This window comes from Ursus arctos, unplaced genomic scaffold (assembly GCF_023065955.2).
Source record: "Ursus arctos isolate Adak ecotype North America unplaced genomic scaffold, UrsArc2.0 scaffold_3, whole genome shotgun sequence".
Taxonomy (NCBI): Eukaryota; Metazoa; Chordata; class Mammalia; order Carnivora; family Ursidae; genus Ursus; species Ursus arctos.
The window spans coordinates 91,505,109-91,577,197 of NW_026622985.1; the positions used below are offsets into that span (position 1 = coordinate 91,505,109).

Here is a 72,089-nt window from a genome sequence, read left to right on the forward strand (position 1 = left end):
GGAGGGGTGTTTTGCACAGAAGTTCATTGGAGAAGAACAAGAATTCGAGGTGACAGTTTCTCATTGGCTGTAGGAGGTGGCTAGTGCTTTGTTGTTGGGGCAGGAGGGATCTTCCTTCTTTTCCTTAAAGGCAGGAGATAAAGTTCCTATGTGAAAAGTGCCCACTCCGAGTGGTACCTGTGTGAGCACCCCCTCCAGGGATCCCCACTTCATTTTCACTGAGGTTTCCTTTCTTCATTTCACAGGGTGTGAGGATGGCAGCCAGAGAGGAAACAAGGGTAATTAAGTGACCCATACTGTGCTGCTGCTTTTTCTTTTCTATTTTCATCACATTGGTCTGACTCTAAAATACTAGCTTGCCAAATTTATTAGGTTTTAGCTTAAGTGACTGAATTGAAATTAGCTGAAGCTGAATGACCCGAGTTTGAGAGGAGAGACTGGCGAGTGAGGGCAGAGAAGGAGGGGAGGTTGGTGTGAGGGCGCCGAGCAGGCTGGCTGGGAAGGGTGTGCTCGTCGGTTGGGCTGCCCCTTCAGGGTAGTTTCTTTGTTTGCATACTAGTTTGATTATTTTTCATAAATAAGACACCGTGTTCTAAAACCTGAAGTCAAATGTGACTAGGGATGACCCTGATGACTGATGGCTGCCTGGGTACCAAGGAACCGGTCTGTGTTGGGTAACTTAAGAGTAAGAGAAAGAAAATGTACATGAACAGATTTTTTGGTAAGATTTACCTATCCAAAATAAATCAGCGTAGGTAATGAGAGAAGGAAGTGGGTCAACGTTGGACTCTCACGTGGTATTCTATATGGTATGGTTTTCCTGGTCTTGTTTTCGTGTTACATTTGTTTGCCAATTCAGTTGATGTGTCATTTGATTCATTTTTTGCTACTTTTTTTACTGTGAAATTTTTATAATTATAGAATTTTGGAAAGAATAATGTAATGAATATAACTCCTCTTATATTTACTAACTGCTAATAGTATTTTGAAATATTTTCTGTCAGTCTGTCTACCTACCTACCCAACTACCTACCTACCTACCTACCTACATTGCTTTCCATTGGTCGCTAGCTAGCTAGATATACATATACAGGTAGATATATAGGAGTAGTGATTTTTACTTGTTCCTCAGCAGACATATGACAATGTCTGGAGATATTTTTGATTATTATGATTAAGGAGGGGAGGTGCTGTAGGTGACTAGTGGGTAAGGACCAGGGTGCTATTAAACATCCTACAATGCATAGGACTTGGCCACAACAAAGAATTAGTTTCCTGTCTAAGTGTCAATAATGCTGAGGTTAAGGAGGGAGATATATAATATAATATAATTTTTGTTAATGTAGTTTATTCTAGCATATATTATAAGATACGATATATACAAATTAAATATATGTGATTTGCAAAATATGTTTTTGCCAAATCATTAAAAAGTGTGTTTTAGACAGTCTGAGTGAACTTTAGTAAAATATATGTACATGAACACCCATTCACTCCTGACTAATTTAGCATGAATCTCCTAAAACAAATATTAAACACGATACCATTATCACCCTCACAAAAGTTAGCATTGATACAATACTATTATATACTAATGGCTCTTTGTTTTTTCTTGTTTTTTTTTTCAACTGGAGATCCAATAAAGATCATGCATTGCATTTACTTTCTTATTTCTTCAGCCTATTTAATCTCAAAGTGATCCCTCTCCCTATGTCTTTCATGTCATTGATATTTCTAAAGAGTCCAGGTAGTTGTAGAATGTCCTGACATTTGGATTCATCATATCTAGATCCAGATAAAACTTTCTGGGGAGGAATTCTACATAGATGGTGTTGATCCTTCCCAGTGTGTTATATCATGAGGCACATGATGTCAGTCTGTCCCATTATTGATAATGTTAAGTTTAGTGATCTGGTTAGGTGATTTCCATCAGATTTCACTATTGTAAATGGACATTTTCTTCCACTGAAATTAATTAGTATTCTGCATCATGAATCTTGGAGACTATGTAAGGATTCTGTTTCCTAACAATATTTTCAGCCAATTATTTTAGAATTCATTTACTGCCTGAATCAATTTTTAAGTTGGCTGCAAAATAGTGATTTTCTAATTTCGTCATTACTTTTTACAATTATTAGTTGATAATCTTTTCTAAAGAAGAACTTTCCCTTCTTCTTATCACTATTAAATCCTGTATTTTTTATTACTGTTAGAGATGTTATTTATTCCTGTAAATAAAATTTATAAATACAATATGTGTAGAATTTCCTTGAGATTTCTGATGCAATGGAGTCTAAAACCATGGCCAGTTCTGATGAACATACAAATCAAATTGTGTGTGGACATCTTCCCTCTGCCCCTTCCATATCCATGCTTCACCTTTCTCTGTTGCTCTGTGCCTGGTAAAACTGATCTGTGTATGCTACACCATAGGGCTTCACTGCCCTCTGTCTTATTGGGTTTGGCTCATTGGAAATAAAGATAAGAGACTAGAGAAAGGGAGGAGAATGAGGTCTAGTATTTATTCATTTCCTGCAGTGTTGGCATGGACTGGTCCAACTGACTTAAGATTCCAGCTTCTATCAGCCACCCTTTCTACACTTCCTCTTTGTCTCCAGGTTCTAGTGACAGCAATCTCCTCTTCCTCTTTAGGCCTAGAGTTTGTAAAGAAGTTTTATTACCAGCCCAAGATCCTGCATTATCCTGGGATCTTGTACTTTGCCTTCTGGTTCCCACACCCAGTATATAGCTTTGTATGTCGTTCCTTCATTAAACTTTCTTCAAATTACTGAATTTAAGTAAGCCATTTGTTTCTGGCTGTGACCCAAGGTGGTACACACATAAATGTTTCCTTCCTTTCTTCTCTCTCTCCTTCCAGGGATCCGTCCTGACTTAAATGGCTCTCCAAATCTTCACTAGATCTCTCCTCATTTTCTTTCATGGTGTTTCCCCAGTAAATACCATGCACATCTAATCATGTCATGACATCAGCTTTTGGAGGTCCCAGACAAACATTGTAACTTGTTAACCCCAAGCATTCCGCCATGCCTTGGGCCTTAGTTAGGTCTTAGTGAAGAACTGAGAGGGTTGAATAATTTGGCATCAGTTTGGTATCTATCTATTGAGAAAAATTCAATTGTATTAGTGGACTAGCAAAGGTTTCTAAATGGACTATGTGGCTAGGAGATGATGGAATTAGATCTGGTGTTAACAGCAACTGGGACAGACGTGCTAGCAGCAGGAAATGTTAAATTGGAATAAAGTTACTTTGAGGAAATTCTAGCTTATATCCTTTATCATCATCTTTGTATTTTTGCTATTGCCAAGGAAAAAATATACAGGGTGGTTGTTTGGCTGAACTGGGGACTGAGAGTAGGTGTAGGGAGACTATGCTTGAGTTCATGCTAGTCTCTCTCAGCAGAAAAATGGAAAAGGCTTTGGGATCAGTTTTAAGTTTTTGATCTGTCACTTATATGACCTTGGATGAGTTATTTAACTTGACTGAACTTGCTTCTTCTTTTATAAATAGGAAAGCAATAAATATCCACTTCTAAAAATTATTTTGATGATTACAATAATTCATATAAAGATCTTATTACTGTGCCTGGAATAATTGGCAGTTATTTGGTTGATTATTTTATTTAAATGTGTGAATAGGAAAAAGAGCTCAGTCCATTGATAAGATGTTTGGAACTCTGTTCTCCAAGGAGTGTGTCTCCACATTCCTCTTAACCTTAACTCCGAGGTCCCACAGTGTAGCAACCAGGACATTTTCCCAAAAGACATTGTGCCCCATGGTCTCTTGAGCAGTTGCCTGCAGAGAGCACTGCTCTGTAATTAATAGAGGCAAGGCTTAATGAACTCCACAAGGAGATTTTTCCTGACACTTACTTTTTAGATCCTGAAATAGTTTCTATTCCTTCGAGATCAATTAAAAAGTTTTTTTTTTTCGTCTTTGCCAAGATACCTGAGGCAACTTTCCAGCTGTGTCTTTTTAATGAGTTTTCTAAATGGCTCCGTGAGGTTCTTCAGTGAACTAACTGGAGTTGTAAGAGCTCTCTGGGAGCAAGAACAAGAAGACTTCCGAGAAGCCCTGAAAGTGATTTCCCTGGGCAGGCTCAGAGGTGTGCATACATTTCAACTTAAAAACTTTCTAGATGTTTCACAGCCTCTCGGGGGCAGGGACAAAGAAGCAAGGGAAAATACGCCAGAAGGCTTTAATAAGTCCCTAATAGGTGAGGCTCTTCCACTTAGGTTCATATTTGAGTGAAACCTTTGAGCTTCTCAGCTTTGTCCTGTTGGCTAACAACTGAAGAAGCCAGAATGGTCAGTGTTCTGGCTTCTTCAGTGAGGAACATAAATACGCTCTCACCAACCCTATCCCCAGACTCAGGCTACCTCAGGTCTTTAATTAACCTGGTGGTTGTGTCAGGTGACTCCCTCATCCCTAGGAAAGCAGTACACAAAGAATGTATATATATTCTTGTATGTACACAAACTAGATTGGAAATTCATTTGAACTAGCTAATCAGTTCATGATGAAAAACATTTAATTCAAACTCTTGTAGAAATAAGTTTGGGTCCATGAAGCCAAGTAATGAAATAGACCGATATTTATTGTTAAAGTGACCAATTTTGAGTTCTTTGATCTTGCATTTACATTGGTTTTTATACTTACCATCTATCAAACATACCAATGGAGCAGGGTTGGGATTAAGGTAAATGGAAGAAGAACCCAGGATGGATTCAATTCATTATAGACAATTCAGGCAGGAAGATACTGATGGGGTATCTCTGCTGGAATTTAATAATCTTCACATCATATTTAAAGGTAAACAAGTCCCCCATTTATTAAATAAGTCTTGAAAAAAATAAGCCAGCAGTCTACTAATAATCAAAGATTTTCCTGAATATGCTGGGGCAATTTTCTTTGTAAAAAATCAGATAAATTCAATTCATTTTAGAGAGAATTCTTAGAGTGAAGAATTACTGACAGAAATAGATGACTTTAAGTGATAATAAATGGCCTCTTAGAACAAGGAAGATTTATCATACATATTTATCTCATCTTCCCAGATACCACCGAAATGGATAGAGCACAATGTGTAATGCACTGGAGCAAGAAGAATGGCAGAGGAGACATAAGTGAATAAGAGAAATTGCAGCATTTTGAAAAATATAGATAGAAAGCAGAGGGAGGAGTGATAACTAATTTATCAGACAAGAAGCTACCAACTAATGAGCATGCAGAAGGGAAAACCAATAAGAGGTAAGACACATTACCTCCAAGAGCCCCTGAGAGGCTGCAGTCTTGAATATATTAGCAAGAGTAGACCCTGGGGGCACACAAAGGAGAGAAAACAGGGGAACAAGATGAAAGTCTGTTATTACAGTGGTTGGATCTTCTGATTCTGCACCGTTTCACACAGCTAGGTATCAACTCATCCTGGGCAGAGCCTAGAAACTCATTTTATGGAGAAAGTGAGGATAAGAAGCCCTAAATTTTGGGATCCCAGATGATGCAGAAGCCAGTGAGCCTTAGGTTTGAAGACAGAGGAATTAAGTGAAAGTCTGAGCACTGAAGAATGAGAGTGTGTGCCCAATTACTCTCCCTGTACCCCAGTCTCTCACACTCAGGTGCGTTCTACCCCTCCTGCTTTCAAGTAGGCACAAGACTGAAGACCTCAGTGGATAACCCGAACAGTCCAGAAGACATTCATATTTGAGAGAATCTCAACAAAATGGATAGCTGGACCATCCTATCACCTTATATAAAACTCCACATATGAAGTTTCCAATGAAAGACAAACACAGAAAGAAAAAAAGAGATCAGTGTAAACAAAGATGATGATGAAGAGAAGAGACTAAAGTTATAAAATGCAATGATTAGATATTCCCATCTTTCCCACTTTCTTTTCCTAGAAAAAGAAATCAGCAGTTGGCCAGTTGCATGGTGTGGGCGGGATAATCATGCGGGAATTTGTGCATATGTGCTGGAGGTGCTCCAGGATGCAGAGTATGGAGGTAGCATGGTTGGGAGATTGGATGTGTTGAACAAATAAGCAAACGCTTCGAGGACTTTCTCACAATTGGAAAAGGTATCCACAACTATGGCATGGAGATAGACTAGAAGCACCCAGAAGAGTAGGATTGGAATTGGAGCAAGCAGTATGAAATCATTTTGTGTTTTAGACAGCTTTATTGAGGAATAGTTTACACACAATTAAGTGTATCTATTTTAAGAGCCAAGTCCAATGAGTTATGACAAATCAGCACAATCAAGAAATAGATCATTTCCATCCCTCCAAAATTCTCCTGGTGTCCCTTTACAGAGGATTTATGCCCCTTACCCCTCTGCCCTAAGCAACCACTGACATGCCACTATAGATTAGTTTTGCCTGTTCCACAACTTCATCTGAACGCAATCATACAGAATATATTCTTTTCTGTCTAGCTTCTTTCATTTAACATGATTTTGTGATTCATCCATGTTAAAGCATGTATCAGCAGTTCATTTATTTTTATTGTTGAGTGGTATTCCACTGTATGGATATGCCATGATTTTTTTAATCCAGTCAACTGCTGGTTGGCATTTGGGTTGTTTTGCTGTTTGTTTTTTTTTTTAGAAATAGTTCTGAACAGTCGTGCACATGTCTTTGAACATATGTTTTCATTCTCTTAGGAAAATACCTGAAAGTATTTACTTACCTTACCACATAGAAGTGCATGTGTTAGTTGATATGGCACTGAAAAATTGTTGTTCTATTTTACATTCACCCCAGCAATGTATGAGAATTCCATTTGATCAACATCTTCTCCACAGTAGAGTTTTTAATCCTTAACCATTTTAGTGGGTGTATTGTGATATCTCCTTGTTTTAATAGATATTTCCCTGATGGCTAATGATGTTGAACATTTTCTAATGTGCTTATCGATCCTTTGTATATCTTCCTTAGCAAAGTATCGGTACAAACCATTTGCTCATTTATTATTTGGGTCATTTGTCTCCTTATTAAATTTAAGAGGCCTTTATATATTCTTGACAGAAGTCCTTTGTCAGAAATATGCATTGTGTGTGTTTTATTTAATAAAATAGTTTGGTTTTCTTCATTCTCTTAATGATGCCTTTCAAAGAACAGAAGTTTTTAATTTTGATGAAGTATATGTTATCATGTTTTAGTGAAATCATGTTTAAAAAATATATACATAAATACAGAAATAGTTATAGATGTATATGTTAGTGTGTGTAAATATGGAAACATGTCACTACATTTCTTTCCCACCCCTGTTTGCTGATCTCCTTACAAACACTGACACCCTGCTGGTAGTGAGCAACCGAGAGCTCAGATACTGGTTTTTAAACTCTCCGCTAAAGGCAACAGGCTTCCTGAAGAAATGGCTAATTATAGGGTAAGATAAAGAAAAAAAAATACAAGAAGAGCCTGTAACACTTTTACACCAGAAAATAAGAAAATTCTAAAAAAAATAGTGGGGATGTAATAATAGGTTACAGGAGTCACCTTGAAGGGACTCTCATTAGCCAAATAAAAATAAAAGTAACAGATTGTAATCCATTGAATAAAATAGGGATTCATGAGTCCATACTGATATAAATAAACAAATGGCCAGTAAAATACATGGAGATGTGTAAGCTCTTCTTTAGCAAAGAATGACAGCTCATAAATGGAACACAATGGAAATAGAATTTTTGTTTGGTGACCATTATAATGGTGATTGATTTAGGCAGGAGGTATCAATTGAAGCAAAACCTGGTGGATAAAGTTCTGATGAGGATCAAATGTTGGTATAGCATCAGAATATCTCCTACAAAACTCTAATAAATTACAAAGGAAAAATTGTAACTTTATGGTGGAGAAACTTGGCAGAAATCAAGATAATCAAGGTTAAATTGCCAATATTGAGATGGGTAGATGCCAGGTGGCCTCTGATATACTGAGAAGAGCACAGCACAGTTACTAGTAATGAGAAATATGCAGATTTAAAATATATAATTCTAAACTAACAAATCGCTGAAGTCTAAGAATTATATACATGTACACAGAAAGGCACACAAGCAAGGAGAGGTTAAGAAATTCTTATATACTTAAGATGGAAAAATTAATTGGATCAATCTTTTCAATGAAGACTTTCATAATATAATAAGTAATATTAATCTTTTTATTTTTCCATTTAGATCTGACAAAAACACTGAAATATTGATGTTTTACCCCATTTATAGATGAAGAAATAAGAGAGACATTGAATATCTTGCCTAAAGTCACACTCTAATAAGTGGTAGAACAAGACTCACCGATCTGTCTGAGCGTTTGTTTGTCCTGACTTGAGTCATGAAAATATTTCTGATCTTTCATTCAGTAAGTATAATATATATATAAAAATATTTATTTATTTATTTTAGTGAGAGAGAAAGAGCAGGGGGAGGAGCAGAGGGGGAGGGAGAGAAAGAATCTGAAAATTCTAAAGCAGACTCCTCACTGAGTGTGGAACCCCACAGAGAGCTTGATCTCATGACGCTGAGATCATGACCTGAGCTGAAATCAAGAGTCGGACACTTAACTGACTAAACCACACAGGTGCTCCTTATTCAGTAAGTGTATTTCTGAAAATTAAAGTAATAATCCCAAATGAGGAAGTTTTATGCACAAAAATATTCCTCTATTTATAGCATGTGCATGTATTATAACTTGTATAATATTAGTATAATATTTTAAAGTAGTATAATATTTTTAGTATATGGAAAAAATCTAAGTATCAAAAAATCATTAAGTAGATTATGATATGTTCATATAATGGGATATTATATTACATATATTACATAATATAATAATATATATTATATATTTAACACCTATTAAAATTAAGTTTACTGTTAGATTGCCTGGATTGTTATATAAATGGTGTAGCAGCACAGGAAGTTCTATATAGAGTATGAGCTCAACTGTGTTGAAAATACATGAAATCTGACAAAAAATGCAGTAAATATTAACAAACCTTATCTCTGAATGGTTGCCTTGTGGATGAATTTCGTTTTCTTCTACTTTGAGCATGTATGTTAATTTAAAATCAAGGAAGGGTGAAAGTATTTAAAAAACGACTTTGTGTAATAAACACTAAGGCAAAGGGAACTCAGACGTCATGACCATCCTGCGTATTGTATATATATTCATGCCCCTCCTGGGCTAACCAAATGCAACATACCAGACAAAGAATAGAGCAGTAGTTAAGTAATTTATGAGATTTGTAATCAGACGGACCTGGGTTCAAGGTTATTTAACTTCTTAGAGTCTCAATGTTCTCATTCACATGAAGGTATTCAGTTTGGGGTATATTTTGCCCAATTGCTGCATGAGAGTACGATGCAAAGCCCCTGACACACACCAAGGAGTGAGCCAACGTGTCAATTATCATTACAGTTGAGCTCTTAGAAGATGAAGGATTGTGTTTCTAGAGATAAATGTGAATTAAATTCAAGGCTTTTAGATGTAGTTAGCGGCTAAACGTGTGTCCAGATAGAGAATACAATTAAGCAGAATATACAAATTTAAACTAGACAATTTTTATTTATTTCAAAATAATTTATCAAAGGTACATTGACTAGCAAGGAATTCACTCTAATGGGCAATTCTTACTCATCTTGAGGGGTTGTTCAAATGAGTGTTGAGCAGAGTACATGAAATCTCAAATGTCTGACCTCTGCTGAGTGATGTAGATGAGACAGATCATGGTCTGTAGGCTCTGGGAATATTGAAGATTCTGTATGTGGGACAATTCCACATCAGTAATCATTAAATCATATGAATTTCACCCAGATCTCAACCTAAGAAGCTTAAGAGAAACTTCGCCTCGAACTTCAGGTTCTAAGCACTCCTGAATTTTCTTTCGACTAATCCCCATTGTAGTTATAGAAACATGAAACCCTCTTATTCTCTTGATTAGTGATAAATCAATAGTCTTCGATTAATATACCAGTATTACAGATGTTTCATACATTAAACAAGTTGTCATGGAGAAGAGGGAAAATATATTTATATCACCACCTTCCACTACTACAGGGTGTCCAGGATTGGCGTGAAACAACTTAAAAGAAAAAAACTTAGAAGAGAACCCAAACTTGAGTGTTATGGCCACTATTCCATACTAACCAATCCTCATATGGATGTTAGCTCGTGCGCAGCCGTATTCAGTGAGGAACATCGATATAATTACAAGGAGTCAAGTGTTAAACTTTTCAAAAAGACCTATTCTTTTTTTTTTTTAAGATTTTGTTTATTTATTTGACAGAGAGAGACAACCAGCGAGAGAGGGAACACAAGCAGGCGGAGTAGGAGAGGGAGAAGTAGGCTCCCAGTGGAGCAGGGAGCCCGATGAGGGGCTTGATCCCAGGACCCTGGGATCACACTCTGAGCTGAAGGCAGATGCTTAATGACTGAACCACCCAGGCCCCCCTTGAAAAGACCTATTCTTTACCTATGTTACGAAAGATGCATATATAAGCTATTTGTCAAGAGGAAAGGACAAATTAAAATTAGATTTTTCTCTTTTTTAAAAAAAATCTCATTTATTATTTATTTGAGAGAATGAGAGAGCACGAACAGGGGGAGGGGTAGAAGCAGACTCCCCATTGAGGAGGGAGCCCAATGACATGCGGGGCTTGATCCCCAGACCTGAGATCATGACCTGAGCCAAAGGCAGACACCCAACCAACTGAGCCACCCAGGCGCCCCATTAGCTTTCTTTAATATGAAGAATTAGGTCTTCTGGGAGAGGAGGAATAGCTAAGTCAGTAGGGTTCCTAACTCGGGTAGCCTGTGCATTATTCACACTTAGACCTTCTCAGGATAGAGAGGAAGAGGAAGAATGGGGTATGTGACCCCTGAATTAGTCAGCACAGGAGCTTTAACATCTGAGGCTGCTAAAAAGCTTTATCACTGTTGTTTTTTTGTTTGCTTTGATTTTTGCTATCTGTTACCCTGTTATCTCAAGTCCTGTTTGACTTACTTCATTTGATTGTGATCCGCACTATGCGTGCATATCATTTACATTCGGAAGAGAGAAGTTTGTTGAGGGGAAGGGCCCAAGAGAATACACAGAAGGGAAGGTAAAAGAAAGAGAGGGAGAGAAGTAGGAAGAAGGGAAGGAAAAGGGAAGGAGAGAGAGAGGAGAAAATAATTGGGGGAGAAAGAAATGAAAAGGAGATCAGAAAAAGGGAAAAAACGCAGCAGTGACAGAAGTTAGGCAAAGGGAGGTTTGTAACTGAACATCTTACAAGTCCTGCTCAGTGTAATGGAAATGGTGATCCATGAGCAGACATATGAGGAAAATCTGCTTTTCTAAGGCTATAAAAATGTGATGTTTTTCAAAAAAATTTATATTTCATAAAAATCACAAAGTGACTAATATATTATGTTCTTAACTCTTTTCAATTAGCCACTGTGAAATAAGCCTAATTATCATATACGTGTTGACTTATTTATGCAGCAAATTAATTGAAGCCAATGGGATTTCAGTATAATGAAATAAAACATAGTCCCTACCCTTAAGGGCTTTGCTTCTAGGGGAGAAGATGCAGAAGGAACAATGCAAAGGCATATGAATTTTAGCCTGTGACACGTGCTGCTATGCTACATGACAGCGTGGCAGGGGGGAGGGGGAAAAGTGATCATCTGAGAACATACTCGTGGTGTAGTGACCAGTGAGCACAGAGACCCTGAGGCTGGCAAGATTTTTTTTTAAAAGATTTTATTTATTTATTTGTCAGAGAGAGAGAGAGCACACAAGCAGGGGGAGAGGCAGGCAGAGGGAGAAGCAGGCTCGGGGCTGAGCAGGGAGCCTGATGTGGGGCTTGATCCCCATGATGTGGGGATTATGACCCCAGCCAAAGGCAGATGCTTAACTGACTGAGCCACCCAGGGGTCCTGCTGGCAAGATTTTGATGTGACCTAGAACTTGTCTAGGTCCAGTATAACTTTAACACCCTGATCAAAAGGGAAGATTTCCAGAGATATAGTTTGAGAAGCAGGAAGGGCCAGATCATTTAGCATTTTTATAACCTTCAAAGGGAGTTTGGATTTTATATGGTTCAAAGACAGGACATTGAAAATCTTTAAGCAGGAGAGAATGGGGTGGGAGCTGGGAATCAAGCTAAGAGACTTTACATTAGTTTAATGGATTTTGTCCACCTTCAACTAGAATAAAGCCTGACAGAGGTTAAGAAAGGCACAGATCAAGTATTTTCATTTGACTAATTAATAATGGAAACGATGTTAAATGTATGTTTTTAAGACCCATTACACTATGAGGGTCAAACATTTCTCCCTCCCTTCTTATCCAGATGCACATACCCCCACCACCCCATGGTGCTTAGACTATGGGCTGCCATGAACAGAATTCTGATACTTTTTGGAGGGGAAGAAGAATCAGGAATGACTGTTTCTCACATGAGTAACTTGGGGGTGGGTAGTGAGGCAACTTACTGTGATAGATAAGGCAAGAAGAAGAAAACCGAACATGTCACTTTAAATACAGTTGATTTGAGATTCCTGGGTTCTTTAGTGTTGAAGAAGTCATACCTGTCCTAGCTTCAGTAGTCTCATCTTTAAAATGACACCTTTGGATACAGTGTTCTCTAGGGTTCTTTGCATGCGTAAAAGGTTTTTTTTTTTTTTTTTTTGAAATAGTACCATATATTTACTTTGAGTTTTAGAGTTTGCAAAGTGCTTTTTGCTTCTTTATAAAGAATGAAGTGCTTTTCTCATGCTTGTGGTCCTTGGATCATGCTTTGAGAAACATTTCTCTATCACCTAAGCACACTACAAAACGTGTCATAGTTGAAAGGTTAAGGGAGAATTAAATGGTTTTCTTGAAAAAAAAAACCCAACAAATTAACATATAATTTGCCCTTCAAAATCGTATTATTAATGCATGGACAATCTGACACTGACTCTGTGTTTGAGAATGCCCTCGCTCCTTCCCCTTCCTTTTGAGTCTATACTGTGGTTCTGGAGATACGAAAGATTGTGTGGACTTTTGTCCCCTAATTGGAGAAAAAATAAGAAGGTATGAAATCCATGGTTTTCCTATTTATCAGCCTTTCTGTGTGTGTTGAGGAATTAAGAATAATGTGATGAGTTACTGGAGGACGGGTAGGCTTCTGGGGTTCTAACAGAAGCTTCTTTTGAATGTGAAGGATTCCTAGCAAGATGAACGGTAATTCTCTTTGGAAATGTTTGGTCATGTGCGCCTCTATCCTTGGCATCATATGCTATCAGCTGAGTCCTTTTTTTCACACAGGGTAATAACTACTTCTCATTTTCACAGTGAAGTCACTGTACATTTGTACTGTATTATATTTCTGATTAACATCTTAATAACGGGCTCTCTGGAAATTAAAATTTTCTCTACATGCTGCATAATGTTCACCCTTGTACGGGTCAATACAAATGGGAAATGATGCAAAAAAAAAGTGATATATTTTTCTGGAAGGATAATAATGGCTTTCTCTTAGTAACTTTGGTCTTATTTTATTTTTCTATAAATATTAACTTCAGTGTAGCTCTGTGCAGAAGAATATTCTTGTATCTAAAAAATAGAATTACTCATAGGATTAAAGTGAATATCTTAGTTTGTGTCCTGGCGTAACACAGAGCATAGTTCATTGATTTCCTTCTTTTCTATTTTATTTTGCTTTCTATTTCTCTGATCTTTCTGCTCACTCTCCTTTGGAGATTTATCTTCCTCTGTCCATCTCTTAAATATGGGCCATTCTTTTTTTTTTAATATTATTTTTTTATTATATTATGTTAGTCACCATACAGTACATCCCTAGTTTTTGATGTAAAGTTCCATGATTCATTACTTGCGTATAACACCCAGTGCACCATGCAATACTGGCCATTCTTAAGATACTGTTCTTGTCTTTCTTCTCACAGAAATTGCTCTCCTTAAATACTCTTTTTCATTAGTGTGGCTTTAACTATCACCTAATGCATATGATTCCCAAATCCGTGTCTTTGGGCTACGTATCTCTAATGAGCTCCAAAACAATTTGCTTAATTCCTTCTTAGACACATCCACCTGTATGTGCCATGGACACATCAGACACATCATGTTAAAAGCTATACTCTTTTTCAGCGTTTGCTGTACATTCTCCCCCAGGTATTCTTTGTATAAGTAAACGAAACCACCCTATATACAGCCACATAAGCCAGAAACCTGGGAAGCATCCAAGATCTGCTTTTTGCCTCAGCACACATGACATCACTAAATGCTGGTAATTGTGTTTCATATGCATTATCTCTCCCCGGGCCCTTGGAGGCGGGGAGAGAGAAGTACTCATTATTTCTCACTGGACCACATCAGTTCCTCGGATCGCTTGGCATCATGGTCTCCAATCTTATTCTTTGAAACAGTTTTCTACACTAAAAAAGAAATAATCTTTGTAACTACGTATTTAGTCATATAATTCTACTCTTTATTCAAAAGGAAGGCCAACATCTTTGACACGGCACAGAAGCTTGTTTGCGAATCCCCTTTCCAATGTTGTTCTTTGGCCTTTCCCTCCTTATGCCCTGGGGACAGCCTGGCACGTCCTATCCACCTTACGTCCTTCTGAAGAGTGCTTAAGTATCTCATTCATGGTGAAGCCTGTACCAGTTCCTTTTCAGAATGATCTAGAACACCCTCCTTCAGTCCCGTGGTATGCTGTGCACACTTCTGTCACAACTCCTATATTGTTTATTTTGCATGGCTCAGTCTGAGGGAGACTGTACGGCCCTTGAAGACCAAGGCAGTAATTCACTAGTGTTCGCTTTTCCAGTGTCTAGGACAGTGCCCACATACAACAAATGCTCAGTAGATAGAAACTGAATTTGTGCCTTACTAGAGGAATGACTTAAATTATCATTTACATGTAGATAATTATGGATATAAAATATCCATATATGGATACTATATAGAAGCTGAAAATCCTCTTGGCAATATTTTATTTAATTCTCCAGTTTCAGGTAGTCAGTAAATTTAAATGCTTCAGTTAATTTTTTTAACCACTGTATATAGCTTCTAAACTTTTCTTTTCACTCCTTTAGAGTTTCATGATATTTATTCCTTGAGTTTCTTTATTCTGCCCATGGAAGTACATGGGCTCTGAATCCTTGACTAGGCCATCAGCCAAAAACCATAGGCATACATCCTTCCTTCCCTTGTTGACAGAGAACTACATTGTTCACACTTTAGCAATCTCCTTCTCCTCTTTTAAGTAAAGAACCAAATGTGATCTGATAAGTGAGTTTTGGATGTTTCTCTCCAAAACTTTCCCATTGAGAAAATACACACACATATACATATAGGACTGACCCACATGAGAGACAATCAGAAAAATGTTCAAGGAATCCTCTGTTTCTGTTTTATTATGTGAATCTAAAGTCAACGCCTCAGTCCAAGGCATTATGATATTAGAAGATTCCCTGAACTTCATGGGTATATCATAGTAAACATGTGCTGCCCCCAAGCCCCAATGCTTCTATCAGACCCCTCTTCAAGGCCAAACCAAAACTGTGGATTCTGTGTTCTCTTAGTTCCAACACCCCATATCAAATCTCAGGTACAACATGGAGAGGACTCAGCACAGTGTGGGAAGGTTGACAAAAGAGTTTTCTTTATCTACTATCACCCAACTTAGAATTATCTAAGGAGGAAAGAAGAAAATTAATGCCAACTTTCAATCCATTGTCTCATGAAGAAGACACTCTGCATCCTCCAAGCTCCATAAATCCATTGGGGACGAGATAGAGATCCAGGAACCCATCACCATCCAAATACGTGGGGGGTTTAATTTGCACTGTGGTCCCAGGAGTAGGTTTGTTCTTATTACTACGCAAGTTTCATGTGCACGGACTCAGCTGGGTATTAAGTCAGCATTGCCAGCTCCTTTTCTTCTGACTGTCCGTCCCTAGGGCCCAGAGAAATGGAAACAGAAAGACATACAATTTTGGTTCTCCTGGTAGAGATGTGTGTCCTTGTCTCATCTCCCCCAGGGACACTCAGGGACAATCTGGCTGGGCTTGGCTGAAAATGAGCTTGCTATAAAACCTTTACTGCTGGTGTTCACAGTGAGCAGGCCCCAGTACCTGCATCAGCCTTTGTCAAGGGAACGGGGAGAAGCCCTGCACCTCAAAGTCCCTCTTTCAGAGACAGTTGGAGGGTGCAAGATCATCAGCTCTCACCTTCAAAATTTCTGCTGACTCCTGTGCAGTTTCTTCTAGGTCTAATCCTATCTTAAGATAAGACAAAGGCTGGTATCACAGTGAGTAAGAGGTCTTTTTCAAAGTAGTTGAGAGAAGCTGGGGTCTGGAGGAAGTAAAAGCTCCAGAAATTAGCATCCTGAACAAGAGGTACAAGGTCAACTTATGGGCAGACAGCTTTCTGATTTTAAGATAGGGTTGAAATTTCCAGAGCTGGAGTCATAAGCTGCCTATTGAGAATGATCATGTATATTATGGATTGTCATAGAATAGGTGTATATAATCGGTTCTAGGGAACATTTCAGGATTTCCCTTCTGTCATCCCTGTGGCCGTATGGTTGGTGGGATGGCAGCCAGAAAAAATGAAAGAAGAGTCAAGAGACTTGATTAAATTCTGGGATAGGCACTTTGGATGTTATTCCTAATGTAATGGCTTCTACCCACCCATCCATCATCCATCCATCATCCATCCATCCATCCAGCCAGCCAGCCAGCCAGCCAGCCATCCAACAAATGGGCGCTATATTAGGTACTGTCCAAATGCAGGAGGGCCAGAAATAGCATCTAGACAGAACCAGGGAAGCAGTCCTGCAAGAGGGTGGAGTGGCAGCAGGAGTAGAAACATTATATAGTTAAGTCTTCACATGATAGCCACTTGCCCTGACCCTACACCATAAATTACTTCTATGAATGCTGGCCAGATTAGTGATGTTGCTCTGCTCGTGCTCAGAAGGGAAACAGTCAGATTCTCCTCTGTAGCAACAGGAAGTACGAAAGTCAGTGCCAACTTCATTTGCTAAAGCCCTAAAGCTAGTGAACAGAGAGGGAAACAGACCTCCTTGAGGTTGCGTTCATAAATCTTATTCCCTAATTCATTCATTCATTCATTCATTCATTCATTCATTCACTCTATTTATTGAGCAATGTACTCCACAAGTTATAAAATAAGAGGAAACCAAATGATAAAAAGAAAGTGGGAACAAAATTTGAAAACTGAATCAATTAGAAAGTAAAAGTATGTGAGAATATGGCTATGGGACTTTCCCCAAAATGAAATAATTAGTCATCCTGGAAAACAATTTATTCTGGGGTTGCTATCATGATAGTAAAAATATGGATCTTGCAATCAAAGTTAAATGAAATTCTGTAGACATCATAGTGCATGCAACCATGTGCTCACTTACACTGCTCGCCTGAGTAGATTTCCTTTCTGCTTTACTGTGGATCAAGGATTTGACGAAATGGCTCTGAAAAGGATTGCCAGCTGAGGCAACACACAGATGTACTTCAAACCCCCTGTTTCTGTTTGATCGCTAACCCAGACCTGCGTTCGCTCCTCAGCACACAGCCGACTCCAGCAGCTGTGACTGTTACAGATACTGTTGCCAGGGAATGACGGAAAATCAAACATGGGTCACAGAATTCATTCTTCTGGGATTCCCGCTCAGCCCAAATCTTCAGGTGTTCCTCTTTGGGCTCTTCTCCCTCTTCTACTCCTTCACCCTGCTGGGGAACAGCGTCATCCTGGGGCTCATCTGGCTGGACTCCAGACTGCACACCCCCATGTACTTCTTCCTCTCCCACCTGGCCATCGTCGACATAGCCTATGCTTCAAATAATGTCCCCAAGATGCTGGCAAACCTTCTGAACAAGGAAAAAACTATCTCCTTTGTCCCATGCATAATGCAGACCTTTTTATACATGGCTTTTGCTCACACTGAGTGTCTCATCTTAGTAATGATGTCCTATGATCGGTACGTGGCCATCTGCCATCCCCTACATTACTCTGTCATCATGAGCTGGAAAGTGTGCACCATTCAGGCTATCACTTCCTGGGCTTGTGGCTCTCTCCTGGCCCTGGTCCATGTGGTTCTCATCCTGAGGCTGCCCTTCTGTGGGCCTCTTGAGATCAACCACTTCTTCTGTGAAATCCTGTCTGTCCTCAAGCTGGCCTGTGCTGACACCGGGCTCAACCAAGTGGTCATTTTTGCTGCTTCTGTGTTTATCTTAGTCGGGCCCCTCTGCTTGGTGCTGGTGTCCTACTCGCGCATCCTGTTTGCCATCCTGAGGATCCAGTCCGGGGAGGGCCGCAGGAAGGCCTTCTCCACCTGCTCCTCCCACCTCTGTGTGGTGGGGCTCTTCTTTGGCAGTGCCATTGTCATGTACATGGCCCCCAAATCCCGCCACCCCGAGGAGCAGCAGAAGATCCTTTCCCTGTTTTACAGTCTTTTCAACCCTATGCTGAACCCTCTGATCTACAGCCTGAGAAATGCAGAGGTCAAGGGCGCCCTGAGGAGAGCACTGGGGAAGGAGAGATCGATGTGAGGGGTGCCAGGGACAGTCTTAAAGGTGGAACACTTGTTTTCTATGAGATTTGGAGGAACGGTAATATAACAGCTTTAAAAATCTAATGTCTCGGATTGTCAATATTCAAAATGTATATTGATCAGATTCTGTCCGTAAACATGGTGTACTGCCAGACCACAAAGCACAGGCCGTAAGAGGATAATTGTGTACTGGTGAAGCACTGAGCAGAGTCATGGACTCCTCCAGCCGGTTCCCAGCGCTACCTAAGATCCCGTTTCTTTTCTTATGAGGCCTTTTTTTCTCTCACATCTCCCCTTAAATTTATCTAAGATGTCTGTCTCCCTTCTTGCTGTAAGTATATGCTAATAATGCCATAATATATTCTGTACAGTAGTGCACCTCTAATCAGAGAATAAATACTGACCTTGTTATGCAGTCCCCTCCTGAGAAATGCACTAAGGAACTTCAAGTCTAAGGATGACATTAGTTCTGAAAAATTATCTGAATCTGAGCCCATGGAATCTATTTCTGTGAAAAGCAAAGTTTAACTTTATGGATTTTTTGTATGTATGTGAGAGGCCGAGAAATATCAGGATCTTTGTTCCTTTTTATTTAATTCTGCTGCATTTAATTTAGGTGAGTTTGTGTTTAGAATAAATATGAGAGTCAGTTATTCGGGAGAGTTACCTTTCCCAGCGTTCAGATTACAAAGCCTTAAAACATCACAAGGGTAAGAAATTCTTCTAAAAGGAAGACAGCACGAAGGGAGGCCAATAGCTTAACATAATGTTGTAAACTCACGTTTAGAATGTCTAACACGACAAAGTTTGGTAAAGACTTGTAGGAACCTCAGCAAATTTCCAAGAGCATCTGCTCCAGGCAATACTGATCACTTATTCCGGGTCCAAGTGGTCAGAGTGATGAGGGAGAGTAAATTTTTTTTCCCTTTTAACACAACTTTGGGAACGAAGTGGCCGAAGAGTATGACAACAGTGATTTCTTTAACACCCTAAGTGTGGCATCTTTTGAATTCTCTTCCTCTCTGGTAGGATCACATGCCATTCAGCTGTTCGATGTAAGTGATTGTATATTATTATCCATGTTCTGTAGATCTATTTTTTTCATATCCTCTCATGTATCAATATCAGTCCCCATTTTTCTTCTTCCATGAAATTAAGATGCACAGGGGAAACCTTTGCCTTCCATCTCTCTCTTAATGCATGATTTTCCTCTTCTCGAAAAGCCTCGTTGCTGACTATCTCATTGACTATTCTACTCATTAGTTAACTTGGGGAAAACATTTTGTCTCCGGCCGATATCTGAGTCTCCATATCTCCACAGTATCAGGCCGTTGCTTGCTCAGTCCTGCTCTGCTTGCCCTGCTCCCTCCCTCTCCAACCCCCCTTGCCATCGTCCCCTTCCCTCCCAATAATTTGAATTAAAAAAAAAATACTGGCTCTAAATGTAACAATAAGGACTACAGAGTTACTGTATAACCTATTTTAAACGTAGAAAGAAGAAAACAAGCAATATTTTAATAAAAATGATGTTTTAACTATACCTAGAAAATTATTATTCACTAAAATATGTATACCTTAAATTAAGGTTAAAACCCAAAGAGGGAAGAAGAGGCAAATACAGGATAATGTGTCTCAGAAAATATCAGCCATAGGTTTGGATTCAGAATGTTTCTACAAGGACCCATTAGAAAAATCAGGGGATTGCATTCACTTTTATGTCAGTTCAAAAATAATTGAGAAGATGTAGACCAGAAAGACCAAGCTTCTGCCAAGGTAACTGGGATAGATGAGTTATAAAGAGATGTCCTCCAGCCAGTCTCAGGAAAGGCTCTGATTCAAAAAGAGAAAACAAAACCAAAAACTATATTTCGTCAAGAAATTACAGAAAATGCCTGAGTGTATGAGAGATTACTCTTAATTGTTTCAATATTTGAATTATAGGACTTTAATAAACAGATTATATTTTGTTGTTATGACTTCTTTTTATATATATTCTTTTAATGTTAGTCCCAGTTTCCAAAGGGCCGAGGGCGAGAGGAAGAAGGGTGCACTTACTTAACGTGGAGGAGTCTGCTGGGTGCTTCCCAGATGTCATCCCATCTTTCCCCAATGACACTGGAATGTAGACACGGTGAAGTAACAGCAACTTCTCCCCAGCGAAACAGATGACAGAAGAGAGCATTCAAAATGATGGGGGAAGCATCACTCTACTATTTTATACTTAGCCAAAAATTCATTCAGCAATAAGAGAACCAAACAAGAGAAAATCTTATGAGATAAGTCTAGCAAAATGTATCCCCCACAGGTCTTCAGTGGAAGAACTCTAAACTGATGTACTTGGATCTTTTTTGAAGTGAAAGTGTATGATGTGAGGAAAAAATGCTGAGCATAAAAGTTGTTAAAACATGTTAGTAAATGTAGCAGTTAATGTAGACAAAATAGCTTTTTATATGAGAAAAGGAAAAAGAAAATGCTTATCAGCCATGAAATGTTGATCAAGTAATACCAATGAGTCATTAAATCAAAAGAAGTCCCTTGTCATGGCTAGCAAGAAGATGAAAATCTTGAATAACTGTAGACTTCATTAGAAAAATTTAGAATTAACATGTGTGTTAAAAATTTAAAGGGGTGCCTGGGTGGCTCAGTTAAGCGTCTGAATTTTTGGCTCAGGTCATGATCTCAGGGTCCTGGGATCGAGCCCCACGTTGGGCTCCCTGCTTAGGGGGAGTCTGCATCTCCCTTTCCCAATGCCCCCCCTACTCGTGCTCTCTCTCTCTAAAAAATAAATAAAATCTTAAAAAAAAATTTAAAGGTAGATCACCTTTGCTGCCTCTGAATCCTTAATCTCATCAGGTAGTAACTTCAAAGTCTACCCACCCCGCAGTGATGCCATGGACTTCTAGCCACAGGCAAGGACCTGCACACAGCTCCTGAATTTTGTTGCCAACTGGGTCAGCTCAGTGTCTGTGCAGCCCGGCTGTCCTGACACCAGCAGTACAATGCCTCACTCACCACAGAGGACTGTTCCCAAAGGATTTGAGGCAAGAGTGAGTTTCATAGGAGCGTTAGAAGAGGCACTTTGGAAATGGGCTCAGCTAGCTAGGAGGTTGGGGATTTCCTGCTAAGGCCAGCAGGTCTGATGTTCTAGGGTAGGGTAAGCTCGCTGAAGCTGAGTTGGGATTGTGATTGGTGTGTGTTAGGATTCTCCGTAGGTGTTTCCTGCAAGTGCAGGACTTAGGTTTAATTTTTGGCGTGGGCCGGGCCACTGGGGCAGCCTCTGTGCTGTGGGTCCTGAAATAAGCATTAACTATCACAAAATATGCCGGTGAGGAGGTCAAATGGGGTGATCTTTATCTGAGGAGGCAGAATAAGCACATTTTTGAGGAGCGATGAGGGATAGAAACAGAAAAATGTCCAGCTTTAGCCCAGAAGGCTGACCTATAGCCTGCATAGTTCCGACAAGGATCTGATACATACTGGTTGCTACATTCTTTAAGGGCCTCATGACTGCCTGTACGTTTCACCGCTAGTTAATATCCTCCTGAATGATAAGCACCAGAGAAATCTTGCAAAAGTAGTTTTATGAGTAGAAATTCGAGGGAACATTTATGATCTAATACTCTGCATGTCCCCTTGAGCACTAAGCGTATAACCACCAGCTTCATACGGCAAAAGCGAAGCTCTTTCTGCTCATGGGTCCTGTCCCCATGCTACTTGAATAAGCTTACAAAGTTGCACCGCAAAATGTCTCAAGAATTCTTTCTTGGCCGCTGGGCTTGATGACTCCACAACAAGGACTTTTATTTTTCTTTGAAGGCGTTCAATTTGTGACTGAGGATTTTGCCTTTCATTTGAGAATACTAATGTTGTTAACCGTGAGAACAATGATATTGTCAAGATTCAGCCTTGCCTTGAATGGATTAGCACCCAGTTAATGCCATCAAGAAACTTCCAGAAGAGTGAGCCTGAATAGAACAAAATTAATGATTCTGAAAGAAAATATGCTGTTCTCTATTAATCTGCTAGATAAGCAACAGAATCTATCAGAGTGGTTTATGAACTGACAGAAAACCAGGTGTTGAAATGGGAATTTTTGAAGGAATGAAAGAAAAGGCAAAGTCCAAGGAAGAGAAAAAATGAAAAGAAAAAGATAATCACAAGAAATGGTCCTTGCCCTTCACTGACCTTGGGAATCGCCTGGGAGCTTTAAAGAATCCTGAGGCTTGGGCACACACAAATTAAATCAGAGTCGCCAGGGATGTGTCCCGGGGTCAGCATTTTTTTAAGGGCCAGGTGTAGTTAGGTTTGAGGACCACTACTCTAAAGAAATACTTTATTTTCTTGATGATTTTTGAGAATGGTAAGTTGCTTGGAAAGATGGTCCACAAACAGGATGAAAATATCCTGGAATCTTAAAAGATGCCCCAGTTTAAAAAAAAAAAATCAGGGGCGCCTGGGTGGCACAGCAGTTAAGCGTCTGCCTTCGGCTCAGGGCGTGATCCCGGCGTTGTGGGATCGAGCCCCACATCAGGCTCCTCCACTATGAGCCTGCTTCTTCCTCTCCCACTCCCCCTGCTTGTGTTCCCTCTCTCGCTGGCTGTCTCTATCTCTGTCGAATAAATAAAAAATAAAATCTTTGAAAAAAAAATCAGATTCTGGCAAACCTAAGATTTTCCTGGTAGGATTTCTCTCTCAGCCCAACGAGTATTTAATTAGTGAGATACTGACCTGTGATGTTGTGATTTATAAGAAATATGTTTGGTCTTCATCCATGCTTCCTGGCTCCCAGGTCCCAAAACTTTTGTAATTTCCTGAAGGATAAGAGCAATTGGAGCATCCTTTATTATAACATTCAGTCTCTTGTCCTCAGTTCCCAAAATTACTTTGGAGCCATAAAGGTGAAATGGGAGTCTTGTTATTCATAAGAAGCCCCTTTCCACCACAGCTGTGTTTATGTTAATGAAGTGACTTTTGGAAAGCACCTAAGATGGGAGCTGGTTGCCAGGAGAACCAGAGGGCTTGGAGGTTGGATCCATCACCAATGGCTAATGGTTTAGTCAATCATGCCTGTGCAATGAAGTCTCCATTAAAACCCAAAAGGACAGGGTTCAGAGAGCTTCCGTGTGGGGAACCAGAACTCTTCCGTGTCTGGGTCCTCTGGCCAGGACCTCACCCTATGTGTCTCTGTTCATCTAGCTGTTGATTTGCATCTTCTTTTGTAAGAAATCAGAATCTAGTGAGTAAATCGGTTTCCTGAATTCTGTGAGCTGCCCTGGAAAATTAAGCAAACCCAAGGAGGGTGTCACAGGAACCTCTGATTTATAGCCAGTTGGTGAGAAGCACACAGGTAATGACATAGACTTGTGATTGTCATCTGCAGGCCAAGGAGGCAGTAGTGGGAACTTCTGGTCTGTAGCGGGGAGATCAGAAACACAGGAAGGGCTTGTGATTGGCTTCCGATATGGGGGGCAGTCTTCTGGGGGCAAAATGCTATGTCTGTGAAATCTGACAGTATCTCAGGGTAGATACTGTCACAACTGAGTTGAACTGTGGAATACCTGGCTGGGGTCTAGAGAATTTTTGCATGTGTGTGGGAATCCCCCAACACACACATGATGGAGTTGGGTGCAGAACCCTTTAGACCACAGCAAACATAATGAGGTCAGACACAGATAATTCTCATCCTTTCTTCTTTGATAGGGCAAAAATTACAGGCCACCTAGTGTTTCTGATAGTGATGAAAGAAAAACTCTCTTTCCTTTAAGTCGGTATGATTGTACATAAACTTTGTTCAAACCAAAAGCCTGATTTATGGCCCGCCACGAATGCATTGTACATTGGCTTTGTGAATGAGTAGACTCAAGGAAAGCCATCTTGTCCTTGGGATATTGATCAATGCTCCTGCTCCCAGCATTCCTTGATGTTAAAACTCATGATTCCCACCTAATGCTCATGCATAATCTTTAGAGATTTTACAAGATGTAAAAAAAGTATATAACCCTGTAAAAACCGTTCATTCTCTGGAGCACTTTCTTCCCTTGGGCTGTCCTACCTTGGGTTCTAATAAAACTCTATTATCTTTTTATATGAGAGTTTTCTCTGTGGTAAATTTGTGTCAACAGTTGGATGTAACAAAAGGAAGTCACTCTGGAAACTATTAATAAACAGCAGAAATGTAAGCCATGTGGAGCTAGTGAAACAGAGTAGAAAAATTCCTAGTGACTCGTACTTTGAATAATCTTGTCCTTCTGAAGCTCGAGAGTGGGGACCTGTCAGCCGCTGTCGATGTTTTACTTCCGCAGATTATGCATTGGGGTTCTCTTCCAATGGGAATAGCTCCGTGATAATGTGATTAATAAGAAAGGCTGTTGACAGTAATAATGATGACTGAAATAAAGAAGTCCAAGTTGAAGGATTTTTGGTAGGACCACATTTAATAATTATAAAATTTTGCTTCTTTGAAGATTTTTAAAGAAACTTTATATGATCTTGCCTCCTTTAGGGAACATAATCAGTGGTATTGTAATGGCATCGTATGGTGACAGATGGTGGCTACGTTTGTGGTGAGCGTGGCATAAGTTATAGAGTTGTGGAATCACTATGTTGTACCCCTAAAACTAATGTAACACTGTGTGTCCATTATACTTCAAAAAAAAAAAAAGCTTTGTATGACAGGAGAGCTAGTCATGATAAGGTTATCTTTTTATCATTATAGTGTTAATTTTTTTAACTCAATTACTAGCTGGAGTGTAATACATTTAAAATATCAGTATTATAGAACAGGATTAACACTTACTTTGTATATAAATCAGGTACCGTTTCATGAAAGAACAAAATATTTATAAGATTGTGAGTCTCCTGGGGGTCCTGATTGCCTCTGTCAGAGTCCACATGACAATGAACATCGTCATCAGGCAGGGAGACCACCATATTTACAAAATGCAAGTAGCGTTTACTGACCTTAAGTGGAAGCTAGTCCGGAAAGGACAGTACAGTACTTATGGTACAGTACTTTTTTAGACTGTTGGGTAATGGGTCCCCTGGGTGGCTCAGTCGATTAAGCATCTGCCTTCGGCTCAGGTCATGATCCCAGAGTCCTGGGACCGAGTCCCACATCGGCCTCCCTGCTTAGCAGGGAGCCTGCGTCTCCCTCTCCTCCCGCTCTGTGCTTGCTCACTCTAGCTATCTCTCTCTCTCAAATAAATAAATAAAATCTTAAAAAAAAAAGAGTGTTGGGTATTGTTTGGGTTGGGGATAATGGTGTATGATGTAGGTGAGCAGGGAGTAACTACCTTTCCCTTGGGAATCATCTTGGAGGGGATTCCTGATTGTCAGCTTGTGAGACACAGCTGTGCTTGACTTCCCATCTTCCCCTCTCCTTCCCTCTGGGTGTCAACTACCAACATGAAGCACACATTCTCCTCTGCCCCTCTGGGCCGTAAGTCGTACGTGGGCTGGTCTTGTAAGGAAGGTCTGTTGTTTTATAGTGTTTCCTGTGTCTTGGCAGTGGGTTCCGTTCAGGGTAAAGAGTTAACAAATCTATTTGGGGAGCACATCTTTTTTTTTTCCCAAAGATTTTATTTATTCATTTGAGAGAGAGAGAGCGTGCGCACATGAGTGGGGGGAGGGGCAGAGGGAGAAGCAGACTCCCCGCTGAGCAGGGAGTCCAATGCGGGACTCGATCCCAGGACCCTCAGATCATGACCGGAGCCAAAGTCAGACACTTAACGGATGGAGCCACCCAGGTGCCCCTTGGGTACCACATCTAAATCACGTTCTCCACTTAGTCTTTCTTCAGTAACTCTCATGTCTCTCCCTTAATTCTCAATAGGAGTGATGTAGAAGCTTGTTCTTTACTGACAAACGGGAATACCCCAGCGTCTTGTACCCAGGCTGCAGCTGAGAGTAACCACACTGGGGCATTTGGATTATTGATTTCAGTGGCTTACCGCCGCTTGTGCTGTGTGGGTAGGGAGCTCTAAAGGACACTGGGAGCCGGGACTGCGGGAAAGGGACTTGCTTCTTCCTGTTTGCTTGCTGGTCTTGTCAGGATTGCTCAACCACTCTTCACTTTGCCGGTGGCAGCTGGTGCCTGCTGCTCCAGCCTTTATTTTCTGACTTTCCCAGAACGAGCCTCCTTCCTCCCCCTGGAGGGCAACAGTGCAAGCTGGGGAGCACCTCCCCCTCAGAGGTACAGTCTGAACCCTGACTGCTCTGACCTTCGAGTTTGTAACTATGCCAACCTCTGCTCTGGGTCTTAGCCCTAGGGATGGTGGCTGCTTTGCTCAGCTCCTATCCCGGTGTCACAGAGCTCCTCCATGTCTACTGTTGAAATTCTGCAACATCACTTTAGCCATTTGTTACATTAAAATCTCTCTTGAAATATCTGTATGACTTCTCTTTTCCTGTGGGATTCCCGTCTGATCCAAAGAGGGGTTTGAAAAACACTCTGAAATTTGGGACAATTATAGGAGTTATTACATAAACTATCTGGGCAGGTATGAGAGTTAAAGAACAGAAGATTACTATGTAAAATTTCTAAAATTACCTGATGTGTTTCCAGGTGATCCAGTAATTATAGGTGTGGCGTGTGTTACCTATACCCTGAGTGAAAATGCCCAAGACATTTTAGGAATTTTGTTCACTAAGTGAAGACAAAACAATGAAGTAAAAAAAAAAAAAAAAAAAAAGGGCACCAGGTTAGACAATGGTATAGTATCTCTTCATAAAGCGAACAGAAGAAAGAAGCATAAAGACCAAGAACAAGAGTGCTAACCAGAAAACAGAAATGGTAGATAGTCTAGTTGTCTCAATATTTACGTTGAATGAAAATAGATTACATCCTCCTATTTTCATATTGATATTTTCAAACCCATAAAATACAGCTATATATTGTTTAGAAGAGCAACTAAAACACAGTCACAAAGAGAAGCTGGGAATAATGGTATTGAAAAACATATCCTGTGCAAACATGTGATTGTTACATTGAAGTAACAATGTAAATACTAGGCAGATATTTGCCTTTATGCTTGTGTAAGGCAGAAAGTGTTAATTAGTATGGAGAGAGTTACTATCTACAAATACAGGTAATAGGCTATCAAGAAGATGTAACGATCATAACTATGTATGTTTGTGACAACATAGCTACCATATAGAATTAGGGGGAAAACCCAGAGAATTATCATGAAAAGTTTTTTAAATCTGCCTTGGTAGTGGGGGATTTAGCAAAATGTTCGCAGAAACAAATCGATAACCCTGAAAAAAATTAGAAATACAAGTTCTGAAAAACAGCATTAGCAAGCTTGATCTAATACATAAAGAATCCTATGCCCAAGAAATAGATAGAGGCACCTGGGTGGCTCAGTCAATTAAGTGTCTGACACCTGATTTTGGCTCCGGTCATGGTCATGATCTTCATGTTGTGAGATTGAGCCCCGCATTGGACTCTGGGCACCGCGTGGAGTTGGCTTGATATTCTCTCTCTCCCTCTGCCTGTGCCCCTCCCCCCACTAGTGCTTGCTCTCTCTATCTCAAATAAAATCTTTAAAAAAGGAAATAGAAAATACACATTACATTCCAATAATAAAAAATAGCAAAATTTGAGTATATACAAAGCAACAAAACCTCTCCAATTTTCAAAGAAAAATATCACAAGGATTCATTATTTTACCACGGTGATAATATGTTTAAAATTAATACTAAAAGGTAATACAAATATTTGGAAATGTAAAAATGTACTTCGGCATTATTTGTGTTTTAAAAATGAAGTTAATAATGATGAAAGTTCTGAATACCACACTTAAGATGTGTAGCTGAAATGGCAGAGAAAAGCAAATTTATATCTCAGTTTATATTTATTAAATAAATAGGACACAAAAAGTAAGTTCAATAGTCAACTCAGGAAGATGATCAAGAATTAAAATAAACAGGGATCCTTGGTGGCTCAATCAATTAAGTGCCTGCCTTCGGCTCAGGTTATGATCCTGGAGTCCCAGGATTGAGCCCCGCATTAGGCTCCCCACTCAGTGGGGAGTGTGCTTCTCCCTCTAACCCTCTCCCTTTCATGCTCACTCTCTCTCACTCACTCTCTCTCAGATAAATAAATAAAACCTTTTAAAAAAGAGAACTAAAATAAGTATAGGGTAGAGTTTATATAAGAGCAAACCTTATGATGAAAATAAAGAATTTTTTTTTAAAGATTTTATTTATTTATTTGACAGAGAGACAGCCAGCGAGAGAGGGAACACAAGCGGGGGGAGTGGGAGAAGGAGAAGCAGGCTTCCAGAGGAGGAGCCTGATGTGGGGCTCGATCCTGGGATGCCGGGATCACGCCCTGAGCCGAAGGCAGACGCTTAACGACTGAGCCACCCAGGCGCCCTGAAAATAAAGAATTTTGATGATCATTAAAATATAAACCTAGTTCTTTTTACAAATACCAACAAAATGGATAAGACCAAAAAAATAGAGATTTAAAAACAGAATTCTATGAAAAAATTTATTTCAATAAATTTTAAAATTAGAAATATTACTAAAACTTCCTTATGTAGAAATAGAAAATCTGAACAATAAATATTCAAAATAATTGAATTGATGACCAAAATTATCCTACAATGAGAGAACACTAAGCCAAACAGTTTTAAAGGCAAATTTCACCAATCTTCAAGGAATGGCCAATTTTCATATCATGTAAAATATTTTTGAGAACAGAAAAAGAGGGACAACTATCCAGTTCATTTTACAAGGCTAATACAACATCGATGACAAAACTAGGAAAGGATAGTAGAAGAAGAGTAGTTTATTGAATCAATCTCAAAGGGTAAAACAAATACAAAAATCTTAAATAATTAGTAAAATGAACACAGCGTTTTCAATATCAAACAAAAGCTATTTTTCAGATAAAACAGAATATTAGGCAAAAAATTTTTTTGAGAAAAATAGGAGCCTTATATGCCAGTAGAATTAGGAAAGGAGGAAATATGGTAAGTTTATATGTTTAATAAATTGGACCATGAACAGCATACAAGTAATGGTAACTGTTTCTCTCTAGGCACCAGAGGACCTTGAACATTATCAGTATGGGAGGGTAGTATGTTTCTGACATGTCAGGGTACAAATATGGACGCCAGTCACCAATAAGCCTCTCCCTGAACAAGTGTGATGGAGAAAAGCCCATTTCAGATCTACTGCGGGTCCGTGCTCTCAGGGTAAAAAAATAATTGGTCTATGCATAATTTTCTTGGTTGGCATGTACACTAAAATAACTTTAACTTAGGAAATTCTACTTCTTTTATATCTGAGTATAAGAATAGATTTAGATAAAAGAACAAAAGAAATTCAAGTCACAAAGTCACTATCAAATTTATTCCCCAATATTATACGATGGGGTTAGTTAATTCCCATCTTAGGAAGAAGAGAAAATGTAGTAGCTACAGACCTAGGGGAGCCTTGGTCTTTCCACCCCCTTGAGCTCAGAATCTCTGGAAATGAAAAATAGAAATTGTTTCCTGCTGAGAATTTTCCTTTCCTTTTGGCACTCCATTAAATTCTACAAAACAGGATTTAACAAGTCCCATTGGGATACCTTATCCTATTTCCTGACTCTTTACCATGTCCCCATAGCTTCTATAGGTCCTGCTACCTGGTCTTACTTTATAAATTGTATTCGTTGTGGTGACTTGATGAAAAAAATAGGATGCATGGTCAGTCGGGTCAGGTGTATAAAACTTAGCCAACACCAGAGAGCATGGGAAAAATATATGGGTTTCATCTGTCCTAAATACCACTTAATCTGTTGGGGAGGGGTAGTGGGTGGAGGGGGGGTGTTGGAGTTCTTGAAACTGAAATAAATCCAAGGTTGTGTTAACTGGGTTATGTGAAGGAGCCTGGAAGACATTCTAATGCTTCTTACATTTAGGATCATGGACCCCACAGTGAGTGAAGACATCAGCAGTGGTGGCAATTTGTCGTGAGCGTCCCTCTAAGGAAACCAGAGGTAAGTACAGTGAGAGCCCCTCTTCTCTGGGAGAAGCAGATGGAGGTGTGCAGGATGGGTCTTCAACTCTCCCCCTACACCAAAAACTCAGAAGCATCTCGAGAGGTGGGTGAGCTGCACAGAAAATAAAATCCTCTCTTCTGAAAGAAATCCCGTTGCCTCTGTTGAGAAACTTTTTCTCCCAAGAGACCATTGGAAGAAAATAATTTCAACACTAACTTACAGATGCCATCTACTTTATTGGCATGCTGGTACTTCTCCCAACTTCTATCCAGTTTGTCTCCTCATTTTTAGCTGTAAATCTGAGATAAGTTTATTATCTAGTCTTTGTTCACTATACAATGTCAGACAGGCTGTAATGAAAAATCACAATACCAAATGTAACTGTTAAGTGTCTTTCAATGCCAAATTTCTGCTATTTATAGACTTAGCTAATAGGATAATTTAAAAGTTATCATTCCTTTTAGATACATCTAATGTATCATTTACTCTCCTGCATTTAGTGTTGAGTTTCTTGTTTAAATTATAACATAGCTGTTTGAGAGGTTTGCTTGCAAACCTTTCTATTGCCTCATGAACGTAAGTGGTGTTTTCATGAAATAATGGGCTTGATTGACCAAGAAAGGAATTTTTTACAGAAGAGGAATGTCCTGAAGGTTTTATTTTTGAATATGAAATTTCTTGTGGTGATTTATTTAAATACAAGAATTATTATCTTTGTGAATCCTTTTAACAGTCCTGTCATTCCAACCAGGTTATACACACCAGCAGATGGGAACTCTCTTCTACACCCTCGGCTGAGACATGAAGCAGGACATAGGATATGTTCAGTAAGTATCTGTGGATTTGACATTTGGTCTTCTAGCTATCTGCAGGTAGGAGGAAGATGAGGTACTCATTGGTCCTTCTTCTTTGGTTTATTGTGTGCCTTCATCATAGGAAGTTTTAGAAATAGCATTGTGATCTTCACGGGCTCCAGATATTGCAAGAAAGTTGAACTGGATATGACTAACACTTTTCTATACATTTTGGGCCTGTGAATCCTGTAGCGGAAAGGACCTTAGTATCCTTCTGGTTCAACACAGGAATCCTGTCTTGGACAGATGGTTAGTCAATGTCTGATTTTCAACACTCACTGACCTAAAGTTCGGTTCCAATAAAACAACCAGTTTTCAAGGAGGTGACTCCAATTGTTACAGCTCTTTTTTGAACTAGGATAAAATCACATCTTTCAATAATGTACTATGAATTCTGATTCTGCCTTTGAAGCAGGGCAAAAGGTTAGTTGCATTTGTTTATGAAATCTTTCAAATACTAACTTAACAGAAACGTTGAATGGGAAACTGATAGATTGGAACTCAATTATGAGTTCTAGGATTCTTATTTTAGTGAAATTCAGATGGATTCTGGACTGAAGAAAGAAATGGAGTCAGGCAAAACAGAAGCAATGGCTTGAAACTTAACAATGATTCAAACTTCAGAGTAACCACTCTGTTGTGGAAAGATTCTTTTATAATTTGATCAGCCTCAAAAACCTAATGATTCATGATAAATAATAATAATGTTTTCACATAGAGTTAAGCTATAAAATATGGTAATGAATCTATGAATATGAGTCTATCATTAGGGCTCTTGCTCTAGCCTTGGATAGGCTAGAGCAGTACTTGTTAAGTCCCAGGCTATGACCCACCCTGAAATCATTCAACCAACTAATTAATTTTAATTTTACTAATTAAATAGAATAGGATAATATAGGAAATACATTGTACATAATAAGGACTCAAATATACATATGCTAATGAATGTATGTACCTAGTAGATATTTATTTTTTTTCAATGTTGTTTTTATAATGACCACTTTTATTTATTTTTTCTTTTTTTTATTTTAATGTTTTTTTAGTATATTATGTTAGTCACCATACAGTACATCCCTGGTTTCTGATGTAAAGTTCAACAATTCATTAGTTGCGTATAACACCCGGTGCACCATGCAATACGTGCCCTCCTTACTACCCATCACCAGCCTATCCCATTCCCCCATCCCCCTCCCCTCTGAAGCCCTCAGTTCGTTTCTCATAGTCCATAGTCTCTCATGCTTCATTCCCCCTTCTGATTACCCCCCTTTCTTTATCCCTTTCTTCTCCTACCGATCTTCCTAGTTCTTATGTTCCATAGATGAGAGAAATCATATGATAATTGTCTTTCTCTGCTTGACTTATTTCACTTAGCATTATCTCCTCCAGTGCCGTCCATGTTGCTGCAAATGTTGAGAACTCGTTCTTTCTGATAGCTGAGTAATATTCCATTGTATATATGGACCACAACTTCTTAATCCAGTCATCTGTTGAAGGGCATCTCGGCTCCTTCCACGATTTAGCTATTGTGGACAATGCTGCTATGAACATTGGGGTGCATATGGCCCTTCTCTTCACTACGTCTGTATCTTTGGGGTAAATACCCAGTAGTGCAATGGCTGGGTCATAGGGTAGCTCAATTTTTAAATTTTGAAGGGACCTCCACACTGTTTTCCAGAGTGGCTGTACCAACTTGCATTCCCACCAACAATGTAGGAGGGCTCCCCTTTCTCCATATCCTCTCCAACAATTGTTGTTTCTTGCCTTGTCTATTTTTGCCATTCTAACTGGCGTAAGGTGGTACCTTGTGTGGTTTTGATTTGAATTTCCCTGATTGCTAATGATTTTGAACATTTTTTCATGTGTCTGTTAGCCATTTGTATGTCATCATTGGAAAAGTGTCTGTTCATATCTTCTGCCCATTTTATGATTTGTTTATTTGTTTCTCGCGTATTGAGTTTGAGAAGTTCTTTGTAGATCTTGGATATCAGTCTTTTATCTGTAGCATCATTTGCAAATATATTCTCCCATTCCGTGGGCTGCCTCTTAGTTTTTTTGACTGTTTCCTTGGCTGTGCAGAAGCTTTTTATCTTGATGAAGTCCCACAAGTTCATTTTATCTTTTGTTTCTCTTGCCTTTGGAGATGTGTCATGAAAAAGTTTGCTTTGGCCGATGTCGTAGAGGTTGCTGCCTATGTTCTCCTCTAGGATTTTGATGGATTCCTGTCTCACATCGAGGTCTTTCATCCATTTGGAGTTTATTTTTGTGTATGGTGTGAGAGAGTGGTCAAGTTTCATTCTTTTGCATGTAGCTGTCCAATTTTCCCAGCACCATTTATTGAAGAGACTGTCTTTTTTCCACTGGATGTTTTTTCCTGCTTTGTCAAAGATTAGTTGCCCAAAGAGCCGAGGGTCCATTTCTGGGTTCTCTATTCTGTTCCATTGGTCTATGTGTCTGTTTTTGTGCCAGTACCATGCTGTCTTTGTGATCACAGCTTTGTAGTACAGCTCGAAATCCGGCATTGTGATGCCCCCAGCTTTGTTTTTCCTTTTCAACAGTTCCTTGGTGATTCGGGGCCTTTTCTGTTTCCATACAAATTTAAGGACTATTTGTTCCAGTTCCTTGAAAAATGTCATCGGTATTTTGATCGGGATGGCTCTGGGTAGCATGGACATTTTAACTATGTTAATTCTTCCGATGCATGAGCATGGAATATTTTTCCATCTTTTTGTGTCTTCCTCAATGTCTTTCAAGAGTGATTTATAGTTTCTAGAATGTAGATCCTTTACGTCTCTGGTTAAGTTAATTCCAAAGTAACGTATGGTTTTTGGTGCTATTGTAAATGGGATGGATTCCCTAATTTCTCTTTCTTCAGTCTCATTATTCGTGTATAGAAATGCAACTGATTTCTGAGCATTGATTTTGTATCCCGCCACATTACTGAATTGCTCTATAACTTCTAATAGTTTGGGGGTGGATTCTTTTGGGTTTTCCATATAGAGTATCATGTCATCTGCGAAGAGAGACAGTTTGACTTCTTCTTTGCCGATTTGGATATGTTTTAACCCTTTTTGTTGTCTGATTGCTGTTGCAAGGACTTCTAGTACTATGTTGAATAATAGTGGCGAGAGTGGGCATCCTTGTCGAGTTCCTGATCTTAAGGGAAAGGCTTCCAGCTTTTCCCCATTGAGAATGATATTTGCTGTAGGCTTTTCATAGATGGTTTTTATGAGATTGAGGAATGTACCCTCTATCCCTACACTCTGAAGGGTTTTAATCAGGAAAGGATGCTGTATTTTGTCAAATGCTTTTTCTGCATCTATTGAGAGAATCATATGATTTTTGGCTTTGTCCTTCTGGATAAAATCAAAGACACTGATAGATTTGTGAATGTTGAACCACCCTTGCATCCCAGCGATGAATCCCACTTGGTCATGATGGATAATCCTTTTAATGTACTATTGGATTTTGTTAGCCGGGATCTTGTTGAGGATTTTGGCGTCCATATTCATTAGGGAAATCGGTCTGTAATTCTCTTTTTTGATGGGGTCTTTGCCTGGTTTGGGGATCTAGGTAATATTGGCCTCATAGAATGAGTTTGGTAGCTTTCCTTATGTTTCTATTTTTTGAAATAGCTTTAGGAGAATAGGTATTATTTCTTCCTTGAATGTTTGGTAGAATTCCCCAGGAAAACCATCCGGGCCTGGAGTTTTGTTTTTTGGAAGGTTGTTTATCACTGACTCAATCTCTTCATAATTAATTGGTCTGTTTAAAAAATCAATTTCTTCCTGTCTCAGGCTTGGTAGTTTATAGGTTTCCAGGAAGGCCTCCATCTCTTCCAGATTGCTTAATCTATTGGCATAAAGCTGTTGATAAAAGTTTCTAATAATCCTTCCAATTTCATTGGTGTTGGTTGTGACCTCTCCTTTTTCATTCATAATTTTATTAATTTGGGTCCTTTCTCTATTCTTTTGGATAAGTCTTGCCAGTGGTCTGTCAATTTTATTAATTCTCTCAAAGAACCAGCTTCTAGTTCTGTTGATCTGCTCTACTGTACTCCTGGTTTCTAATTCATTGATTTCTGCTCTAATCTTGGTCAACTTCTTCCTCGTGTGTGGATTAGGCCTGTCCCTCTGTTGCTGTTCCAGCTTCTTGAGGTGAGAATATAAAAACTGCATTTTAGATTTTTCTATATTTTGAGTGAGGCTTGAATGGCTATGTATTTCCCCCTTAGGACTGCCTTTGCAGTATCCCATAGGTTTTGGACCGTTGTGTTTTCATTCTCCTTGGTCTCCATAAATTGTTTAAATTGATTTTTGATTTCCTGGCTTATCGAATCATTCCGGAGCAGGATGGTTCTTAGTCTCCAAGTGTTTGAGTTTCTTCCAAATTTTTCCTTGTGGTTGAGTTCCTATTTCAGAGCGTTGTGGTCTGAGAATATGCAGGGGATAATTTCAATCTTTTGGTATCGGTTGAGACCTGTTTTGTGTCCCAGAACATGGTCTATTCTTGAGAATATTCCATGGGCATTAGAATAGAATGAGTATTCTTTGGTTCTGGGGTGTAGTGTTCTATATATATCTATGAGGTCCAACTCATCGAGATGGCATTCAAAGCTCTTGTTTCTTTGCTGATTTCTTGCTTAGGTGATCTGTCTATTGCTGATAGTGGAGTGTTGAGGTCCCCTACTATTAGCGTATTTTTATCTATATGTCTGTTTATTGTGGTTAAGAGTTGGCTTGTGTATCTTGCTGCTCCCCTGCAGGGGGCATATATATTTATAATTGTCATATCCACTTGTTGGATACATCCTTTAAGAATAATATAGTGCCCTTCTGTGTCTCTAACTATAGTCTTTAGTTTAAAATCCAATCTATCTGATATGAGAATTGCTACCCCAGCTTTCTTTTGAGGTCCATTGGCGTGAAAGATGGTATTCCATCCCTTTACTTTCAATCTGATGTATCTTTATGTTCAAAATGAGTCTCTTGTAGTCAGCAAATGGATGGGTCATGTCTTTTTATCGAATCTGCAACCCTGTGGCGTTTATGGGGATATATAGGCCATTTACATTGAAACTGATTATTGGAGGTATGATTTTAATGATGCCATGTTGCCAGTAAAATCTTTGTTTCCATAGATTGTGACTTTCTGTTCTGTATCACTCTTGGGGCCTTTTTACTTTTATAGAACCCTCCTTAGTACCTCCTCTAGGGCTGGTTTCTTGGTTATGAAATTGGTCAATGACTGGCGATTCTGGAACTTCTTTATTTCTCCATCCATTCTGAATGACAGCCTTGATGGATAAAGGATCCTTGGATGCATGTTTTTCTCTGAAAGAGCTTTAAAAATGCCCCCCCACCCTTTCTCTCATTCCAGGTCTGTGTAGACAGGTCTGACGTAATTCTGATATCTTTGCCTTGGTACGTGAGTAATTTCTTTGCCCTGGCCACTTTCAAATCTGTATCCTTGGATCTAATATTTGCGGATGCACTATGAGGTGATGTCGAGTAGGTTTGTCGTGGTTGAGCTTGGGAGGGGTCCTCTCTGCCTCTTGGACACGAATGTTTGTTTCCCTTGCTAGGTTAGGGAAGTTTTCAGCTACAATGTGTTCAAATATCTCTTCTAGACCTCTGTTTTTCTCCACCCCCTCGGGTCGCCAATGATTCTGACATTGGAACGTTTCATTGAGTCAGTAATCTCCTGTAACCTACATTCTTGAGCATGGATTTTTTTGAGTCCAGATTCTATTTTAGCTTTTTCTTCTACTAACCCATCCTCCAAATAGCTGATACGTTCTTCTGCGTCATTCACCCTTGACGTGAGAGCCTCTGGTTTTGACTGCATTTGGCTCATAGAATTTTTAATTTCTGCCAGATTCGCTCTCATTTCCACCCTTAGAGATTCTATATTCTCATTAACATTTTCATTAATACTTTTTTCAAGTCTACACATCATCTTGACCATTGTTACTCTGAATTCCATTTCTGATAATTTGGTTATATCCATATCCATTAGTTCTGTGGCAGAGGCCACAGACTCATTGTCTTTTCTTTGCTGGGGGGGATTTCTCCTTCTTGTCATTCTGATGAGGAGAGGGTGCAGGGTTGTCCAGAGCCCAAATTATTGACCGGGACCCAGGCAGTGCGCACTTGTTTTATAGGGATCTTAGGGATGTGGGCTTCTTGATTTTTCAGCCTGCCTTCTGGGGGAGGGGTCTGCCGCGCCGATACTCAGGCAACCCTGTTTGGGTAGAGTCTCCGTGTCCCCTGCGAGGGGGGATGGGGATGGGCACCCTGTGAGCTGGTATTTCTGGGCTTTTGTTCTCTGGCGGCTTTCCCTGGCGGTTTGCTGTGCCTCTTCTGAGAGTCAGAGCAGCAGTGGCCGAATCTCAGCCTCTGTCTCAGAACAGAGGGATCGCGGACTGTTCTCCACTGATGTTCTGGCCACTTTAACTCTGTTTCTGTTGGTGCTGCTCAACCCTGCAGCGTCCCGGGATGTGCGCTCCACACCCGGCATCCCAGCCCTCACTTCCAGGGCCAGCGCTTCTCTGTCCTTTGTGTTTCTAACACCGCCAGCCGCCAGCCGCCCCAGTGCGCTCCCAGAGCTCCCGGTCTCAGTCTGGTTCCAGTGAGTGCACCGGAGCTCCATTTCAGTCTGGTGGTGCGCGTTCCCTGGCTCACAGTCTCAGTCTGCTCTCTCGCGGGTGCCGGTCCACAAGTCCACCAGCTCCCCGGTGCAGGTGGCTACGGCTTCCCAACGCGGCGGCTCCCTCCCCCTTCCGTTTATCTTCCCATATCTGTGTGCGGTTTCAATACTCAGCACTGGAGATGTTCATTTGTAGAGATCCAGATGTATCTTCCTGCATCTCAGGCTGATTCCGTGGATGTTCAGGCTGGTCCGGTACCTATCCAGCTTGACTCGGGACCGTCTGAAAAAGGGGTCCCCTACTCCTCCGCCATCTTAACTCCCCTCTCCCTAGTAGATATTTCTTACTGTAGGGTGTGGCAAAATATTTGGGAAAAACTAAATAGATAGGTAGGTGGGTAGATAGATACAGAATTTAAATATAACATAGAGTGTAAGAGGGGTGACAAGGGTAACATCCTGATGGTGAGACAGCACAGTTAGAATAGAACATCTGTAGGTACAAAAGTCACAAGACAAAGATCTCCATTTGAAATCTAGACAAAATTGTGGCAAAGAGCCTACCATTCTCTTATTTCGTTTGAGATTATGCTGTCAGTAATGATCGCAAGGCAAACAAATAATTAATATATTGAAGGCACAAATTCATGAGCAAACCTGATGCAAGAATCATTGACATGACACCTCTCCCTTCTTCCCATCCTTATGTTGTAGATACTTGAGATAGCAGCACAAATTAGCACTATGGATATATGTTTACCGCAATCCGGGAACACACATAGGCAAACCTCTGACAGAATCATTACAAACCGAGGGAAATACCCAGTCCTATGAAGGCAATTTAAGTATTATTAACATTTTGAACTGTTGTGAAAGTTGGTCAATAGACATAAGATTTACTGAAGACTGTAATAGAATGCTAGGATTTAGCTTATTGCAGTGAAAAAAAATTCCTTCTGTGTTATTTGGAATCATAGTTTTCACTTAGTGATAAACAGGACAAAAATCTCATTAAAGATGTTTTCTTAGGAAATAAACGATGACACACACAGACCCATCATGTTTCAACACTTCCCTCAGGCATTCAGACATGGTGAGCTCCATTATCTCTTTCACAGGGAAATGGGGGGAAATCAGACCTCTGTCACAGAGTTCATCCTCCTGGGATTTCCCCTCAGCCCAAGAATTCAGATGCTTCTTTTTGGGCTCTTCTCCCTCTTCTTTATCTTCACCCTGCTGGAGAATGGGCTCATCCTGGGGCTCATCTCGCTGGACTCCAGACTGCACACCCCCATGTACTTCTTCCTCTCCCACCTGGCCATCGTCGACATAGCCTACGCCTGCAACACGGTGCCCCAGATGCTGGTGAACCTCCTGAATCCAGATAAGCCCATCTCCTTTGCTGGCTGCTTGACACAGACCTTTCTTTTCTTGACTTTTGCTCATACTGAATGTCTTCTCCTGGTGGTGATGTCCTATGATCGGTACGTGGCCATCTGCCACCCCCTCCGATATTCTGCCGTCATGAGCTGGGGGGTCTGCGTCACCCTGGCGCTGACTTCCTGGATTTTAGGAGTCCTCCTGGCCCTAGTACACTTAGTGCTACTCATACCATTGCCCTTCTGTGGACCACAGAAAGTTAACCACTTCTTCTGTGAAATTACAGCTGTCCTCAAGCTTGCCTGTGCAGATACCCACGTTAATGAGATTATGGTTTTGGCTGGGGCAGTGTCTGTGCTGGTGGGACCATTCTCCTCAATTGTGATATCTTACATACATATTCTACGTGCCATCCTAAAGATTCAGTCAGGGGAGGGGCGCCAGAAGGCCTTCTCCACCTGCTCATCCCATCTGTGTGTGGTGGGACTCTTTTACGGCACAGCCATTATAACGTATGTTGGGCCCAGGTATGGGAACCCCAAGGAGCAGAAGAAATATCTCCTCCTATTTCACAGCCTTTTCAATCCCATGCTCAACCCCCTGATCTATAGTCTGAGGAACAAAGAAGTCAAAGCTGCTCTGAAGAGGATACTTGAAAAAGAGAGAACTTCATGAAAACCTGTAGCATAATAAAATAACTGAGTTTAAAGGGCCCTGAGAAATCATCTCATCCAATATTTACCAGGATTCATGAACACGCTCTAGGGCCTCCTTTTCATCTTCAGATTTTCCTAGCACACTCTCCCAAGAAAGATCATTCTACTTTCCTCCCTCTGGCACTGAAAGTCAGTGCTGCACAAGAAAATGAAAAGGACTTCTCACTAGTGGCACAGTGGACACACTTTTAATATAATTATGTGAAATATTCTGAATAAAAGGAAATGAGTTTGTATATTTTTCCGTAATCAGGACTAGTAGACAACATTTTATAAAATAAAGCAAGGTATTGGGAGAATGTTTAAGATACAGTGAATAGGAGAGATTGAGAACGTAATAATTTCAGTATTTAAAATTCAGCAGCTGTCATCTCCTTCAAAAATAGGTCTACATTTGAAACACAATTCCTGTTTAAATTCCCGCAATAGCAATGTTTTCTAAGGCATAATCAACTTAAGTGGGGAAGAGCATGAGCCATGACTTCAAGGGAAGGAGAATGAAAACTGTATCTGTGATGCCGCTCTGAACAACAAAAACCCCAAAGGAGATCGGGCTAGTAACTATGTGGACATTGGAGCTCTCTCTGTTGCTTGTTTTCTCTACTTGGGGAATGGAGGTGGTGATCTGTGGAGGAGAAGAGAGCAGAATGGAAGTCATTGAGAGTTCTTGAAAGAACTCTCTATTTTCTCTCACTGGTTGGGTCACTTGTCTCCGATAGGAAATGACCAACACTTGGAGAAAACTTCCTAGCAAATGACAACAGACTGTCATTTTTGTGATGACTAGTTGATGAATGATACTTGAGCTAGAAATTATCAGGAATAATTTGATTTTAAATTAAGAGATTTGAGGGGCGCCTGGGTGGCACAGCAGTTAAGCGTCTGCCTTCGGCTCAGGGCGTGATCCCGGTGTTATGGGATCAAGCCCCACATCAGGCTCCTCTGCTATGAGCCTGCTTCTTCCTCTCCCACTCCCCCTGCTTGTGTTCCCTCTCTCGCTGGCTGTCTCTATCTCTGTTGAATAAATAAATAAAATCTTTAAAAAAAAATAAATTAAGAGATTTGAGGTGAGTTTAATAACCATCTTACTCAAACTAAAATTCCAGCACTTAGTTATGAAATGAGAGAAAATAGTTAAGAAGGAGTGGAAAAGGATATATAAGGATACTTTTTTTTTGTTTTTCAATTCTTTTCTCAAATCCGCCATATACTTAAACTGTATAAAAGGCAAATATAAAACTTTTAGAATAAGGTGTTTTTTTGGCAAAGTGTTTTATTTTTTTCTTATTTTTTATTTTTTATTTTTTTAAAAGATTTTATTTATTTATTCGACAGAGATAGAGACAGCCAGCGAGAGAGGGAACACAAGCAGGGGGAGTGGGAGAGGAAGAAGCAGGCTCATGGCAGAGGAGCCTGATGTGGGGCTCGATCCCATAACGCCAGGATCACGCCCTGAGCCGAAGGCAGACGCTTAACTGCTGTGCCGCCCAGGCGCCCCTGGCAAAGTGTTTTAAAGAGGAAACTATATGGACTTCTGTCTTACAAAGCAACCCTTTTGTAAGAATATCTGTTATACAGGCCTTACTCCATGATCAAATAAAGGTTGAAAACACATGATTGTGAGCTCAGATAAAGCTAGGTTTTTACAAAGTTCTGCCAATTGCTAGATGTGCAAACGTTTGCAATATACTGAAATTCTTTGGAATTTAGATTTTGTTGTGTATAAAATGAATTCACTAATATTAAGCATATAGGTTTGTAAGAGGAAATACTTTGTGCAAAATGCTTGCAGAATCCATGAGTCATAATAAGAGCTCAGTAAATGGTAATTATTAATATTAGCCACTACATACATTCATCATATCTTTAAAGAACAAGGACTATGACTTATAAATGAGACCATGGAAAATGAGATCTTCTATTATACTAGAAAAGGAGCAGGAATTTTGCAAAATGTAGCCTTTTATATGATGGAAAATTTCAAGGTCTCAAATAACTTAGGAAATACAAAATGACTCATAGTCTTTCTTTTGCAATCTCAGTTCTCTAAAGAAATAATAAATATTTAAAAAACACATGGATAGGGGTATCTAGGTGGCTCAGTTGGTTAAGCATCTGACTCTTGATTTGGCTTTGGTCGTGATCTCAAGGTCATGGGATGAAGCCCCGCATTGGGCTTTGTGCTGAGTGTGGAGCCTGCTTGGGGTTCTCCCTCTCCCTCTCCCTCTGCCCCTTCCCAACCTTGAGGGCTTGTGCACACTCTCTCTCTCAAAAATAATAAATAAAAAAATTTAAAAGCACACAGATAAATACAATTCAGAATTGTAGTATTTTATGTATTGTACATGTGGTGGGGGCATATATATATATACGTATATATATATACACACGTATATATGAAATTTACATCTGCATGTGTGGATGCACACACAATCACATATATTACACGCAAAGGGGGCATTATTTTTATTTGCCTTCTTTTACGCACGATGTGAGATTCACTCAGGTTGTTGCCCGTGGCTCTATTTCATTAACTGTTTCATGGCATTATATTACATAAACATATAACAATTTATCCATTCTATTTCTGGTGAGTAGTTGAGTTGTCTGCAATTCTGGCTATAGTAAGTATTCCATGAATATTTTTACGCACAACTTTTTGGAGGACATATGCAATAATTTCGGTTGGCTACATACTCAAGGAAATGTTGGCTTATGAATGCTCTGCACTTGGATCTGCCTTTGCTTAAACTCCTGATCGGCTGCCTATGTAATTATCATTTACCCATGACCTACAATGTGCCTCACACTGAGCTAGGTATTGGTAATACAAGGATGAGCCAAATATATGCAATTTCTACCTAGGTGGGTTTACAATCTAATAAGGGAAACTGGAATTATTCTGATAATAGTAAACTTAAATATTAAGGGGTCACAAGTCTGATTTTTTTCTTCTAAACAGCTGAACCAAAAATAAAGAATTTATTTATTCTTTTGTGATTAGCTTAATATTCTTAATTAGCAGCAATGAAAGATTTGGGGAGTGGGGAAGTGAAGTTATATATGTGTATATGAATGGGATGACATGAACTTGAAACTTTTCTATCAAAGATAGAAACCTGTCTTGCCTGGTTTGAAGAGCCTCTTTTTCATGTCATTTCATCCTGGTCTGGTCTACATGTCGGTCTCTCCTTGAGATTTCTTAGGTCCTTCATGAGGGCTGGCCATTACCTGCTGAGATTTGGCCTCTCTGGACCTATCCCAGGTCCTGTCAAGCCTTTGGTCCTGGAGTATGAGGCTATGGAAAGTATGTTTTCTTATTATATTTAGTCAGCATCCACTATACTTCCAAAGTGGCTCATCCACACCTTAGCCCTTACGCTGTTATGGGCTTGTCTGAGATATGACCGTGTGTTTCATTTTGACCTCTGGTCTGGTCAGACCGCCCTGAAGCCCTCAGAGACAAGGCTATGTCACCTGCACCATGTTCATTCCCTATGAAAGCTGTAGCCTTGCTTTCCTAACATTTGCCTTTGTCACCTCTATCTGGGGACATGTGGAATCATCTGAATTCCTTCCAGAAAATATGGAGGCAGCACAGACTCAGGAGAGCTGCTTCAGCCTTGTCCATGTAGCCATGTGAGTTCTCCAGCACTCAGTTCTTGCTCACCCTGTTGTGATGTTTTATGCAGTTGGCCTCTACGTTGGTCTCCACAGAGATACTAATGGGGATTGTAGAGAAATAGTCAGATTTGTTCTCATCATATCTAATAACCTTCTTTTTTTTTATTTTTGTGGCATGAAATTTGCTTATTTATTTTTTAAATTTTTTATTTTTATTTTTTTATGTAAAGTTCGATGATTCATTAATTGTGTATAACACCCAGTTCACCATGCAATACGTGCCCTCCTTACTACCCATCACCAGCCTATCCCATTCCCCCACCCCCCTCCCCTCTGAGGCCCTCAGTTTGTTTCTCAGAGTCCATAGTCTCTCATGCTTCATTCCCCCTTCTGATTACCCCCCCTTCTTTATCCCTTTCTTCTCCTACCGATCTTCCTAGTTCTTATGTTCCATAGATGAGAGAAACCATATGATAACTGTCTTTCTCTGCTTGACTTATTTCACTTAGCATTATCTCCTCCAGTGCTGTCCATGTGGCAGCAAATGTTGAGAACTCATTCTTTCTGATAGCTGAGTAATATTCCATTGTATATATGGACCACAGCTTCTTAATCCAGTCATCTGTTGAAGGGCATCTCGGCTCCTTCCACAATTTAGCTATTGTGGACAATGCTGCTATGAACATTGGGGTGCATATGGCCCTTCTCTTCACTACATCTGTATCTTTAACTGTGATTGAAAACATCCAAGATTTCTGATATTAGAATATAGGTAAAATATATATTTAAATGGAACATGCATACTAAAGAATATCCTCTTAAAAATCAGAGTCATGTTTTATTGTATATTTGTTGACTTGTATTTATAATCCATATTACATGAAGAAAGGAAGATTACTAATGCCATAGGCATAATACCCAATTTTTTAAAAAAAGATTTTATTTATTTATTTAAGAGAGAGCAAGCACAAGCAGGGGGAGGGGCAGAGGGAGAGGGAGCAGCTGATTTCCCGCTGAAGCAAGGAGCGCAATGCAGGGCTTGGCCCTAGGACCCTGGGATCATGACCGGAGCCAAAGGCAAACACTTAACCAACTAAACCACCCAGGTGCCCCAGTAATATCCAATTTTTGATAGAAAACGCACGTTGATAATAAAGGATTTTTCTTCTATTTGCTTATCTGAATTTTCAAATCCAACTGAGGAATCTGTATTGTTTATATAATGAAGAAATACAAATTTTTTTGAAAAGCACAATTTTAAAAATAGAAAATCTATGAAACAGGTAAATGCAGGTTTATAAATAATCTGATCATGTAGAGATAAAAATTATGGACTGGAATAATTGGAAAATACAAGAAAACAGGAATCTAGTTATGCATTGAATAATTTGCAAATAGATGAAGAAATGACACTGGAAATGGGAGGTGATGAGGGTACCATCAAACAACACTTCAGCAGGAAACTGGAATGGGAAATGTGGAAGAGAGTAAGGAATAACATTTAGTTGAGAAACAATGTTTTATAGGTAGGTGCTGAAAGTCACCTTTGGTAATGATAGCATAGTTCTGTTTGCACTGAGTAACTTACTTGCAAAGAGAAATAGCAATTATTTGGCTTCCTTTCTACATAGACTAGTTTTAGGATTTCTAGACTAGAAACAATAAGCAATATAGCAGAGTACCTATCTTGAAAATCATGTTATGATTAAGCACCTAAAAATACTGGATAAAATATTTTAAAAACCATAATTTTTAAGTGCACAGCTGGGCTTGCAAGAGCATAAATAAAATTCTCAGTGGATGAAGATGAGGCACAATCACCAACTGAGTGGTGAGATTGTAAGGCAGCACCCGGCTTTCAGGTCACTTTCAATCCTCAGGATTCCAGGTTGTACTAACTGCAATGGGCCCATGAGATATATAGCCTTCTCTTATGTAAAGCAGGATATTAGAATAAAGACGCCTTCATGAAACTAGACCCTTCCTCCATTACCATCAGGAATACAGTAATAAGCAGCTAACTGAGAAGCTAGCTTCTCAGTTGAATCCACAGAAGTCAGAGGACAGCGGGGGAATATCTTTAAAGCACTGAAAAACAGCTATCAATCCAAAGTTTACATACAGGAGAGTACCCTTCCAAAACTCAGATGAAATAAACACATTCCCAGACAAAAACGAAAATAAAACCAACAAGCAAACAAATGAATTTGAATCTTTATTGCCAGTAGGTCTACACTGCAAGAAATCCTAAGGATAATACCTTTTTCTAGCTGCAGGAATGCTCCCTGATCATAATGGGTCTAATTATTTTTCTCTAAATATTAAGAATATTTACTTTAACTTTGGTTTTTCAGAAATGTTACTGTAGTATTTCCAGGTATCTTTTACATCAATTTATCCTGCTTGTGTTTTGCTGAGATTTCTGCATTCATGGGAGCACACTTTCACCATGATTTGGAAATACTCAGAAATAATTCCTTCAAAATTTGCTTTTTTCCCCATTATATTTTTCTTTCCTCTCAAGTATATGCTGGAATTTTTTTTTTTTACCACACTCCTTTATATCTCTCAGACTCAACTTCATTTTTCCATTATTTTTCTTTTTATGTTTCTATTTGATAGTTTTCTGTTAATCTTAATACGAGATCTTGGTCCTGCTCTCTGCCAGGGGCTATCATCTGTTAAATTCATCCAGTGATTTTTCAATATATTATATATTACTGTTTCAGAATGAATATTTGATTCTTTTTGTAGATTCTAATACATCACTGAAATATTACATTTTTTATTCTTTATATCTTCGTTTCCCTTTTCTTTGACAAATTATAGTAATTTGAGTTTTTATTTGTAACTTTAGTATCTGTTATATCTGGGACCTCTACTGTTGACTATTTTACTTCTTGATTATTGAGAACTTTTCCTTGCTTTTTTCATGTGTTACATGATGCATTTTAGAAGCTGTAAATTATGTCATACTCCTATAAAGATTATTGATATATTTTGTTTTTCCTTGAGTAAGCAGTGAAATTTGTTGAGGATCAGCTTGTTTCTCTTGAAGTTCCATTTTAAGTTGGTTAAAACTAACCAATTTCAGGGGCGCCTGGGTGGCATAGCGGTTAAGCGTCTGCCTTCGGCTCAGGGCGTGATCCCGGCGTTATGGGATCGAGCCCCCCATCAGGCTCCTCCGCTATGAGCCTGCTTCTTCCTCTCCCACTCCCCCTGCTTGTGTTCCCTCTCTCGCTGGCTGTCTCTATCTCTGTCGAATAAATAAATAAATAAAATCTTAAAAAAAAACAAAAACAAAAACTAACAACTTTCAGTGTTACCCCTACTGCTCGGGCATCATTTCTGTGCCTACACCAAGGTCTTTATGAAGAGATCTCCACCCTGGCTAGATTGTAACTCCAAAATCCCCTGAACATTTTGCAACTTCTGAAGTTTCTGTTCAGCTCCTTTCAGTTCCTCTAAGCTCTCCTCATCTTTTGGCACCTCAGCCAGTGGTCTCTGTTAGGCTTCAGCATCCATGTAGTTAGGATTAAGAAAGGCCTAAGAAAACTCCCCGCTCCTCGCTCCTCTCGTATAGGTCCTTCCTCTTCCACATCCCCACACCAACTCAATTCCCAGTTCGCCTATTTTTCTATAACTCCAATTTCTGTTGCTTGCACCCAGCAAGACTGCAGCTTTCTGCCTGGACTCTATTTTCATGGCCACTGTTTGGGACTATCTTCTGGAAGAAAGCCTCTGTGGACGTGAGCCCACTTTGTATATCTCTTTTTCTCAAGGAGCACAACCCTGTACTTCTGGTGTACTTACTGAACACCCTCATCTGAAGCCTGAACTCACTTCTAATTATCTTAGCAACTTCACCTTGCTCAACAAAGCATTAAATATAATCAAATAAAAATTTTGTGAAAAATTGATCTCATTAATGATTAAAGCAACATGAAAATAATGTTGCCAGTTTGAAGAGGGCTTAGCAAGGGCATTTATATGTAATTCACCGAAATGGCAAACCCCTCCAGTTAACAGTTTTGTTTTTATACTGAAGTCTCTATTGGTAGGTAGGTAAGACCTGGGGCAATATAATCCTGAACCATATTCCAAAAGATATGATTATTCTGAAATACCAAGTCATGTAGCTGAGAAGCAAATGTTAAGGAGGTTGACCTGTGGTTGTTAATCATGGATACCATGTGATAAGGCTTCATTGTCTGACAACAAGTAATTAGCTGGATTGACCTGAATTGTGGTCACTCAAAGTTCAGATGTTGAAATCATGGTCCTGTAATACCTCAAAGGGGGGGCTTTTTGGAGATGGGGTTTTATAGAGGTAATTATATCAACATGAGGTATTTAGAGTAGTTCTAACTAATATAGCTGGTGTCCTTATAAGAAGAGATTAGGGCACAGACATAAACATGTGAAAACACAAAGAGAAGATAGCCATCTCCAAGGCAAGAAGAGGGACCTTGGAAGGAACCAACCCAGTCCACACCGAAATCTCAGGCTACTAACCCTCAGCACTGTCTATGCATCCCAGACCGTGATAGTTTGTTATGGCAGTCATAGCAAACAGTAGGGAGGTGAGATAGAGAATCAAATGAAAATTAGCAGAGAGCCAAGCATTGTTAGGTACCAGTCAGTTACCAAAGGTACAAGTCCGTTACCAAAGGTACCATATAAGCAGCTACTGAAAAATTCTTCACCGTGGCAAAGAGTTTATTTCAAGTTTGGAAACTAAAATTTTTTTCTTAATCGTGAAAGTCTTTTATTGAGGTCTTTTGGAAAAAAATAACATTTCTAGTATCATTACACAAAACTAATATCTGAGATATTTTCAGGTTAATGTTCACTTTATGAAAGCACAATGATCACATCAAGATTATTTATAAATTTCCCAAGCATTGCATTTCTCTGAGACCCTCTGAAAGAATCATGTAAGCAAAATTTACCTTAAAAATTAATTAAAGCCGTATGAAAATAAATACCATTATGGACAGTATGGATGTATGTGAGATAGATAGATAGATAGATAGATAGATAGATAGATAGATAGATATTCTTCAATCACTAAACCAGGTTGATGATTAGCAGTTTGAATTCAAAAGAGCAAAAAAGGAATCTCATCAATGCTAACTCTTCTCTAACTTCATGTTTTATTTTTATTTTTTTTAAGATTTTATTTATCTATTTGACAGAGAGAGAGACAGCTACCGAGAAAGGGAACACAAACAGGGGGAGTGGGAGAGGAAGAAGCAGGCTCCCAGCAGAGCATGGAGCCCGTTGTGGGGCTCGATCCCAGAACCCTGAGATCACGCCCTGAGCTGAAGGCAGACGCTTAATGACTGAGCCACCCAGGCGCCCCTAACTTGGTGTTTTAAACACCAAGTGCAATAAAGTTTGGAGAAGTCATCAGAAACTAGTTATAAGGCTTCTAAACAGACAAAAGTTAGAGATATTAATGGCTAGAAAAGTTTCTTTACATTTATCTAAGCTTATATGATGTGAAGAGTAGCTGTACACTATCTGTGGAGACAGGAAATATTCGTTTTCTTCAAAAAAAATATAGGCACTGGTCAATAGAAATAATGTAAGGATCTCCAAAAATCCTCTGCTCCATAAAGAAAAAAGTACACTGACAAATTTGTAGAAATCAACTCTTTCAGAACTCAGGGGGGAAAATGGCAACAATCTGGGGAGTATGCACGCAAGGAAAACTGCTGACCTTGTTAAGAACCACGAGCTTTGGGGTGGTTCAACTTGCTGTGTGTCCATCACCAACTCCCCAGCTTTGCAGTATCCTTGAAAACCAATAGCCCCACAATTGTCACGGAAACCAGCATCTCTGCAGCCTCTGGAGGGGGAGAATAGATTGAAGCAATAAAAGAGCAAAGAATTGGTAAACTATTGCAATTAAGTTGATACTAACGTAACCATATTATTAAAAATTAGAATGCTAATCATAATCCCCAGGGGTAGCCACTAAGAAAGTAACTCAAATATATGTGTGTGTGTGTGTGTGTGTGTGTGTGTGAATAAAGAAATGACAAGAGAATTAAATAGTGCACTACAAAATATTTAACAAAAAGGGGCCAGTAATGAAGGAATGAACAGAGAAACAAACCATCATAAGATATACGGAAAACAAATAGCAGTTAGTGTACGAATGTTGATGTTGGGGTTGGGGGCACCTGGGTGGCACAGTGGGTTAAGCAGTAGGCTCTTGATTTGGCTAGGTCATGATCTCAGGGTCCTGGGATTGAGCCCTGCCTGGAGCCCTACGTGGAGCCCCACGTGTCAAGCCCTCCACTGAGCCCTGCCTCAGGGCTCTGGTGCTCAGTGGGGAGTCTGCTTCTCTCCTGCTCCCTCTGCCCCTCCCCACACGTGCTCACTCCCTCTCTAGAATAAATAAATAAATCTTTAAAAAAATGTTGATGTTGGGCTTAGAGTCTAGGTAGACCTTAGAACCTGTGCTCTTACACTCTCAACCAAATTGTGGAATTAAGACTAAATTTTATCAACATCAGAGAATACAATTAACACTTTGAATGTTTAATTAGCATACAAAAATTTACATAAAGTTATGTAAAAGCAATGACCAAAGACAGTTAGAAGAAGGGGAGCGAGAACAGAAGGCATGGGGTATAGAAGCGGGTTTCTAAATTTATACAATGGGTCAGTCTCTACATAAAGCAGGCACTCTCTCAACAACAACAGAGGGAAGGCAAGAGAGGAAGGCTTATACTTGGGGATTTTTAGTGGCTTTACAGATGTTGGATTTACTCTCTCTTTTTTTTTTTTTAATTATGTTAGTCACTATACAGTACATCATTAGTTTTTGATGTAGTGTTCTGTGATTCATTGTTTGCGTATAACACCCAGTGCTCCGTGCAATACGTGCCCTCCTTAATACCTTTCACCAGGCTAGCCCATCCCCCCACCCCCCTCCCCTCTAAAACCCTCAGTTTGTTTCCCAGAGTCCATAGTCTCTCGTGGTTCATTTCCCCCTCTGTTTACCCCCCCTTCATTTTTCCCTTCCTTCTCCTACCAATCTCCCTGCTATCCCTTATGTTCCACAAATGAGTGAAACCATATGATAATTCTTTCTCTGCTTGACTTATTTCACTTAGCATACTCTCTTGAGATAGGAGGTCAGTGGGCACTGCTGATTCACACTGATGTGCACTAGGCTAACTTTCAGTCTGGATCACTGCATTTGGGAAGAGGCCTGGCAGGACATGCTAATTTAAGTGTTAACAGCATGTAAAATGCAGTGAAATCCTTGGGACTGATGAGGTCCCATAGAAAGTAGACAGAACTGTCCACAATAGCTAAATCGTGGAAGGAACCGAGATGCCCTTCAACAGATGACTGGATTAAGAAGTTGTGGTCCATATATACAATGGAATATTACTCAGCTATCAGAAAGAACGAGTTCTCAACATTTGCTGCAACATGGATGGCACTGGAGGAGATAATGCTAAGTGAAATAAGTCAAGCAGAGAAAGACAGTTATCATATGGTTTCTCTCACCTATGGAACATAAGAACTAGGAAGATCGGTAGGGGAAGAAAGGGATAAAGAAAGGGGGGGTAATCAGAAGGAGAAATGAAGCTTGAGAGACTATGGACTCTGAGTAACAAACTGAGGACTTCAGGGGGGAGGGGGGCGGGGGAGTGGGATAGACTGGTGATGGGTAGTAAGGAGGGCACGTATTGCATGGTGCACTGGGTGTTATACGCAACTAATGAATCATTGAACTTTACATCAGAAACCACGGATGTACTGTATGGTGACATAATATAATAAAAAACATTAAAATTAAAAAAAAGAAAGTAGACAGAAAGTAGATACAAAGAATAAACATTGAAAAATGCCAATGTTCATAGATAGGAGAAATGAGGAGAAACCCACCAAGACAGAGAAGGAGCAGCCAGGAAGGTAGAGGGAACACAGTGGGAGGAGAACACTATGAGAGTCGAGGGAAAGGAGTATTTCAGAGAGCACCGTTGACTGGGTTAAATGGTGTTGGCAGGTCAAGTCGGATAAGGACAGAGAACTGGTCATTGGGTTTAGCAGAGTCAAGATAATTGGTGTCTTTGAGAAAAGGAGTTTCACAAGCTGACTGGATGTGTTCAAGGGAAAAGGAGCAAAGACATTTGAGACAAATTGCTGGAGAGAAGTTCTCGAGTAGGCAGGAGGGATGGGATTCACAGCGTAAGTGGCAGGCTGTCCTTCATGACGGTCAAAACCAGGAACTTCCCAGGAACAGCAGAGGAGTTGGGAATGAATGCAGATCCAGGATCCTGGTCAATGTTCTAGTTAAGATTGTGAATTATCATCTGGTAGCTTCTGTGTTCCCAGTGACTCTGAGTCAGTAGCTGGGACTGTGGGTGGGAGGACGCCTGAGAGGTTTAAAGAGAGAAAATATGGGGCAAATCATCTTAAAGAGAAGACTAGGGAAACAGGGTGAGTTCTGGTGGCATCGAGGACCAAACTCATGCGAACAGTCATGAACTTAAGACAGGCTGAGTCATCAGGGTTATGTGTTTTTCTCCAGCTATATGGAGGCCAGCAAAGCCATCCACCATTTAAATTCAGTCTAACACCTACAGGCTTAGAACAGAGGTATTAAAATTGCCTAAGTGTAGAATGGAAAAAGAATGTTAACAAAATGAACAAGTATTTAGGGGGTGGCTTGTAACCAAAGGAAGACAGGAAAACACTGAGGGAATAGGGTTCAGTCTCTGAGTTTCCATGTAAAAATAAGTATTTGCAATGGAAATTTTTGATAATTCACTTTCCAATAATGCTTTGCAGCAGACGGAGATTGTTCACTTCCTAGAGAGGATATAGTCCTTTGAAGTGCTGCCTTAACAAGCCCCTTCGGGGGCACACTTACATCATAACATTTAAACCGTTCCAAGAGGGCACACCTTGAGGATCAAGTACATAAGAAGTCCGAATACTTGAGGCTTATACCATGTGACACAAGCCATCAAGTATGACTTGGATCTGCTACAGTTTCATGCCAACATCGTCCTGACTAGGAGCACCCGGGCCATTCTTCCGAGTTCTCACTTTTCTGCATAAGCTGCACACACACACACACACACACACACGATCACAGAGTTGGAGAACTCTGCACAGGTTTACACTACTCTGTAGGGAGACGCGGAATGGTGGGAAGACACTTTGTAATGTGTTCCCTGGATGCCACAGGTATGCCTCCGGGGAATGAGCTGGTTTTAGGTGATGGGAGTATAAAGCCCTCGGAGCATCTGGACGACACCTGAGCACCCCTGAGTGCTGTCCTCTTGGTGAAGGTAGAAAGGATATCTGGGACACGTCATCCACCAAACCTGCTTTAGGGAGTAGGTGACTCATTTGCCCATCTCTGTGAGTTTTCCTGTACATTCAAGCCGAGTCTAAGGGATATACCGGAAATAGCACCCCCGTTTGTACAAATCATTATAGATAAATGGGTTCATGAATAACAAGAGGAAGACAGAAGGATGGCAGAAATTATCAGGTTTAAAAAGAAGAAAAAGCCACTTTTGTGAAGACCTCTTTCTCCCACCGTGCTGGGGGTCTCAGTCACACCGGTATTACTGACGACTACGGTGTCACAAGCCCTCCTCAGTCACACCTCTGGGAAGAGGCCGGTGGGATTAGATGCCTGTGACTCATGGTATCAAACTGAAAGGGGCATAAGAGCCATCTAATCCATTTGCCTCTTTTTACGATTGAAGAAGATGAAGCCAAAGTCTTACACGATTTTCCTTGACTGTCATTTCTTCCCCTGCTGCACGATCTGCTTCTACGACATCTTGGAAATATCTTCCAACCAGGGAAGGGAGAACACGGGGGCTCCTTTTATGGAGCCCAGGAGGGTGGTCTTCATCTGTGGCAGGGAGAAATCCTATAGCTATCTGATACAATTCCATTACTGTTTTTTGTTTATCAGTGAAGCTGGTAGAGGTTCCTGATTAGCTTTTTCTTACTTGGTGTTCCAAGCTCGCCCTTCAGGGATGGTGGCCTCATTCTAGGGGAACCCTCTGATCCCAGAATGGAATAATGGGATCACTAGTTTCTTTTAAAGTTAGGATGAACGTACAGCTGGTGGAAAGATGGTAAGAACCACTACTGCGGAGCTTCTCTGTTTCACTTCTGTTCTGGATCTGGCACCATATTCACTGAAAACATTTGCAGTATAAAATTTAAAAAATTTAAGTGCTCTCTTTACTTCTGAAGTCGCTTTTGAGAAGTGGTTGTTTTTTTTTTTAAACAAAGTAACGAAAGTGAAAATGTGTTATTCTTAAATTTAAAAAATGCAAAAAGAAAAACAGGAGAATCCAGGTCAGCGTGTGTAGTATGACATAACGAGATGATCTTCTCTTTGCTTGGGTTCTGTGTAAGAAATACTTGCTACTTTAAAGATCCTCTCATTTGCATTCTGACAGGTTTGTTTTCACCTTTCATATTTAGACCTAAAACCCACCTGGAATTTATTTTGTGTATTATGTGAGGTAGGGGCCATGTTTTCATTTTGTTCCACATGGTCCAAAATGGTCAACCGACCCAGCATTATTAAATGCCACTGCCACCTTTGCCTGAGATCCTGTGAGTGAACTTGAGTGTGAGTGCACAAGTGCATGGGTGTGTTTCTGAATTTCTGAGTTAATCAAGTTGTTCCATTGGTCTGATTGTCTTTGCCCCAATATCACATTGACTTAATTACTGTGACTTTATGATAAGTGTTGGTGATGGAGTAACTCCTACCTCATTCTTCCTTCTCCAGATTTCTATGGCTATCCTTTACCTTTTGCATTTTTATATAACATTTAGAATAAGATTATTAATTCCCACACATTAAAAAACCCGCTGGTATTCTGATTTGAATTTCATTGGAAGTATAGATCAATCTGGAGAGATTTAGAACTTTATAAATCATCTAATCTGTAAACACACACACATATAAATAACCTTCATTTTGTCCATCGACCTTGAATCCAGAGTTTTTAAAAAAATCACTCATTGATTTCAACAGTTTATAATTTTTTAAAAAAATCTTATTTATTTATTTGAGAGAGAGAGAAAACATGAGAGAGAGAGAGAGAGTGAGAGCACAAGCGGGATGCCTGGGCAGAGGGCGAGGGAGAAGCAGACTCCCTACTGAGCAGGGAGCCTGACTGCAGGCTCCATCCTGCGGATCATGACCTGAGCCGTAGGCAGACGCCCAATTTAATTAAACATTACTGTTTCTATATGTTTTGTAAATACTCTTTCTCAGATTAAAGTTCCTTTCTATTTGAAGTTTGCTCATTCTTTTTTTAGGAATAGATCCTGATTTTTATCTCGGTGGTGGATTTTTTTTTCCCCATTAGTATTGTATAGTTTCTCCTCTGTGCCGATAAATGGTTTGGAATGATACTACAATGGCACTACCAGTTTCTATGTGTCAAGAACATGTGTTTTCATTATTCCTTTTTAAAACTTTGTGTGTGTGTGTATGTGAGAGAGAGAGAGAGAGAGAGAGAGAGAGGGAGAGAGACACAGACAGAGGCAGAGAGACAGAGTTTGGATTTATGTTTGGGCGGTTTAGTTCTGATTCTTGTAAGGATTTTGTGACTTGGTTTTCTGATTTTCATCTAATATGATTAACTATCTTTTAGTGACTTGTATTTACATATAATGTGATAATACGTATAGATTTATTAGTGCCAGCTTACTTTGTATTTTTTGTTTATCAAATCTTATTTGCTTCTTTATTTCCCTTTTTCCCCCTTCTGCCTGCTGCTGGATGGATAATGCTTTTAGTTTATTTGCCTTATAATTTTGAAAACTATAGATTTTATGTCTGTTTTTGATGATTTTCATTAATTGGTAATATCCAAGTTTAGTAAATTATTCTAACAAATTTAGGCATTTGGGGTTTCGATTCTCATCAAGAAATTGAGCTTATCAAATATCCCTTCCTTGTTTACTTACTATTTTTAGATTTCATCTCACCCCTTTAAAATACCAAAATAATTATTTTATAATCCATAGGCCATAAAATTTACCAGCATATTTTTTCAAGTGATGTGTCAATATTATTTGTGTATTTTAAGCAGGCCTTGTGCCTACTTATAAAAGAACCTCTGATTCACTTTTATTCTTATTGACGAATATACTTTAATGGTGTACTGAGGATCTGTAGGTGTCAAGACCCTCCTATCCACATGTCCAATAATGTTTTGGCTCTCTTTCATTCAAGAGAGCTCTTGAAGGTACAACATTTTAGAGCAACGGCTTACCTCTTTGGCACATTAAGGTCGTAGCTTATGTCTTCAGACCCTTTCTTACTGATGAGAAGTCACTGGCACTTGAATTGTTGTTCCTATGTATTTCATTGTTTTTATAATTGGTGATTCTTAGTATTTCCTCTTAATTCTGGAGAAAGTAAATGATAAAACAGTCTAACAAAAGTTACTGAAGAAACAAATGAAATTAGTGCTTCTATTTAAAAAAATCACAAAGTCGGGGTGCCTGGGTGGCTCAGTCAGTTAAGTGTCCAACACTTGATCTCAGCTCAGGTCTTTTTTTTTTTTTTTTTTTTTTTTTTTTAAGATTTTGTTTATTTGTTTGAGAGGAAGAGAGAGAGCCCAAGCAGATTCCCCACTACGCACGGGGTCTGATGTGAGCTGGATCCTGTGTGACCTTGAGATTGCGACCTGAGCTGAAGTCAGACACTTAGCCAACTGAGCCACCCCAGCTCAGGTCTTGATCTCAGGGTTGTGAGTTCAGGCCCTGTGTTGGGCTCCATGCTGGGCATGGAGCCTACTTAGAAAAAAAAAAATCACAAATCCTATGTATGAAACAAAAAGAGCACTCTAATGAACCAAAAACAATGTGTACAGGAAGAATCAACTTTAAACTCTTAGGACGGAAAGAATAAAGTCATTAAAAAATTTTTTTTTAAAATCAGGCAGATGGGATAAATGTTAACCTGGCGTCAGTCATAGAATAAATGTACAATTACAATGTAGTCATGAAAAAGTCTATCACATGGTGAAGAGAGAAAAAGAAAAACATCTGAAAGGGTAATTGAGGGACATAAGTTGATCGACTATAATTTGATTGAATAAAAGGCCCACAAAGTCTAGACACAGTGCAATGTAGAGGATGGAGGAAAGACAACGGTTGAAGAGATAATTGTTAAGAACTTATATTCATTGAGAATTTTTATTTATCCTATTCTGCTATCAAAATACATTTATTATCTGAAGATTCATATATTCTTCAATAACGGAAAATACTTCATTTTGCTTGAGTATACATTTATCTTTATTTTTTGTGCTCGTTAAGTGGAATGCATTTTTTTTTAACCATTTAAGGACTTAGGTCTATTTTGAATTCTGAAACATTTTTGCTGAAATCTCTTCAAATACTGTGCTTCACTCTTCTCTCCATTCTTTTGCTCTGGAAACTATCATGTCTAAGTGTAGCTGCTCAATCTATTTTTCATGTCTCAAGATTGCACTTTGAAAATGGCAGCCCTCTGTTTATCTGCGTTAACATCTGTGTGGTGCTTAAATGTGACCTTCCAATACACCTTTTCTCTCTTTAATGTGAGGTCTGGAAATGATCTTCCTTATTGGTTATTTTGTAGCTTTATGTCTTATTTCAAATGTCTGTGCTTGATCTATTTTGTACACTCATTTTTTATGGCTACCTTGTTCATTTTTCTTAATTTACCAATCATTTAGTAATTACTATGCCTTTATTAATTTATTAGAACATCCTAACCATCCTTAGTCTTTGGAAGATCGTGCTATACGTTTATTACATTTGAATGAATTCAAAGCTAACTGTTCGCTTTGTTTTTCCTCATTACCAGAACTTCTTTTTCCCAAAATGTGTGTTTAGGCACACATTCTGAGTGGAAGATTTTTTTGTTTTTAGTATGGTTTTATTTTTATTTTTTTTCCACCTTTTCTTTCTTTTTTGTCTTGTGGTTTTGAATTTTTGTTATTCTTCACCCAGCTCTGTGGGCTTTGCATATATAATAAATAATATGTAATATCTAATACTAGTCTCAGACTCTGGCGATCGAATGAGAAAGCCAGGAAGCATACTGACTTCTTTGTAGTCACCTCGTCCAGCAGCCCAATAGCTGTGTTATACCTCCTCTTACACCCTTAGTTTCAAGCAATCGTATTAGTATATCCCATCTCCCAAAACTTGCCTTGACTCCGTAAGAACTGAGTTCCAGGTATAACATTCCGCCTTCACACTTGGAGCATACATGTTTCTGATTCATTTCTGGTGTTGCCAAAATGATCTCATTTTAAACTCTGGCTATCTATTTGGGGGTTTGTATTTTATATTTTGATTTCTCATCTTCATGTGTTAGGAATTCCTCTTGAGCGCAGATCTTTCTTCTTAACCAAATAGTGTAGTACAATGATAAAATTGTTCATGTCAATTATTATTGTTAATATTTTGGGAGAAAATAGAAATTAGTGGAAGCAGAGGTAAGTGAAAGTGAACCTGACTCTATTTCCTTATTAGCTTCAGCTGATTATTACTTACAGTGAATTTCTTCTATTTTTGAAAAGTAGCCAGAGACCCCAATTTTTATGTGAAGTCTACTAATTATTAATATTGGTTAATAACTAAATTTATTAAATATCTCTAAAAGCTAACTGTACAGATCAACAGCACAGACTTTGGACTAGACTGGATCCATCAATGACTGACTTGTGGCCTCTCATAAATTCTTACTCTGTATGAATGTACCATTCCCTTTTCCTTTTCTACCACTCAGCTCCAAAATTCCTGTGCTAAGTGCAGCATTGTACCCATCTGTCAAAAGAACATGGGAAGCAATCAGACATGGATCACAGAAGTCATCCTGCTGGGATTCCAGGTTGACCCCAAACTTGACGTTTTCCTCTTTGGGTTCTTCTTGCTATCCTATAGCCTCACCCTGGTGGAGAATGGGCTCATCCTGGGACTCATCTGCCTGGACTCCAGACTGCACACCCCCATGTACTTCTTCCTCTCAAACCTGGCCATCATTGACATGTCCTTTGCCTCGAGCATTGTCCCCAAGATGCTGGCAAATCTTATAATGCAGACGAAAACCATCTCCTTTGCTCCATGCGTACTTCAGACATTTTTGTATTTGGCCCTCGCTGCCACAGAGTGTATGAGTTTGATAGTAATGTCCTATGATCGGTACGTGGCCATCTGCCATCCCCTACATTACGCTGTCATCATGAGCTGGAGAGTCTGCACCATCTTGGCTGCCACGTGCTGGACATTCAGCTTCCTCTTAGCTCTGGTCCATATTACTCTCGTTCTGAGGTTGCCCTTTTGTGGGCCACAAAAAAACAACCACTTTCTCTGTCAAATATTGTCAGTATTGAAATTGGCCTGTGCTGACACGAGACTCAACCAAATTGTTCTCTTTGTGGCCTCTGTGTTTATCTTAGTCGGGCCCCTCTGCTTGGTGCTGGTGTCCTACTGGCGCATCCTGTTTGCCATCCTGAGGATCCAGTCCAGGGAGGGCCGCAGGAAGGCCTTCTCCACCTGCTCCTCCCACCTCTGTGTGGTGGGGCTCTTCTTTGGCAGCGCCATCGTCATGTACATGGCCCCTAAATCCAGCTATTCTCAAGAACAAAGAAAGATTCTATCGTTGTTTTACAGCCTTTTCAACCCTATGCTGAACCCACTGATCTACAGCCTGAGGAATACAGAGGTGATGGGTGCCCAGAGGAGATTTCTGGGGAAGAGGTCATCACTGTGAGGGGTGGTTTGGAGTATTCCAAGACTGGGAGCTTTTCCACATGGTTCTGGGTCCTTGAATGCCCTTTTGAGTCCCTTAATTTAACAAACCCAATACTCTTTATCATTGGATTTCTTATAAAATGAGAATGTAAATACACTTACACTGTAAGCCATTGATACAAAAAATGAGATGAACATTATAAAACAGAAAAATCGCAGTCTAATCTGATTCATGAACAGAGAGGCAAATATCTTAAAGAAAATATTAGTAAAATAAGTCCACAAAATAATATTACATTTTGATGAAGTTTTTATTCTCCAAATGCAAGAATTATTTAACATTAAAACAATGAAAATAATTTGCCACATTAACAAATTAAAGGATATATATCAGTAGATCCAAGAAATTGTTTGACAAAATTCAACATCAGTTCATGATAAAATTCTTTACAACCTAGTATAACAGTAAGTATTCCTAAGAGGATCTACCAAAAACCAAAAGAACACATATGATAGATATAGTACTTACTGGTGAAATGCTAGCACCTTTCCCAGTAAGATAAAAAATGAGACAAAGATGTAGACTCTTACCACTTGTTTTCCTTGTTTTGACGTTTTTACTAGAGACCCTGAAGAGTTCAGTTAGACAAAAAGAAGAAATATGTGCATTTGTGTGTACACACACATTTGAGAAGAAATAAACAAACCGTGATTATATACAGATAACATGATTATATATGTAGGAAATCCAAATTATAAGAAAGTTTAGCAAAGTGGATTGATACAAAATCAATATGAACACCAACTACATTTTTATATAACAACAAATAATTAAAATGAAATTTTACAAAATGCTCGTATAGACTACAGGACTTAACTTTTTTTTTAAGATTTTATTTATTTATTTGACAGAGAGACTGCCAGTGAAAGAGGGAACACAAGCAGGGGGAGTGGGAGAGGAAGAAGCAGGCTCCCAGCAGAGCAGGGAGCCTGATGCGGGGTTCGATCCCAGAACTCTGGGATCATGCCCTGAGCGGAAGGCAGATGCTTAACAACTGAGCCACCCAGGCGCCCCTATAGGACTTAATTTTAACATGCTTAGGAATAAATTTAAGAAACAATATATAAAAACTATAAAGATATAATTAGAAAAATTTATTGAGTCCCTATGACAGCTAAGTACACAGACGTACAACATGAGATATGCCAACTTCTTGGACTGGGAAACATAATATTACAAAGATTCAATCTCCTCAAATTGATTAATATACTTAATGTAATCCTAATCAATATCCCACAATATTCCAGTGGTACGGATACGTGCAGAACTTCACAAGCTGATTCTAAAATGCAAAGGGCAAGCCTAGCCCAAAGACTATTTAAAAAGACAAAGGACAAGGTGGGAGTGTTTAATTCTCCAGATAATAAAGTGTAGTATAAAGTACCAGTAAATAAAACTGTGTTGTTCATCCAGGCATTGACCAATAAATAAACTGAACAAAATATAAGGCACAGAAGCAGATTCATGCCTTACAATTGAGGAACCATGTCAATACTCAAGCGGGCAGAAAACTCAGTTCCTAGTGTTTTCAAGACTTAAATGTTAAATGCCAACTATACGAAAAGCTTGTAGAAGATAAGAAGGGGAAGGACTTTTAAAATAGTATATACAAAATTGGTAGCCCCAGAAGAAAACTTTGATAAATTTGACTAGGTTGAAATTAAGAATGGCTATCAATCAATATAGAGCATAAAAAGAGTGAAGAGACAAAACATGGAATCCTCTTCTACCCACTCTTCTAATTTGTCAGGTCTCAAACACCACCTCCTCAAAGACCAGCATATCTCAGAGTCTCACCTGTCTGGACTAGGTGACTTTCTACCATATCATTCCAGTTTATCTTTGTACCCACATCACTTTACTAAATAAACAGACCTTAGGAATAAAGGCAGAATGGAGATTTTTTCTTTCCCAGCCATATGGTAGATGAGCCATTTTCAGATGTTTTGATGTAGAATTTTCTGACATACCAATATTTAAAACCGATAAAGAAAGAAGCAAAAAGAAACCTTTTTTTGTCTGTCTTTCCCTCTTTATCAAGAAGGAAGATCTTTTCTGGAATCACTCTCCCTCAGCAGGTTTTTCCTGGTATTTCACTGGCCAAAATTGGGCCAAACGGTCATCTCTAAACAGTCTCTGACAAAGAGGATGAAATTAAGAGCTTGTCTTAGATCCATTATGGTTTAATCCCCTGTGGCTCAGAGTGAGACCCACTTTCTCTGGTAAGTTTACTACTTAATACCTCAAGAATATCAGTACTAGCTCAGCAAGGAAGGGATAGTGGCCACAGGGCAGACAACCAACAGTATCTGCTCAACGGTTCAAGTTGTGAAGCAAGACTTCTTGAGTCTTAAGTAGGAAGTTGAAGTGTGCTAGTTTTCTCATCCTTTAGCTTTAGGGATCCAACTGGTAACCTCTCACAATAAAGGCATAATGTTTAAAACTTAATGGCTACAACCTCTAAATATAATGAAAAATTATTGTTATGTCAAAGAGATTGTATTAAGAATCTTTTAAGATTAAAAAGGACTCAGTTAGCATAATTTAGTTACATAGTAGGTACTTTTCCTTTTGCTAGATTAAAAAATATATATACTTAAAAATAGCAAGAGAAGTATGAACCAATTTTCATTAAAATGCTATCTGTTTATCCTTCCCTCCTTATATTTCTCTAAGCACACAGAGATATGTGGGAGTCCACTAACCAAATGTGTGGGTAATATATTTTCCCAAATTGCTTATTTTCACTTGGGGAAAATATTCTTCTTATGCAAATAAAAGTCGAAATATTTTCCTAAAATATCATGTGATTACATTTATTAGCCCTGAATCTATATATTTACTTGAAGAAATCTCTGGGATACCAAGCTATTTAGCGATAGTAATTTCAGGGTGCTTTGATATGAAATACTTTTAGATTTTTTCTTTGTACTTTTCAGGATTGCTTTATTTTTTACATATGGAGCCCATTTCCTTTTTACAACAAAAAATTCCATTTCCCCCCCTAAAAGTGCGTGGAGAGAGGCTGGTAAAGAAGCACGGAGGCTTTTTTTTTAATAATTTTTTTTATTATGTTAGTCACCATTCTATGATTCATTGCTTGCGTATAACACCCAGTGCACCATGCAATACGTGCCCTCCTTACTACCCATCACCAGCCTATCCCTTTCCCCCATCCCCCTCCCCTCTGAAGCCCTCAGTTTGTTTCCCAGAGTCCATAGTCTCTCATGCTTCATTCCCCCTTTTGTTTATCCCCCCTTTCTTCTTCCCTTTCTTCTCCTACCGATCTTCCTACTTCTTATGTTCCATAAATGAGTGAAACCATATGATAATTGTCTTTCTCTGCTTGACGTATTTTGCTTAGCATTATCTCCTTCAGTCCCATCCATGTTGCAGCAAATGTTGAGAAATCATTCTTTTTGATAGCTGAGTAATATTCCATTGTATATATGGACCACGTCTTCTTAATCCAGTCATCTGTTGAAGGGCATCTCAGCTCCTTCCACAATTTAGCTATTGTGGACAATGCTGCTAGAAGCATGGAGACTTTTACGAAGGAAGGTAACGTGAGTGCAACTCTCCTGTTTACCACTAGGATGTGAGCAGAGGGAATGAAGATTTTGTCTCGATCAGTTGTATCCCTTAGTGTCTGACATATTAGTGGTCTATGATTAACATCTGATTAGGAAAGATAGTGGTGGTAAGCACCCACTCTCTGATCCTGAGTGGGGTACAATGCAGTGTACCCATTGATCGGCCCAACCAAGGAGACGAAATTTCTGGAAAAGTCTACTGATAGAAGAAAGAGAAACAACATCCCACTGGAAGCCATTCATCCATAGCACATCAGCAGTAGCAACAAGTTTGCATAGAAAACTTTTTATTAGGCCAATGTTTTCCCTCACCTAATTTCTAAGCAGGAAGTATATAGCAACTAAATGCTTCTAGGTATAAGTAATAAAGGTGCTGTTAGCAAATTACCTTGTTTTTCCCTCCACTTGGACTCTTACTCCCTCTTCCTAAGGTTTTCGGTATCTCTTAATCCCCATCAGCCACCTCAAATAATATATCAGTCCTTCAGGAGATGTCCATTCTCCTTCTATCTGAACTATTGCTCCCTGGCAATTTCATCTGCCTTTACTCTGTGTTGGATTCCTTAGTTCATTAATCTCATGTCTTCTCTTTCTTGGTTTACTCCCCTTGTTTTGATGGAGCACCTCCTTCAATTGCTTCATACACTTAGAAAGGTTTATCATGACAGAAGTGGTGAAACAATCATAAATACTTCTCATTTCTCATCATCACCTAGACTATTTTCTCTTCTTCAAATACCCCATTGAAATTCTATGTGCCAGGTGGAAGGAAGGAAGGAAGGAAAAAGAAAGACAAGACTCAAGCTCTCTGAAGGAGGAGTTTCTATCTCAGAGATGACAAAATATTAACATGATATTTAGGTGCAGATGTAGGTATTACTTTTGTGATCTGCAAACACCTCTCTCTAAATTGACATTCTTTAATAAAGGTCCATCACTAATGATAGAGCCAAGTATGCTTTGTAACATTTATTCTTACTAAAATATTAATCGATATAAATATTGATAATAAAAGAAGTCTAAGACTCTTCACAAGAAATGCTTTTGCTTTCTCCACTTCAAAGATTAGAGACAAAAAAAATAGAGACAAATTATGACACCTCTTTGTATCCACAATATGCTGTGTTAAATACCATCATACTATTCAACCAAAAGAATAAAAGTGGTAAATATACATACTTTTTTTTTAACAGGGAGGCAGGGAGGGGCAGAGAGAGAGGGAGAGAGAGAACCTTAAGCAGGCTTCACACCCAGCGTGGAGCTCGACATAGGGCTCAGTCTCACAACCCTGAGATCATGACCTGAGCTGAAGTCAAGAGTCAGATGGACATTTAACTGACTGAGTCACCCAGGCACCCCTAAATATGTATATTTGAATGAGCATGCACCAACGTATTATCCTTGGTTCTATCTGGGTATTGGTGAGTGAAATTTATTTTTCTGTAATAATCTTGTTTTCCTTGTAAAATACAGGAAATACAAACAATAAAAAATAATAAAACATTATTTTAAAAAGTATAAAATTATTTAAGCACAACTTTGAAAGATGTTATGGTAAGTGCTTTTAGTCTTCTGGAGAAGGGAGTCCAATTTGGGTTTGGATAGTTGAAGAGAGCTCCCTGAGTGCTTTGAAGGATTGTTATTATATTTGAAGTCAAATAGGTACAACAAGGACAAAATTGACTTGGAACAGGAAAAACATTTCAAGATTGGACGCTATCAAGGAATAGTACTTGAATAAAGTGAAGTGTCTTGAAGAATGAAAACGTATGTGAAGTGAGGCTCTATCCAACACAGATTATTTTAAGAAAAGAAATAAAACCAATATCCTCCCTTTAAATATATTTTTTATGCTGCCCAATAGATTAAATATCTTACTTTTATTTTGAAGTGCCTTTCTGCCAAAGTTTAAGATTGAAGACTCTACATGGACACTCTGGAAGCTAGAAGTGGAAGGACTTCACAATCATCAAACATCACTTAGCACACGAGGTGGGGGAAGAGATTCATTTTTTTAAAAGATTTCATTTATTTATTTGAGAGAGAGGGAGCACAAGTGGGACAGTGGTGGGGGAGGAGCAGAGGAACAGAGAGAAGCAGACTCCCCGCTGAGCAGGGAGCCTGATGTGGGGCTCAGTCCCGGGACCCCAGGATCATGAACTGAGCTGAAGGCAGACGCTTAACTGACTGAACCACCCAGTCACCCCCCACCCTTTTTTTCCCCAAAGATTTTATTGAGATTCATTTTAACTGTAGGCCTTAACCCAGGATGAAGAAATAAAAAATGTGATTCAGAAACCTTGAGAAGTTTGAAATGGAGACAAAATTAAAGAAAATTAAGGAAGAAGTATATCTAAACTGCCAAGTCAAGAATACTCGTAAGTGAGAAATGTGCAGTGATTTTCTGGCAAAAACATTTCTCCATTAGGAGAAACCTGTTTTTCTGAGAAGATGTATTAACAGGGTGCATGACACCCCAACAATGAGACATCAAGAAATCACAGCCTCTCTTCTACAAACAGAATTACAGAGTGGGGCAGTTTTAAGGCTGATAAAATACATATGGAGAAAAATTAATTTATGACGTGATCTTGAATTTTTTATTTTCCGTGCCAGGGTCTTGCATATTTTAGAGAGATCCTGGCCTCACCCAATCCCAAGCAAACACAAATCCCAAACAAATGCACATTAAAACTCCCATGGGACACTGAAAGAGCAAAATGAATACACATGGGAAATGCATTTATTGGTTCACCTGCTGATAGGAAAGTAGCAAACTCTTTAAGTCTCTCTGAGGAGAACATGAGTGGATGTAATGCCACAGGGTTCTGTTTCCGGAATCATTATTCATGTTGTGGGGATGGAGCTCGGTTCAAATGGTGACAGAACGAAGCCCTCACTTGCAGAAACGAATCCATCATCAGGTTCTGCCATGAGAACTGTGTATGTGGGCTTCACCTCCTGATGAGGTCTCTTTAGACAAGAGACTCATTCCCAGTCCTTCCCTGTGAGGTTTCTTCTAAACCCAAGGCCATGTTTGAAGAAAAGAAAAGTTTATACCACTGTAAGTAAATGTGGTCCATTAACCGTAGGAAGGGGTTTGCAAGTGAGAAATGGGAAAAAGGGGTGGGAATGAAGTCACTGGCTCTGGGCATTAGTGACTAAATGCCTTTCATGTGTGACCCTAAGCCTATCTTCATAACTGGGGCCCTGACAGGGATCTCCAGGTACCGCTACTAATTCCTATGGTGGAGCCATGATGCCTCTGACCCCTAAGACCCTCCGTCCGCATTCCCCTCATTGTCCTCATGCGGCAGCTCTTGGCTTTCTCATGACTGTGTCAGAGAGGAGGAGTCAGCTCACCATCCAGTAGGATATGATCTGATTGACGAAAGAACTACAAGGAACTTAAGGGTCACGTGGCTCAGGTACCTCTTCTTACAAATAAAAAGTCCTGAAGTCGGAGATAAGTGCTTACTTGCCCTGAGACGGATCTTCCTTCCCTGCCTGGTTAAGTGCCTGCCCCTGTAGGCGCTCGGAGACGTTGTCTGCCCCAACAGGACCCACTTGTCGCTTGCCTGGAGAGAGATGGCGTTCTGGGACGGGGAAGCCCAGGTCTGCTGTGTGCACCTTCTCTTTGTGTTCCTTGCTTCAGCAGAGGAGCACTGGGATGCTTCACGTGTTTCCTTACGATTATCGGATCCAGAAGTTACTCTGTGTGATGGCTTTCAAACTCCTAATATACTGTTAAGCACTTATTGAGTGTCTTATGTGAGCTGACTCATGAAGGCTATTGTTCACCCCGTTTCGCAGCTGGTGGAGCTGAGGACCGGAGAAGCTCAGAGAGGTCACAAAACTAGCATGCGGCAAAGTCGGGGTTTCAACCCAGGCAGTTGGGCTCAGAATCCGTGTTTGTTACCCTCTGCTGCTCGTTAGGGTCAAGCTGAGTCTTGGAGTAAGTATTGGAGGTGGTTTCTGAGTAAGTGTGAAAATTGGACAAATGTGTGCGGCCCCAGAACACCGGCTTTGACGGCCCAGGCTCTCCCTCAGGGTGATGGATAGAACCTCACTGCGGGCTGGTGCTAAATATCCGAAGTACGGCCTCCTTTCCTTTCAAGAGATTTTTGAGTTTTCAACCCTGTGTTTTCCTCTTCAATCCAGGAGTGAGTTTCCTTTACAGGATTTTTCCATTTCTTTAAACTCCTTTTGAAAATTAATTTTTTAAAATCGGCATGTAAAAACATTAACAGAAATGAAAGGAAAATGGTGTGTAATTTATTTATTTATTTATTGGTGTGTTTTCTATCTAAACTCAAAAAATTACCCAAAAGAAAGGCAAGATAAATGGGAAAAGGTTTACAATACCATGAATTTGTTGGATCTCTAATCCTGATGATCTAGACTCTTTCTTGAAATTGTGTTCTTATTAATACTGTTAATAGTAGTGAACACTTATATAACTCCGAATATATACCAGTTTAGTGGCCATTATCCTTCACATCAGCCCTCTTAGACACCTGTTGTCACTGTTTTGTGGATGAACACAATGAGGCAGTGGCTAGAGTAAGTGGCTCCAGGTCATACTGTTCACCTTCCCGAATGGAGATTGGAATGATGCTCTGAACAGCACTGTTAACACTGCTGACCGTGCCGCTTTCATCCTTCTTCCGGGATCTTGCTGTTTTCAGTCCCTGTGAGTTTTCATGCTATGGAAGAACAGAGCAATGTGTCCATGAACCTGCCCTTTATTCTGTGCACTGAGACTTTTCTTTAATATGTAGCTGGAGAAGACGCTTAAGTAACTCGAGGTATCTCTCTCTGTTGTTATCTGCCCCAGGCTTTTTCTCAGAGGAAAAAACAAATCTGGCTTCTTGAACTGTGGAATTGAAAATGCAAAACCATGCCACTCTTTAAAAGGAAATAATGCTCTCACCTTATGTTGTATTTTTCTATTTCCTCATCCTCAACAAATGAGCTGATCGACAACCAGTGTTTTAGAGAGTCACCATTATAGAGCGGGCTCTGTGATCTTCCTACAAAACTGTGAAAGTATCACTGGCATCCAGTATGACCTATAGTTTGTTAGAAGCTCACATTTGATGAAACGAGTCATTTCGCTAGGAATTCTATTTGCCTCCTTTATTCCTGCCATTTTCGAAATTGGTTACTGCTTTCTCTCAGAAATATCTTAGGAAAAATTACATATAAAATTCTAGAATTCCTGATTGTTTTAAGTATGAGCTTTGATTAGTCAAACAATTCTAATCATTTGGGAAAGGGAAGCTAATGCCTGGCCTATCTGATAGCTGAAGGATCCATGTGTCTGCTGTCCTAGGTCACTGGCCTGGGTGCAGTAGGAACACGGAGGGACACATCACGGATGAGCCCGTTGGACATTCCCTTGGATTCACTCTCGGCATCCCATCTCGGGCCCAGACAGGCTTCCCTGGCCACAGGCTCTGTGCTCAGCCTGCCTGCCCTTCCTCTTCAAGCTCGTATCACACTTCACCTCCAGGAGGACTCCTAGGACTCATCCAAAGATGATCTTTGGAAAGAAATTTAGTGTTTCCTGCTTCCTGTGTCTTTATTAGCTCTAAAAACATGCATACAAGCCTTTTTCTGAAAGCATGACCTCATTTTCTGTCATTACTTGTACCTTGCTTTCCATGGTGACAGAACGTGCTTATTTCAGAAGAGCCTTAAAAATTTACAAAATGGCCATATTCCTGGAGAACTCGGGCATTAAGAGCTCTCTGAGCCGTCCTATTTGGCTTGATTCCCTGAGACCCATTAACACAATATTTGGTCCACAAAATGCTATATTCTGTTCAGACAAAATTTGTATTGTCCAGACAGTTGGACAGTTTCCTATTTCACATCTGCTAATTGGTAGCTCAGTATACATCCTTGAACTATGCTCTGCTTGCGTGAATTTAAAAGTAAGTCAATAAGTCAAAAGTAGGTCTCTCAGCCCATATAAAATCAGTAATATTTGAGTGACTTTGTAAGATATTTTACTGATCATAATTTGCTGCTGTTTCTTGGGACCTCCAATGAATGTCCACCCCAAACTCAGGAAGTTAGCTTAAGACAACTACTTCCTTTTAAGAGAAACACCAAATTCACAGAGGCTTAGACACGTAAGTTCACATCAAAGAGGGCAAATGCCTCTCAAATTTGCAATCTCATTGCATTCCGCACAAATGTGTCTGCTAATAAGCATGTTGGTCAACCACACGATTATAAACAAAAGGAATTCACAGAGGCAAAAATTGGTATGCAACACTTGAGCAGTTTCCAGGGAAAGAGGAGGCCTTCCTGAACTGGCTTGGGATAAAAAGTTCCCACTAGTAAACAGGCTGATTCTAAGTGACTTTTTCTAAGATACTGATGGGAAGATTCCTAGCTGACAGCTAAATTCTCTGTCACTTCTGATTCTGCTTACAGGGACTGGTTTTATTGTTGTTTTCAGTGTTTTGATTTTTAACTTCAAACCCTTAAAAGCGACACTGCAGATGAGGAAATTAAAAGGGCATCGCGATGTGCTTCTCTGAACAACAAAGGCCACTTTCTCCGACCTCCGCAACATCACAGCTCTGCCTGTGCTCTCGTTCACATTTTGGTGGGTGTTGCAATTATTTTCAACCTAACTTATGATCTATTTCTACTTTTAGTCAATAGAAGATCTTGATCTTTTTCTCTTTTAGGACAATTCAGGGGGAAAAAAATCTGTATAAAGAAAAATGAGATTGAGGTTTTCAATTTCCCCTTTCCTGTCAAAGGTTAACTATTTTTCATAATGTAGTGATTTATTTCTCCCGTATGAAGCTGTAAGAAAATGTGCTTTGATCTGAGATTCCCGTTAAAATTTGGTGAGGATTACTCCGAAGGTGAGCAGGAATAACGTGTACCTTTAGTTGTATATTACATTGTAGATTTTTCTAAAATGAAAATATTTTGTTTTTTTTTACCCCTCGGTAATGCATAAGTTTATTAAGCAAATGAGCAAATAAGCAATTTATGTAAAAGACAAATCCCCATACAATCCTGCTTTCAAGATAATCAATATAAACTGTTTCATGTTTAAAACTTACAGAATTTTTCTACATATTTGTAAGTAGGCATGAAAGACATATGTGTACAAATATGTTTATATTAAAATATAAGTTGGATCATATTATATGCACATTTCTTTACTTTATATGGAAATTTTTTTCATTTCACTATATAAAGATCTATATTAACCTTTTTAATGGTGGCATGGTGTCCTATGTTATAAAAGTAGCCAAATATCTTTTTTTTTTAAAGATTTTATTTATTTATTTGACAGAGAGAGAGACAGCCAGCGAGAGAGGGAACACAAGCAGGGGGAGTGGGAGAGGAAGAAGCAGGCTCATAGCGGAGGAGCCTGATGTGGGGCTCGATCCCATAACGCCGGGATCATGCCCTGAGCCGAAGGCAGACGCTTAACCGTTGTGCCACCCAGGCGCCCCAAAAGTAGCCAAATATCTTAATCCACCTCCAACTTATAAACTTTCTATCAGTTCCAAAAGTTGTTTAATATAAGCCGGGTTATATGAATATTTACAACCTCTTAGTTACTATGGTTGTGGTACACTGGATTTTTTTCTGTTACCAGACCTCACTGAGTCCTTCCTGCCAGGGATTTTGTCTTCACTGTTCCCTGTGCAAGGAGCAGTCCACTTTGGCTGTAGTTAGGATGGACTCCCTTTCATCATTTGGATTCCACCCATGCGTCTCCTTGTTAGAAAGATTTTTCCTCACAATCCCATTTAAAGGACCCCCGTTCACACCAAGTGACTTTCAGTCATAGAACCCTGTTCATTTTCGTCATTGTACCTTCAACAAATATTTTACTTCTTTGCTCCTGTTGTTTTAGGGATGGTGATCAACCATGATGTCTCTTTGCTCCCAGTCTGAAGAAATAGAGAAATAGACCCAGGAATCAGGTAGAAATTAAAAATATATGCTTTCTTAGGCTTATTGGAAGACACGATCTATATAGCTTTAACAAAATGTCTCTCCAAATTAAAATCACAACCATTAGCTGACCCCCACCCCTAAATGGGACCGTACATACCACCGTAGGCTTTAGCCTGAAAGAATAGAAATGCGTATGACCAAGAAAGAGAGCAGAGGAGGGGAGTCCTCGGGTCCTGTTTCCTGTTCTACAAATCCTATAAATAAGAGAGCAGGAGAGAGGCAGGTATCCTCTGGTGTTTGCATCCAGGGGGAGAGAGATTTCTCCCCTAAATGGAAACCTGAAGAGTAGATGACAAATACACCACCCGACTTCTTCACTATCTGTATCCCCTTTAGAATGTGTCCGCTTTCCCTCCGCCGTTTTTCCAGAGTTTAAAAGAGAGGCTGGAACAGATGATGCTCTCAAGGAATATGGGTTAAAGAATTGTTGAAATGTAAATTTAAATTGTATAACTCTACTCACATATTCCATTTTCAAAGTTGACAAGAGGGAGACATTCGTCCATTTTTCCTGCAGGGAAGCTGGCCATAGGTATCACAAGCTTAGAAATGTCCATGTCCTTAGCATCTGCAGTTTGACTTTCAGAATATATCCTAAATAATCATGAACGTAGACAAAACCTCCGTTTGAAAGAATATTTATCTTGATGCTATAAAGATAAGAGAAAGAACCCCACATTTTTCCACAATAAGAAGTTAAATAAATTGTAATATAATAGAATATTGCACTAGTTTTCAATAATACCTGTAAAATATTACTTTAATACATGAAAAATGTTCATTATATTAAGGGAAAATGGTAGTTAAAAAATAGTCTCTATAGTATAATCCTGAATTTAAAATATGAATTTGAG

General features: G+C 39.5%; 4 protein-coding genes and 1 long non-coding RNA gene across 5 annotated transcripts in view; all 5 read left to right on the plus strand.

The window, feature by feature from the left end:
• The first annotated feature begins 5,086 nt into the window (after positions 1 to 5,086).
• LOC123001893 (uncharacterized) lies at positions 5,087 to 31,762 on the plus strand. The gene is made up of 5 exons (XR_008956280.1): positions 5,087 to 5,269; positions 8,195 to 8,375; positions 29,634 to 29,790; positions 30,501 to 30,578; positions 31,333 to 31,762. It is a non-coding gene; the product is annotated as an uncharacterized LOC123001893 (long non-coding RNA).
• Positions 17,652 to 18,584, plus strand: LOC113265615 (olfactory receptor 2A5). Its single transcript, XM_026513132.2, has one exon. The coding sequence runs from the start codon at positions 17,652 to 17,654 to the stop codon at positions 18,582 to 18,584; it is 933 nt and encodes a 310-aa protein (XP_026368917.2).
• Positions 31,763 to 39,061: 7,299 nt separating the features above from the next.
• Positions 39,062 to 40,135, plus strand: LOC113266695 (olfactory receptor 2A25). The gene has a single exon (XM_026514444.3). The coding sequence runs from the start codon at positions 39,140 to 39,142 to the stop codon at positions 40,133 to 40,135; it is 996 nt and encodes a 331-aa protein (XP_026370229.2). The 5' UTR covers positions 39,062 to 39,139.
• Positions 40,136 to 58,663: 18,528 nt separating this feature from the next.
• On the plus strand, positions 58,664 to 59,634 carry LOC113266701 (olfactory receptor 2A12-like). The gene has a single exon (XM_026514456.3). It carries the CDS (start codon positions 58,664 to 58,666, stop codon positions 59,594 to 59,596), a length of 933 nt encoding a protein of 310 aa, XP_026370241.2. The 3' UTR covers positions 59,597 to 59,634.
• Positions 59,635 to 71,067: 11,433 nt separating this feature from the next.
• The window catches only part of LOC113266707 (olfactory receptor 2A14-like), a 3,356-nt gene continuing 2,334 nt past the window's right edge, over positions 71,068 to 72,089 (plus strand). The window contains exon 1 of the mRNA XM_026514466.3: positions 71,068 to 71,201. The gene's annotated coding sequence lies outside the window, so the exon portion shown is untranslated. The remainder of the gene's footprint in view (positions 71,202 to 72,089) is intronic.

Coding starts and splice junctions, on each gene's coding strand:
- LOC113265615 (XM_026513132.2), top strand. CDS start 17,652: ATGACGGAAAATCAAACATGGGTCACAGAATTCATTCTTCTGGGATTC.
- LOC113266695 (XM_026514444.3), top strand. CDS start 39,140: ATGTTTCAACACTTCCCTCAGGCATTCAGACATGGTGAGCTCCATTAT.
- LOC113266701 (XM_026514456.3), top strand. CDS start 58,664: ATGGGAAGCAATCAGACATGGATCACAGAAGTCATCCTGCTGGGATTC.